General features: G+C 40.0%; 1 protein-coding gene across 1 annotated transcript; it reads left to right on the forward strand.

Annotated features, from left to right (window-relative positions):
- Nucleotides 1-18,010: 18,010 nt before the first annotated feature.
- On the forward strand, nt 18,011-53,324 carry prkd1 (protein kinase D1). Its single transcript, XM_069152830.1, has 21 exons — nt 18,011-18,821; nt 27,943-28,081; nt 33,866-33,997; nt 34,095-34,264; nt 34,393-34,416; nt 34,932-35,139; nt 35,445-35,522; nt 35,816-36,017; nt 36,121-36,244; nt 37,383-37,460; nt 38,366-38,533; nt 39,005-39,116; nt 40,417-40,469; nt 42,995-43,067; nt 43,674-43,780; nt 44,313-44,474; nt 44,958-45,056; nt 46,189-46,349; nt 47,355-47,461; nt 50,097-50,182; nt 50,859-53,324. Exons 1-21 carry the CDS (start codon nt 18,564-18,566, stop codon nt 51,090-51,092), a joined length of 2,775 nt encoding a protein of 924 aa, XP_069008931.1. The 5' UTR covers nt 18,011-18,563; the 3' UTR covers nt 51,093-53,324.
- The last annotated feature ends 18,765 nt before the right edge of the window (nt 53,325-72,089 follow it).

Raw genomic sequence — 72,089 nt, forward strand, 5'->3', positions numbered from 1 at the left:
CAGCACCAATTAACCAACAACCTGCAGACGTGAATGGAACAGAGCCGCCGCAATTAAACAAACACACACACACACACACACACACACACACACACAGTTTAAGTTGAGGTGCAAAAAGGATGCAGAGGGTTGTGTCTCTCGGATGGTCAGATGAGTTTCTGATTGCGATCAGACTCTTTCTGCGTGTTCGCTGATCAACCGCGAACAACAACAAAAAAGGATCAATTAAAGTCACATAATGTGTCTGAAACAAACAGCTGCAGGAGGAGGAAGTGTTGCCCTTTCAAAGTAAAAGACTCTGGAATACAATTTCTATATAACCCAGCACTCTATTCTTAATAACTTCTCAAAATAAATAATAATAAAGTTTTTCACAAAACACATTCAGGTATCAGAATATTTAGCTTTCTCAGATCAGTTTCTGCTGATATCACGCAGTTGGATATTTCTAATGATTTTATGTGTTAATTATCATTTTAACTTTTTTTGTTTACTGAAATAATTTTTTTTTAGGTTTTCTGTTACATAAGAACTCATTATAAAAATACACATTGCAGACAGACAGATGCATCCCATCTGTTTTATTTTATTGTATTTAATATGTTAGATTTCAGCTTGACAGTGCTTCTTTATCTCGTACATCTTTACTTGTACAAAACTGGCTCTTCATAAAGCTGTCTCTCTTGTGATTGTGCACATCTCCAAGGACGGTGGGCCCTGAGGACAAAGCAAGAGTGAAAGCATAAAGAAAAACGTGTCGGAGATAAAACTGTTCTCCCAACTCGTTGCCATTCTCAGGGTGTCAAACCTTGACTGTTTGTCAGAGCAGTTGGGCATCTCAGAGGTATACACATGGATTATATACATATATTATACATACGCCAGAACTAATTGGTTTATAAAAAGATCAAAGTTTGAGTTGAAATAAGTTACTTACAAAAGAAAAGTCACTTAAAATACATCCGTGTCGAGTTAAGTTTCAAGAGATTCTGATTTACTTTATCATTTATTTTATTTTCCAGTCGACTGTGAGGACGCAGAGCAAAGACTGATTATCTGTCCGTCTGCTTCAGTGACTCTCCGTTTGACCTGAGGAGGGGTGAAAGCTCTAATTATTACAGCTGCACTGTTACCGTGTGTGTGTGTGTGTGTGTGTGTGTGTGTGTGTGTGTGTGTGTGCGCGTGCAATTGTGTGAAACAATAAGGGCCTGTGGGAGAGATAACAGTTATTATAGCTCTCTATGGACATCCCCCCTACACACACACACACACACACACACACAGAGAGGGGTCAATTTACAGCTAGCAACTGTAGATTTGCTCGTGTCCCAGTGGGCTCTATTAATGTGTGTGTTGAACCGTGGACTGAAGACCTACACACACACACACACACACACACACACACACACACACATGCAGACACACACACACACATACACACACACACACACACACACACACACACACACACACTGCCGAGCAAAAAAACATGCGGAATCTTATGCAAACATACAGTAATGTGTGTGTACACACTATGACAAGCAACACGTGTGTGTGTGTGTGTGTGTGTGTGTGTGTGTGCGCGTGCGTGCGTGCGTGCGTGCGTGCGTGCAGGTGCAGAGGTGAGTAAACAATCATAAAACACTCGCACACAACCACACCACATAAAACACATGTAAACCAGTACAATGAAAAAAAAAAAGTCATAAACTGTAAATGGGGCTATTTTTCATTCACACATTGCCGCTCGGCATCATGGGATGTCGCTCAACCGCGTCGTTAACCTGCCTCATCGCTGTTTTGTTCAATCACTCGGATGTTGATTCCAGGAAAAAAGCAACGTCGGGTGGAGGTTTATTTTCAAAACAACATGACAAGTGGAGAAAATATGAGCAGCGTTTTCATTAAGGTTTTTTTTTTTTTTCTGCAGACGGAAAATGAGAAATTCTCTGATAAACAAATAAACAACAATGAGGTGAATGGGTTTTCAAATCCTGTATGCCTCATACATAAGTGCCTTAGTAGTGTTGAAAAAAATGACTTGTATATTTCAGGTTTGAAGGATTTAATTTTTCTTCTGGTTGAAAAATAATGGATTAGATTATGGCTTTTTTTTTAAATTATTTAATGGGCTGATAACTGAAAAGCAAAACATTTAGGCAGAGCAGATAACAGTGAGGTTCATAATATAGGTCAGTCATTCAAACATGCAGGCAGAACGGAAAACAAACAGCTGAAGCATAATGGTAAATATGAGGCGGTGATACATGGAGAGTGGTTAATTAGGAGGAATTTGTTTCTAGGTGTGCTGGCAGGTGAGGATTAGGTGATGTGGAAAGATGGGAACAGACTTAATACAACTGCTGGACACATGAAGTCGTCATTAATTTATTTAATTTCAGCTCGTGGGAACGCTTTCATTTGAATTGTATTTAGGGGCAAAGGTTTGGTTTCAGAAGCAGGGAGGGTGTAATAATATTGTTTTGGTCATTATATAAATCTATAAAATTAAATTAAATAGCTGCAATATAATGCCATAACTCTAACATTTGTGGATAAATGATGGTATGCCATTAAATAAAAAAATAAAATTAAAAAAAAAAGGTGTTTCTGAATGCTTGTAATTCCATCCTCCTTTTATCAATCAGCAGAATCTTAATTAATACAAAATATTGTGGAGAGTACGTCGTAGATAATGGACAGTTGCAACTTGTTCACAGCTTGCTAATGATCACCGTCTGAAAAACGCACGCGCACACGCACACACACACACACACACACACACAGAGCCAATTAAAGTTGTTTGTCACCGAGGGAAAATAATTAAAGATGTCTTGTTGCTGTTGTTGATGCAACTGTGTGATTACAGATACTTGTGTGTGTGTGTGTGTGTGTGTGTGTGTGTGTGTGTGTGTGTGTGCGTGTGCGCACATGCGCGCGCGCATCAACCGTTATAATATCATAACATAATGCTACATTTTCTTTGGCTGTCTTCATTAATATTTAGACTTGGAGAGAAAAAACAGCTGGACATTAAAAATTATAATTCTGATCAATTAAATCAATAAATGTATAATCCAAAGAAGTGAATTCACTCTTTGTTACACAGATTTGCAGATGGCAGAAACAGATATACAGAGATGTTCAGTTTTGCATGATCTTTGTGATGAACTTTTGTGTGAACGCTGGTTCAGAAAACATGTAATAGATGATGCAATTCAAGCATAAGAGACTTTTGAATATCAAATATTTGACTGATTTTTAATAAATTTGCAAAATTTTCCCAAAACATGTTTTTACTTTGTCTGTATATTACTTAATGTAGGTTAATGTTGAAGTTCATTGATTTAAAATTAAATGAACAACACAATAAAGTGAGCAAAAACTGAAGGGATACTTTCTCAATCTATAACAAGTCTGACAAACCTTCTTCTGTCTGCTGTCATGCAAACACACACACACTCACAAAGTCACATTCAACTAAATCCTCAAATCACGTGCTGGTGAATTGTTTTGATGAACTCTTGTTGCTTCCAGATTATAATTTTACGTCATGTTTTCCTCAAATGTTTGTCTGTAAACTAGCAGTGTGTGTGTGCATCTGTTTTACTCATGTTGTGGGCATATTAATCTGTTCACGCTGGCACATTGTGTGGATTTAACCAATGGTGGCAAAAATCTAGTCCCCATAATGTAAATCAGTGAATTTTATAGTGAGGTCTCGGTTTAAGGTTTGATAATTGATAACTGTGGTTAGAATACGTCTCCAAGAAATGAATGTAAGTCCATGTAAGGACCTCTGCAGGGATGTGTGTCTCCAGTGGGAGGTGTATTTTTTTTTTTTTTTTTTTTTTTTTTTTTTTTTTTTTTTTAAGTACAACACAATCACTGTAACATTCATAACAGGCTGATTAAAGCATCACCTCCACAACTTCTTGTATTGTCGTTGTGTGAAAATGTTAAATATTCATTGTGTACAAAAAAGAAGCATAATTTAACAGTGCTACAATCACAGCAGGAAATCTTATTGTGCAAAAAAACCTTGCAGTCTGTCTTTTGTTTTGCCGCGATATCACGTAAAGTTTAATTTTTATTTTGAATACAATCTTCATCTTCAATCCCGTCGCTTGTTGGAGCCCCGGGCTTTGTGTATTTATGAGATATGAAATGTGTATCGTTGTTTGTAAATTGATAAATGATTCACAGCAGGATGGATCACAGTCTGCAGCAGACGCAGCAGGATCCTCTGCAGATTTATGTTTGTGGAGTGATGTGTACATGAATCATACAGGATCTGCGCACTTTACACTTTTTTAGAAGCCTCTTGTCGGCACTCTGACAGCGGGATGCAGCGCTGTTGTGCTAATATTGATGAGTTTATGTTGAATATGTGAAGGTTTGTGCACTGATAGCGGGCTTTTCTCTTTATATTTGCAATGTTTTCTGAACGAGTGGGAAAATAGTAATTAAAGAAAAGTGCAAAAAGTGCAGAAATCTCCTCCTTCAGCCACAGCTGTGACTGCAGTTATGCCACTTTAACATTTACAGGAAAAAGGCCACATAAAGAACTTAATGGCAGAGGATATAATCTGCTAAAATGCATATATATTATTATAAATAATAACAATTTATTTGCATTGTTTAGTAATAATATTTCAAACAAGAGCTTTCAAAACATTCTCCATCCTAAACAACAAGTTTGTCGCCACCCTCTGATTTATTTGGGGAGCAAGAGATACACCCTTAAACATGCCGACTGAAAAATATGTAACTAACTTTATTTGAAATTGCTTTTAAGTGTCAAGTTACAAACCCAAAGTTTGTAAGTTAAGTTTCAAGGAAAGATCAGTGTCTGTGTTAGAATAAGTACTTTGTTCAAGTTAGTGGTCGTAGACTAGTATATAATCGTAATAATTAATCTATGTTAAAGTCAAATGTTTCGTTGACCCATCCATCAACCCCAACCTCCTCCTCCCAACACTAGAGGACAATGCCGCTAGAGATCGCTGAAGAATAAAACATGATAAGCCGCTTGCAGAAATTACCTTTCTGGTTGTTTTTTTTATTGGAGAACATCGCGTTGTAGTTGATTCTGACTCACTCTCTTAGCATCGTTTTCAGCCATGAAAGGCTGCTGTCTTTATAAAAAGAAAAAAGTCTGCTTTTCAGGAAACAGCAGAAAGACACCGTTAGACACCAGTTTATGAACATATTAGGCCAAAAAAACTGCTGAAATACCAGCTATTTCCCTCAGGAGCTGGTGGAGACCAAACACAGAGCTAAAAGAGAGTGAAAAATGGAGTTGGAATTCTCATGTGGACACAAACATGAGTCCAAATTTTCTAGATGTAGAAATAAGGAATTCTTTGCTAACAACTTTACAATATTAACTTAAAAGATGATGATATGTCAGTGTTTTTTTTCTGCTGACCACAAATGGCTAAAACAATCAGTAAATGCAGGTTTAAAGTAGGAAACGTTCAAATGCTGCTGGCTTGTTTTTAGTGTTCCCGATCTTGGACGGTAACTCGTTGAATATAATTTTGACATGAATGCCTTTTGAGTACGGTCATTGTAAATGTGAAAAAAAGGTTTTATGAAAAATGCAGAATAAAATGATTAGCTACAATGACTAAGTGCCATAATTACAGAGAATTAAAGAGTACGGATCAATTACACTTCAATTATTTCATTCTTCAGGAACGACTTAAACCGAGGTCGACATGTACAGATATAAAATCCGTTCCAAAGAAGCTGTTTTTAAAATGAAAGAATACGTTCTGTTGTTATGCCAGAAATTCCAAATCTGTACAGAAATCTTTTTCAATAATTTTACTCGCAAACGCGGGCAGTTGAGGACTGAAAGGCAGTGATTTGTGCACACTCGTCCTCACTTGTTATTTTAAAAGTATATTAATGAGTCTGTAACAAAAGGCCTCCTCAGGAGAAACACCATTTTTTTCTCATGGCATATGTTCCACCGCAACACTTTGGAATAAATTACCAAACAGTCTTTATTTAATCATCTCTGAGATTGTCGCCTCTTCGTGCTGTCGGTCACAGCACCGCATCCCCGTACCTGCGCTGTAAAAGGTGACGGGACGGGGATGGTTTAAGTTCCCCTGCTGACAATGAGATCCTCTGTCATAACGGTAACATCTGGAAAATGTTCTTTACTGTTTGAATGTTTCCTTGAAAAAAATTATAAATGAATTGTGGATCATGTACCCATTCCCAACCAGGTTTACCAAAACAATGATTTGTTTTATTTTCAGACCATTGGTTATTTTGACTGTTTGACTCCAGGATCTCATGATGGTGCCTTTTATACATAAATTATTTATCAATTAAAATAATTGTTTTGCTCCATTTCCATTCATTTATATATATTTTAAGTCTCTTTGGTGAGGCATTTGAGTATATTGTAAAATAACCAGTGTATTCTCTGTAGATCCACATTAGCTGAAAATTGTCTGTAAAATATGTTGAAAACAGCTCATCTATGCAATAAAAAATGTTTTATTAAATTTTGGACTAAAAATCAGGGGTGGCTTCAGAATTGTTTAATGGGGGAGTTCTTCTGGTCATTTTGCATCTCTTTGGGATTGTTTTTTGTCTCTTGAGCACTTTTTTACATTTAATTTAATTGACTGTAGGTTAAGTTTAATACACCATTTAAAGATAAACAGATTTATATGAAAAGTGCAGCCAATGACACATTTTGCATCATGAATTCATCAATTTTTCATTCATAGATAAATTGTTTAATCTATCAAATTCCAAAGAGCAGACAATTGGTGATTCCAGTTTTGCTGTGAATATGTCTTGTATTGTCTGACCAACAGTCCTAAACCCCCAAAACATTTCATTTCCAGTAAAAGCACAAGTGTACCTGCCCTATCATGATATTTCTCGCATTTAATTGTGACATCGGGTTGAGGACGCCTGCAGTCAAACTGCAAAATAATAGAGAAACAAAATGATGAACAGAGGCTTCTCGTGTTTCAGTCAACCAGCTGAAGTTAAAATCACTGGCAGGGCTTGTCACCTTTTGCAGTGTCACTTTCATCCTGTCGCTCATCAACATATGTCAAAGGAAATGAAACATGAAAGCTGACAGTTTCTGCACTGCAGCTCAACTGCAGGCATAGGCGCTCGTCAATATTTATATAAAACTCACCAGGGAAACAGCTAGCGAGGAAGAGTGGGTGTCATTGTCACCCTGATATTCACAATGATGAGTGTCTTTGTGTGTGCGTGTGTGTTTGCATGCCCCTGGGTTATGGTTGAAAATTGTGAAACTTCAGGACTTGCCTTTTGGAAAAACTAATGAAGCAGCTCACAACCGCGCAGCACTTTATTGATCATGGAAACGGCTCCTGAACGCGATTAATTATCCATTTTCGCTATTAAAATGACAAAGATTGAAATTCAAATTAAATTAACAGGTTATCATTTCCACATGTAGCCAAAGTAAAACATTGTGATATACATTATGTGCCTGGTTGGACTCAATTAGTTTGTTTAAAATGGTGCAAATTTTATGAAATATGTTAATTTGCAGAACGTGTTTTGACAGAACAGACAGTAAGTTAATCTTTTCAGACCCTTGCAAGAGCAGATTGTTGCAAACGAGGAGAGCACACTTAGAGAGATGTCCACTCGCTATGATGCAAATCTGCAACCGCAAACACTTCATATGTCTGGATAGATTTAGAATTGTGGCAAACTGTACTTGTTCCGGTTCTTCCGTATGAAATTACTGTCCTCAAGTGCTCCACACTGGCCATCAGGACATACCAGGACCAAAAAAAAATAAAAAAATCACATTAGCTTGCAGCTAACATTAGCACCTAGCCTGCTTTTTTTTTTAGTTGCCAACACAAGTCGGAAGACTGGCTACGATGCATGATGGTCTGCATAGATGGATGCAGCGTACACCTACTGGACACCACATTTTGGTGTAACTCGCAATTTTGTAGAGCAATTATATAGTGATTCAAATTTACCCTTAAGATTTCGAACTGCACTACTAAGTGGCTCATGCACTGTGTAGTGGACTGTAAAGTGAAAAAGTGTACAGTTCGAACACAACCTTGGTATACTTCATTTTCTGCCCTTGTGTGTTTCCTGCTTGTGTAATTGGCCACTACGCCCTAATAAGTTTCAGCTGTCGCTTGTTGTTCTCCTCCCCCTATTGTACTTAGTCCGTGTTTTCCCTCCTTCTGTTGTCATCTCCTCTTTTTAATTATCATGGTTTTGGCTTCTCTTTTCTTGGCCACGCCTGGTCATACATGCAATTTTGGATCCTTCCTTTGTGTTTTTGTTCACCTGTTTTGTATCTTGACCTGGTGAGTACAGCGTTGATATTTGATTGAGAGTGAGTAGAGAGATATCACGTGAGGCCTTTTAGAGAAGGGAAGTCTCGTGTCGAAGTCATTTTGTACTTCTTTGTGGTCATTTTGTGTCACTCGGTTGTCCTTTTATGTGTTTATACCGTACTTTTAAAAGTTGTTTTGCATCTCCTTGAGTTTCTTACTCTCTGTGCTTGTTCTGGCTTTTCATGGTCATTTTAAATCTTTTTTTTAAGAACTCCCAAGCCCTTCGTTAGTTTGACCCACAGGGATTCGATAGTTCTTCCATGTGTTCAATAGAAGAATTGGCACTACCAACTGCTCTGTCAACCAATGGATTAATAGTCACACAACATCAGTGAACAGAAACACAGTAATTCACATTTTTGCTTGTTGTTCTTCGAATATTTTGGTTAGATTTTGTGCTACATTTGGATGGTAACTGGTTGTCACAGGTTCAACATGTGCATTAATGTTAATAGTGTCTCATATTACACTGTCAAATATGTTCAGGTTGTTCAGGTGTCCGCATACTTTTGGGCAGCTTAGCTTAAAGTGGGCTTTGATCAGGTTGGAGGTTAAGGAAGAGATTTTCATTGTGTGTGTGTGTGTGTGTGTGTGTGTGTGAGTGAGTGAGTGAGAGGAGGCAGTTTCAGCAGTGAGCCGAGGGGGGCGCTGTCACATCACACAACCTGCAACTAAATAAGATGTGTGTGTGTGGCGCTGTCACATCACACAACCTGCAACTAAATAAGATGTTTATTAGGAGGCTTTCAGCTTCATTTACAGACAAACAGGTTTCAGACACACACACACACACACACACACACACTGGTAGCAGAGTCACACCAAACACATGCACGTACACATCAAACCTCACACACGAGCAAACCCAACAGCAGCAGTATGTTGGGTAAACAGCACTTTGTGTGCATCTGCATGTACACAAATCCACTGATACACTTACACACACACACACACACACACACACACACTGTAGAATCATGTTTCTGTGGATGAAATTGCCTCTTGACACATCTGCGCATAAATTCTAGTTTTATTGTTGCAGTTCTGTCCTGCTGTCTGTCAGCCATAAAAAAAACATTTGCCCCTGCTTCAAAGAAGAGATACACATTTTTAATAAGTTATGATATAGAGATGCTGACAAAACACTACACGTGTTTGAAACTGAGGTGAATCCAGAATCTGATTTTTAGCTACATTACCTTAACAATGAAAATATTATAAAGGAATACTTTTGGAAGACAGAACTTTGTATGTTTTTGAGTAGGAAAAACATTCAAATTAATTTTTGAACCAGAAAAGCAAAAGTAAAAGCAAAACAACTTCATGACCCCAGGCATGTCAATCAAACCAGACACGCCCCAAACATACCTCCCTTTGAGGCCTGAATATCTGATTAATAATGGAATTATTTTCAGATGGACAACACTGATCAGATGAATGTGAGTTTAAAGACATCATAATGACCTGTGGAAAACATTTACTCACTTTGTATGTCATGAGAGAAGTTGATGGTTTTTGAATGGAATTCAGTAGTTTGACAACCGCTTCAATAAGATCAGTGTGACCGACCCGCTGCAATTTACAGCTTTTGATTAGGTTTGATTGAAATGTACATTTTTGCTGAAGTTTTCAGCTTTCACTCTGACTGTTGATGGAGACGCAGAGACTTGATGTTTCCCAAGATTCTCCAAAGTGTGTGTCTGTGTGTCATCCATGGAGCTCAAAGTTGTTAATTTTGGCCTCGCAGTTGTGGAGCTGTGACTTGACTGAATGGATTTTTTTTTTTTTTCAGGGGTTAAAAATGACAAACGTGGGAGGTGGGAGCTCATATCAGCTGTCGCAAATGAACGGTAATTAAACAACTGCAACAGATGGAGACATCTTCTCTCCCTCAGTTTCTTCCGCTTGAACTTTCTTCTATCGACGTTTATTAGCTTCCATCGGCATGTAGCGTGTCGGGTACATGTTTAATCAACATGTTGGTACATTTTAGTATCTAATTCTACCGTTTAAAATTGAATTATTAAATGACTCAGCATCATGTCCAAAACAAAGTTTGCACAGAAAGACTTGTTGAGCTGTACGAGCAGTCGGGTAACTACAGGCAGCTCCTGATTGGACGGGAGAAGAAGAATCACATATATTGTCTGTCTCGGAGACAAGAAAAACAACAACACACACACACACACACACACGGCGTCTGAAGAATGTTTGTTTTCTGTGGTTTTTTTTTATGTTTTTGTGAAAGTGAGGTAAAATCTCCGCAAATGTGAAAAGTAATTAAGACAAAACTAACATGCGGGAGGCGTGACCTGTGACCCCGCAGAACGACACGTCTGCCGTTTCCTGCTGCGCTTCCCTGCCCCCCGCCCCTCCCTCCACACACACACACTCCCCCCCTCCCACCGCTGCCCTCTGACTACTGTTGTACCTCGCCGCTGCGCCGCCGTCGGCAAACTTCCCCTCAAAACATTTGCACAACAACATGCAAACAAACGCCACTAGGTTTGCTGGGAAGGAGACGGTGGCTTTTTTAGCACTTCGCCGCCTCTCGCGCACACCCCACAGTGACGGGAATAGCACCCATTGGAGGGAGGGGGGTGGGGGTGAGGGTGCAGAAATGTAACGACGGGTGGTGGGTGTCAAATCTGTCAAGAGTGGAGTGTGTTCGTACTGACAGCGAGTGCGTGCGCTCAGGAGTGTGAATGAACAGTGTGCGTTCGTTTTTTTTGCCACAATGGTGTGTGAATAACTGAGAGTAACCGAGTGGCGTGTGTGTGTGTGTGTGTGTGTGTGTGTGTGTGTGTGTTGCAGTTTTGAGGTGTTGCTGAAAGTCTGATCATCCTGAGCGTGCTCCCTGTAGCGAGGCAGACCACCATGTTGGAGGGGACAGAGGAGTCGCTGTGAGAAGTTTTTTTTTTTTTTTTTTTTTTTTTACAATTATATTTACAGATGATTTATTAGGTGTTAGCTTACCTGCATAGTTGACATGGTTTTGTTGGGTTATCACACATTTATTCATGTCATTAGTCTTAGGATTTTCTTTGCAAAAGGAGGCCTGAGGTGTCAGGAGAAAGAGAGGCCCAGCACTTGTGACTAAATTATTTGACAAAGGGTTTTGTTTTGGCTGCAGAGTTTTAACAAATTCAAATATTTTACCAACATTGTCCAGATCAAAAATGGAACTGGCACCGCTTGCTTTATAGCTCTTCACCCCCTCCGGAGCAGGCGATTCTCGTCACAGTGGGACAAGATAAATTCTGTCTTTCTGCTCCATTCTTGTCCAAACGCTGAACACAATAACAGATTAGAGTCGACCCAGTTCAGGTTCCTTCTCCGGAAAAACGCTCGCACTGTTGATCCCAACTGACTAAAACCCTCAAAGCATTTGAAAAATAACATTAAAAAAGTTAGTACTGGTTAAACCCAATATGTGTGGATAAATATGTCGATGATTAGGTCAGACAGAAACTATTGCTGGACTAAGATCCTGAATGCAGTTCGTAAAAATCCCCCCAAAAAGATCCAAATCTTTGTCAAAACATTAGTCAGTATATATGTTGCTTCTCGGAGGTGGTTGTTGGTGTTGTTTCCCATAGCGACAGGGATTTTTAATAATGGTAACACAGGTGGAGAATCTCAACTAAAATACCACAACTGAAGAATTTATACGTTTCGTTACTTCTCTGGTCATGAAAGAGTCCACGCTTCGCACTGATGTCTATATTCAAGTTTTATTGCTGAGGTAACATATCCGACGGGATCATAAAAGTCTGCTGTTTTACCCGTCGTCTCGCATTTTCTGGTGCCTTGTAGAAAACATCTGGGTCATATTGTCACGTGAATTAAAATGCAACTTTTTCAACTTCCTGAATATAACAAGGCAACATAACAATGAGTTTACTTCGCGAACCCAAAATGACACCAAGAAAAATTTACTTTAACCACGTCAAAGAGAAAAATAGTCGACAATACAAAATAATCGAGGAAACCCGAGTAGGTTAACAAGCACGATGTTGTCATAGCAACGTTTACATCCCGCTCTGAGCAGCGTCAGCTACACGTTTATTATGACAAAATTTCACACTAATGTCTATTAGAATGAAATTAAGTCATGCCATTTTAATAACAAAAAAGTCAAAGGTCAACTCCTCTATGACATCACTGAAGTTTAGTGCTGGAAATTGCCTGAAGCTGAGACAGAGGTCCTGTCTGTGTCCTGGTTTGTCCCAGTTTCTGATTCTGACCCAGTTTAAAGTGAATTTGATTGTTACGTCCCTACGGTCCAGTTCCTCTCAGTCGGTTTTCACACTGGTCATCAGCAGTTGGTTTCAGGTCCTGGTTCAGTTTCTGGATACCACAGATGAACCAATGAAGATCAAACAAAAGTGTTAAACACACATTACGAATATGGTATTATTGAAAAAGACTGTAAATCTAAGAGGGTGGAGTCACAAACCGATTGGCTGTCTTTCTCTGATTGGTTGAGTGACAGGACGCCTGATTGACTGATTGAGTTGGTAATTAGCTGTTTAGTAGGTGATAACTGGTACATATCTGGTTGTTTTGTATTTCCTCATGGCCATTTTGTGTCTCTGCATCTTTGTTGTAGCCATACGTCTCCTTAGAGTTGTTTGGCTTCTTGGTAGTCTCTTTTAAAACCTATACTGCGTGTATTTGTGGTAATTTTTTTTTTTTTTTTTTTTTTTTTTTTTTTTAAATCTTTGACTTACTTTTTGGTTGTATTTATCTTTTTGCAGTCATTTTGCATCAATTTTTGTTTTGTTATTTTGGTAAAGGCATTTTCAGTAGCGCAAACATGTCCACCCTCGTCGCAGCTGGACTTTTGTGTCCCCGCTGCGTCGTCCCTCTTCATGAAGGCCGCTTTCATCATCACTCGGTTGAGGCATCACTTTGACCAAACAAAGAGAATACATTAAGTTAAGAAAAAAAGTAGAGGAAAAGAATTGAACTGAAATGAAAGGATATCTATTTAAAATGTACTTGAGAAAGCAGATAGCAAATAGCAAATTTAGTAGGATATGAAGGTCATTTGAAGGAGATGGGGTTTGCTGATACATCCAGACTGATGTCATTCTGCTTTCACTGCGGTCCTGGATGTGTTATTTTCGTCACACATAGAGAAAAAGGTCAACGAAGGTAAGTGTTCAGGAAGAGCTGTCGGGCTCAGAGTGGGAGGATTTCCTGAAGGCAGACTGTTGAGCTTGCTGACTCACCTCATATCAAGAAATGACTCAGCTAAAGATATTCTCTTATTTGTCTTCACACATTTTACTCATTATGCTCTCACAGTTTTTACTTATATACTTTTACCTAAGTGGTTTGACAGACTTGTTTTCGTGCTTTTACTTTAAACCTATGTCGTGCAGAACTTTTAAATACAAATGAACATCCGTTACATCCAAACCAAACAATTTCACGCAATTAAGCAATATTACACGCAACCGCCTCTGTCCTGACCGCACCACTGAAGTGCTAATAATCATGTTAAAGCACACCCTCGAGTGTAATATTGCGATTATGCACCAAGTTGCCAACTAAATAAAATATGTAATCAAAGTGTATTCATATTGTGGGGCAATTCGCCCTCAAAATATACAACTTTTTGTTAGTGGGAGCTCCGTTTCCATGGCAACACATGGGGTATGACTAACAATTGGAAAACAATCAGTGGCCTGAGTAGAAGCGAAATTAATGTATGCAATATTTACTACTCCAGGAAGTAGTCCGACTTTGGCAACGACGTAGCAACAGAGACAAACTCTAGTCCGTTTTATTGCTTTCCAGAGATCGTTTCTCAAACTGAATAAATACGTCACATAGAAACAGTAAACAGCTTAGCTTGCTCAGTCTCGTAAGTAATAAATCCGCTGAAAAAAGATATCGACGGAGTGACAAAAAAGGACCAAAAGAGACCAGATTTCGCCAAATGGGTCACAATTAGTCGGCCTATAACAAGTAAAAACAACATTATATTGCATATTATATGCAATTACAATTATATATTCCCATTGAGAAGGCGGAGGGATATTTCTCGTGATGAGCAGGGTGTGATGCTTTATGGTGATTTGAGCACCTTCCAAATGTACAGTCGACCAATCAGATCGCTGGGTCCGAACTACTACCAGTTGCCACCAGATCAATCTCTCTGTATTTACGGAGTTTTTAAATCTACTGTCTGGTGAGACATTCCCTCTCTTGCCAGATGAATGCATACTAAGCGTGCTCAATGGGCATACTGCATACAGCACACGTGAAACTGATTTCCGCAGGTCAAAAGAAAATGTTTCAGATTGTTAAATTTATCACGTTTAATTCAGTTTTGTGTTATTTTGAACCCAAACAAATCCCTTAAGTTCTTGCTGAATTACTTACATACATACAAGTCATTTATCAGGAAAAGAAAACTTTGAGCCAAAGGTTCTGTGCCGTCCAACAAGGAATCTCTTCTTGTCCTGCTCGCAAATAAAGTTCCTCCATCGTGAAGTTTTATTGCCAAAGCATCAGCTGCTCTGACTCATCGCCATCGTCCTGTTTTAGCAAACAGCTCTATAAATAAGGACAACTACTACGCTGCACAGTTTCAAGCCCCGGCGGACCCGCAGGGAAGCTGAACTCTGTCAGCGAGTGAATCACTGCAGTTAAAGAGGAAAACAAAAGTCTGATTTTTTTTTGGGGGGGGGGAGATTTATAAGCACAACTGGCAGACGAAGCAGGAACATTATTCGATATCGCGCACGTTTATCGGCGTTTTGCAGCACTTGTGACGGGATAGTCAACGGACGTCACGTCCTCTCTCTCTCTCCCTCTGACTGAAAATTGAATCCCTTTCTCCAGGTTCTGCTCTGCTCCGATTGAATATTAAACTCGTGTCGGGAAAGCTCAGATCGCTGCGGACGTCACACGTCGTCAGCGTGCGTCTAAACCCCTCACATGGTCCACAGAGCAAAATTTGATCAAACCGAACATCACTCAGCCGTTTGTCTCAGGCAGGAGGCAGAAATATTTCCATGGTTACAACTCATCATAGTTGCTGCTCACTATGACGACTGTCAGCAAAACAAGAACACATTCATTTTATCCCTCCTGACTCCAGATATTCATTTTGGCGGCACGTCCCATGTTCATTTTTGATTCTACCTCCAGGCATGTTGTCGATTTTGGTATTTTGAAATCTGAAAGTTGGGAGTTTCCTTGACCTCCCACCACATGTCCTCAGACTTTCCTCCTGGTTTCTGTCATGTGACTCCCACTTGTCCCCATGTCTTGTCATCATTCTCGATCTGCATCTCGGTCAGGTCTGCAGTTCAGTCTCCTTTCCTGCCTTAGCGTCTCCTGAAGAATCAGAACATGTAATCTTGTTTCCATCTGACTGGCAAAAAAACAGTTTTTGACTTCCTCCGTTTTCAAAACAACAGCTGACTCTCACACTGAGTTGATAAAATGCGGATTAAATAAAGACAATTCTTTCCAAGTTCAGTGAAAGTCCATAGATAGAATCAGCTGTAATTATTACCGGGGAAGGTCACCCAGACATAAATCTTGTCTTTTGCATTAACTAATTTATTGAAAAGTTAATTATATGTATTTATATTTAGTTATTCTGACACTTAGTAACAGTTTTGTACACTTTGTCCAAACCTAAACCATCACGATCTGAACCTAAACCTGAACCTTAAACCTAGTCTCAACCCTCAAACAGCCATTTGAAGCTCTCCTTAAGCTAAGACCGTCCAAAACATCCTCACTATTTCCAAACATATCCTCCAACCCACGGTCAAATCTGAAATCCGTCCTCACGAAGATACTTGTAAAAACAAACACACACACACACACACACACACACACACCATATGCCACAATTCTGGCATCATCCTTGGTAATAAATGGAAGTAAATGGAGGAAAGGTTGAAGTGTGGGAGGGCTGCCTGAAGTGAGTCTTTGTGTGTACATATACAATATATATATTGTGTGTGTCTCCCAGCAACCGGCACCCTTCACTCCATGTCTGCGTCGAGCCGACAGCAGCGTTGCTCTACAGATGCAACAGGTGCACAATGAAACGTCCTGCAGCAACGTAGTGCTTGTTAGTGTTTTCTTAATAACCCAACATGAATAAGTCGTAACTTTAAAGTTTTTGTTTCCAGAGCACAGCAGATGACCATTTTCTGCATCAGAACTCACTTTATAGAAGTGGGTCAATTCTCTGGGACACAAGATGGTCGACATTTATACAACCACTAGAGGTTGCTTAACTTTAAAACGTAACATCAGTGGATATTTTTTCGCAGGACAGTATTGAATTTGCAGCACGTTTTCTAAATGCTGTGCGTGCGTTGTCGCAGTGATGAAGATCTTAATTTGTGTTATGACTGTTTGCAATGTTTTTTTTCTGAAGTTGTATATTGAGCACTGAATGTCTGTTTGATCCACCTTCTTTTTATCCATCCGTGTAGATTGGAGTCAGAGCTGCCATTGATGACGGGGAAGGAAGTGTTGGAAGGTAATCGCAACTTTTTTTCCCCTCACTTTTCCAATCAACTTTATTGCAAGCTCAAGTTAAATCCTGGACAGCCCCCCCCACCCCCTTCCCCTCCAAAAAAACAACAACAACAAAAAAAAAACACCTGCAGACACTAAGCATTTACATGACTAACCCCTTATTGGAAAACAACAAAAAAACCAACAGGGGATTAATTGATCAGCAGCAAAATGCCTGGACTAAACACTTACCTGATGGCCCAACACTTGCCTGAATTAAAGCACTTTCGATCAAATTGAAGGGAAAATAAACCAAAGTAGGAGACAAACTGGATACAAAATGCTCTTAACTGAAGCCAGAAGATGTTCAAATATGGTGTCAAAAACGCTCCAGTACTCTGATTGGTCGGTTGTCTCGGCAAATGGAGGGAATACCACCTGACCTGAAAGATGTATGTATTCAGCTAATTTTTTCTTTTTACTATTTCAATCTGTTTTTATGTTTTTGGGTGGATAATGAACCCTCTTTTACTGCATCCATCGAGATCATCGTCATTCAGCCGCCACTGATGTCAGGAAATAACATTTTAGGAGGTAATTTTGTTAAGGCTTCTCTGACTAATTTTAGACTATAGCCAACAAAACAAATTTACATTTTCTCCACCGTAATTGTATTTATTGTTGGGATACAAACAGATAATGATTACCAATCTACTCACACTTTTAAATCTGGTATTATTTATTATAAATATTGTTATAATAGAGGCAATGTTCTGAGTTTTAAAGTGGAGGGAATTTTCTCAAATGAACTGTACCATTTTAAATAAAACCCATAGAAAATAGGAAAGCTAATTAATAAAATGTTAAGACTTTTTTTAAAAGTGACTTCTGGTTGTCTGCAGGTTTTTTGGAAACTGTTTGGAGTATTTTTAAGTAGATTTTAAATTGTTATAAACCTAAATCTCTCACTTTCCCTTCAACGAAACCCTTAAAAATGACAATTTTACCCAAAGGACTCTTTTAATATCTTTTTTAAGAGTTTGTAGAGCTGCAATCCATTCCAAACATTCTTCAAACCGTCTTTAATCTAAAACCATCAGAATTTACATGTGAAAGTGAAACTCACGCTTTAAAAATAGGAATCAAGACGGCAAATGAAACCAACTGTGCCTCAGCTACTGAAGCCTGAATCTCTCCAACCGTCACTCATCCACCATCCATCAGTCCAGGAGGTTTCCCTCTCTCCTCCCCTCCTCCTCTTCCTCTCCAGCCACTGTTGACGTCCATGGCTCTGTCACCCGCATCACCGGTTTCCACGCTGCTCTCTGGTCCAGTCATGTAGTCATTATGGCTCTTCTAATTCCCACTGTGTTCACACCCTTCCTCTGGCTGTCTCCTTGCGGCTCCTCTGCGCGTTTTCACTTAGTTTTCTTGTAGTTAATCGGTCGTCGTTTCTGTCGGAAACTGTTTGTTTTTGCGCTTTTCTGACGCTTTGGGGAGTTCTGCGCGTCCGAGCATCCCGCAACGTCTCCACGGTTCAAAATCCCTTCTCTGGCTGCTCCACCTGGACCCCGTTGTTAATTTCTCCCATATTCCACCAACCGTGCGGTCATTTCTTTCCTCGTCGTGACTTCTAATTGTTTCTTGGCAGAGTTGGAAACCACGGGGGAAAAGGCTCATATGAGTGCGCCTCCGCTGATCCGTGCGCCCAGCCCGCTCCCGTTCTCTGGGGGGACAAACAACACCAACACCGGCACCGGGGGAGGAGGAGGAGGAGGAGGTGGTGATGGTGGTAGTGGTGGTGGTGGTGGTGGAGGTGGTAGTGTGATCTCCTTCCACATCCAGATCGGTCTGAGCCGGGAGCCGGTGCTGCTGGACGCCGCGGAGCTCAGCCTCAGTCAGGTCCGGGAGGTGGCGTGCTCCATCGTGGACCAGAAGGTAACCGAGAGTTTAAAACCGAGTCCTCGAACCCTCTGAGTTCTGGAAGAGTTGTCATAATGTGCAGAAAGCGAAAAAAGTGTGAAAAGTTACAGGTGTCAAATGAAGCTTTCACTGGCAGATTGGTGCATTGGTGCAAATTATGAAACCCACAGACATGTTCCCACGTCCTCTGAACCTGAACAAAGTACTTTGTTTTTTCTTTTTTTTTCTTGTCTTTTCTTTTTTTTCTTTGAGTTGTCTTTGTGCCTAAACCTTCAAAGTAGCTCTGGCACATCATAAAAGTGTTATTTCATTGGGGCAAACCACCCATAGGAACATGGTTGTTGCTGGACATAATGATAAAAGAGGTATTAGAAACACCTTTCAATATAATGTAGCATAGCACAACTCCAGCTATTGATTTACTAAAGCTTAAAACAGTAAGTACATATAAAAAGAAACACTATGAGCAGGTTATGAGGGAGCAAGACTGCCAAAATGAAAAATAAATGTGCCCTGAAAATAATATTGCTATTAATAAATTGATAAAATGTCAATGTCAATTTATTCATTTTTTATTTTATTTATATACTAGTTTCTCTTTAAATTTCCCCCAATTAATTTATTTATAAATTTTCCTTTTATATGTTTTAAACATCTTTTTCACTTTGTCATTCCCCGCATTGCTATTATAAAAGCATCCATTATTGCCACATTGAGTTCCCAATGATGTCAGTCGTTACCGTGCTTACCCTCAAATATATTTGTATTAATTATTATCGATGTTGAAAATTCATTTGTGATCTTAAAAATATAGTTTATATATACATATATTACTCAAAGTTCACTTAATAGCGATTAACTGCTTGTCACAGTCTTCATCAGCAAGTAGAGTTTGCCTAGTTGTCATGGAGATAGCTAAATTGTCATCACATGTCACGTATCACATGACCACATTCTCACCCCATGGTTATGATGCCCTCCCACATCAACGTAACCACCAAACCATGTGATGAAAACTGAGCGAACTTGTCTTTGATGATGAAGACTGGAGATGTGGTTTAAAGCTCTGGGGGGGAAAAAAAGCTGCAGTATAATTAGACCTGATGAAGCAGTTTATTGCATTAGGCCTGAAGCTGTGAAATCCCTGTCTGGTTTCTCTTTTTGTCCCGTGTCAGCATGATGATAGTTAGCACCACAGCTTTCTACCATTTGGACTTAAAGAATCTGTGTTTAAAGGAAATTGTTCGCAATGGCAGGATAGTCCCAGCTTTACAGCAAAGAGAGGCTTTTTCCATCATGACAGGACACGATGGGACGAGAGACGGCTGTGACATGGTGGGAGGGATATTCAATAATATGTATAGACAATCCACAGCGCCATAGGGAATTCCCGCCTATAGCAGGAGACCAGTCAATGTCACCACTTTAACCTCTGTGCCCTGCTGGACCATAATTTGACTCCACAGGCTGCTTAACAGAAGTTACATTGTCTTGCTTTAAGTAGCGTTAGCCTAAAGCTTCTAGAAGTCACTGTGTCACCTGACCTTTACTTTGACAAGTTTTACGAGTTGTGTCAATCTAAATTGCTTTGGGGTGCGATCACATGGCAGCCGTAGTAGATTTAATGCTTCGTAATATCATCTGCTCAGATATCCAGATCCTAGACTCTATATAAAAGTGGACGTAGCTTCCGGGTCTGAAAAATGAGACCGATGCAGAAGTGCCTTCAGCTGCAATACCACCGAGTGCCACTAAAGGTTGACTCCAAAAAGTTTCCGGCTCCCCAGACTCCCATTTAACTAGTCGCATAAAATTGAAAGTCAATAAATCTTTTCCACAAGTGTTTTTGGTTTTTGCGAGCTAAAATCAGTCCTTCTTCTTCTAAAAATAATCCAGCCTAAAAAATATGTGTTATTGGGAGGGAGGGTCTGTTTGATTGACAGGCATGTGGTGCAGTCAGGTTACAGCTTTCGGTTGGCGGGACGTAGTATCGTCGGGTTTCCAAATCAGATCAAGTCAGATCCACCGCTAGCTCTGCCCCCAGCTCGTCCAAATATGGTCACTTCCTGCTCCAAACCGCACCGAACTAGCAAGATGTTGCCAGCCAAAATCCGACCTCGAAGCCCCACAACGGATGTCACAAACCAACGGATGATGTCACTGTTGGTTGATCCAGATAATGTTCCTACCATTAGTTGCTGTTAGTAGGAGATTTGAAGGGCTAAGCTTTTACCGCAGAACAGCATGACGCATGAACACACAACATTCCTCCGATGGCATGCAGTGTGTTCAGCAGTATTTCTCTCTAAGTGCAAGGTGTACAGTGTGTGAGTCTGGAAAGCAACATTTATTCAGTCAGTGTAGTGACTCACTCGGGGGCTCGTTGGTTTCTCATCGGAAACATGATGGATTTCTGCCTTTGTTCGCTCGCTCTGCAGGGGTTTCTCTGTTTTCTGGCTTTTACTTTATGAGCTGAATTGAACTGCAAAACTGTTACCAAGCGCTCACAATTAAACTACACAGACACACACACAGACAGTGTCAGTGTCCTTATGAATGTGATAGATGTCCTCTTTCTCACTTAGACGAGCGCAGAAAGATCCCTGAGGAGTTTATGAATGTGAGCGTGTTTTGTTTCTCTCATTTACACAAATAACAACATTGTTGTTAAATGTTTTTTTTCTTTCTCTTTTGTCCCAAAACCAAATCGACCCAAAATCCAGTCCAAAAACCAAAATGTGAGACATCCAACAACTTCAACGTCAATATGGTCGGAATGCCTATTCATTGATTTATAAATATTTTTTTCTTTGAAATGGGGTGGAGATTGAGGCCTGACCAGGATGCTTTTAGAATGGGATTAGGACAGAAAGGGAATATCAGGAGTCAATCCCGACACGATGAGTGAGGGATGATGATTGGAACCTGATTTGGATTGGACTGGGATCGAGTTTTATTGGGATTGGATCTGGAGGGTATAAAAAGGGGGTTTGACATCAGGATGAGTTTTGGGTTGGTACAGGGTCGGGATGGGAACAAGAAAGGATCCCCTGAGATTATGGTGGGATTATGGCTGGGACTGTTGGTTTGGGATCAGGATTTCAACAGGATTGCGATGGGTTGGGGAAGGAAACAAGAGGGAACTAGGTTGAGACTAGGATCCAGTTTTATTTGGGACTGGGTCAGGAGGGAGTTTGAAGGGAACAAAGTCAGGTTTTCATGTAGATGGGATCAGGATTTGTAAAAGGATTTTGGATTTTAATCAGATTAGGAGGGTACTAGGATGAGATTTTGGTTCAACTTTATTGGAACAGTATCACAAAAGATTTGGGAGACAGGATTTAGATTCGAGATGCAATCAAAAAGAGATGAAGATTGGAACAGGATTACTAACCAAGTGATGAAAATCAACATATTTCTTTCTTATTTCCTTTGGTGCAGAGTGCAAACATTCTTATTTTATTCTTCTTTGTATATTTGGAAATAAGAATAATTCAATCAGGATTTGGAAAGAACATTTTAGATCCATGTAACTGTTTACATTCCCTCTTCCTGTGGTCCTGTGGTGGAGTCATCACCACAACATGAAACCAGCATTTTCTGATTTACTTGCTCTAGAAAACAAGTAAGACAATGGTGGAAAACACCTGTTTAGTGTGAATGCAAGCTAACAATAGAGATAAAACAGGCACATTTACTCACATGGACATTTCTCTCCTATGCGCACACATACAAACGGCCATGTTGTGTCCATTATATCTGTTCAAATTAGCTAATAATCCAATTTCTGGTGAGAATCACCCCATTTCACCACCGTGGCACTTTTACACCTGAATGTGACACTCACACATACCTGAAACCTGAGAACCAGGATGCTAACGGCTTGACACACACAAACATACACACACACTCAGGTTGTTGATCAAAGTGTTCATTAGTTTATGTGTATTCTATAGAGGAATATATAGTACAGCAGGTCACCTCGACACCTGTTCACGCACCAAACCTGTGTGACATCCCTCGCAACATGCAACACTTAACACCTCAAATGGCACCAAATGAACTGATTAACAAGAGGTGTGTGTGAGAGAGAGAGAGAGAGAAACATGGCTTTTTTTAATTTCTTGTTCGTTAATGTTTACAGAAACGTTACTTAACTGTTTCCCGGCAAAGATCAAAGTTGCCAAAGATGAAGCGTTTGGGTCCTTCAGCTGCGTGCTGATTGGTTGTTCTAGTTCGGTTCGCAGAGACTGAGAGATTGACGTCTGTGTTCAGGTGGGACAGAGGTGCAGCAGCTCTTTTTTTTGTATCATAGGCTCAGTTACTGTGATGGAACCTCACTTGTAATCCAGTATATATACAGTATATACAGTGTATATAACTGGGATGCCTTTACAAGGATCTCATTCTTCGAGAGTCGTTACCAAGAATTTTGTTCAGGAGATTCCATGCTTAAATTTAATTCAATTAAATTTTATTTATGTAGGGCCAAATCACAACACAGGTGATTTCATGGCACTGAACACATCTAAGTGCAATATAACTTCACAACATTATACACAGAAACCCAACAATTCAACAATTCAACAATTTCAATGTAAGCTAGTAGGGAAAAATGACCCTGTAAGGGAGAAAAAACCTCCAAAAGAGGGGGGAAAAAAAACTTTCTTTTAACAGAAAGAAACCTCTGACAGTAGCAGGCGCTATAATTTATATTTAAAGGCTATAATTTATAAAGAATATACACTTTGCAACAAAATCTTGTGGTGTTCTGTGTTTTTATCAGCTGTTCCAGCAGGAAGTGAAAGCTCCAAGCCTCTAATCCATTAAAATGTCTGTTTTTAGTGGTCTGACCTCCATGTGATTCAGTATCTTTAAAGACGGTGGAATCAGCCAACAAATGGTGAGCTGCGAAACCACGATGTCTCTTTTAACTTTACTGGCCCAAAATCCACTTTTAAACCTCTTCGACTTTTAATGTCAGGTGAATTTCTTCTGACTAAAATGCAAGAAATCATTAAGTTTGAATGTTTAAAGAAACAAACGGCAACTGAATCTCTAAACTGAACGTTATTCCACACAACACTTGGTCCAGACTGTGAAGGACGCTTAAAAACTAAGTTAACATTATTTTTATCCATAAAAGCCAGGAGCTTTTTTTTTACTGATTAACTTCCATGTCACTGTAAATGCACTTGGTCATCATAGATTCAATCGTCTTTGACCGATTTTGGTTTCGTGAGACACTCTGAGGTGAAACGCTCCTGAGCTGAGAAGCGTTGTTGTGTGACGTAACATGTGGTTAATGTAAATGCCCCCAGTTTCTTTACATGTGGTGAAATCATGACTGCGACAATGCTTTGGGTTTCACTGAGCATCGTTTTCTTACCACTTCACAGATAGACACACACACCCCCAACCCCCCCCCCTCCACACACACACACACACACCTCTGCCACTCTGTAACAGTAATAATGAAGCCGTGTGCGCTGCGTTTCTGTCGGTAGCTGTTTCTCCTTGTTGCCTGGCAACTGATGATGATTGCGGCTGTGAAGTGTCCTTCTGAGGGCCATTATGAGACACACACACTCTGAATGAAGCAGAAGATGAACAGGTGTGTGTGTGTGTGTGTGTGTGTTTTGTCCTTCTCATTGTCCTCTCTCTCACTCTCTCTTTCATCTCCTCACTTTTTTTTCATCCATTCATACCTCTTTATTCATCTTTTCTCGTCATCTCATTTTCCCTCCCTCCCTCTCTCTCTCTCGCTCTATCACCAAGCATCTCTTTTTTCCTTCCTATCCTGAACGGATAGTTCTGGTGGACCAATTCAGTTTCACATATTTTAAATTGCGCCCAGTCCAACGTAAAATCGAAGATATCTTTGGTCAAAGCTCAAACATTTTCAATACAAAGACAACAGATTAAGGAGCCATAAAGATGTTTAAAAGCTGTTTTTACTTGTTGTATATGTTGTCTGTACTTAAGTGTGTATACACACTATTGAGGACCAAAATCCCATAACCTGACCTCATTCCAGCCTCAAACCAAATCTTTAAAAAATAAACTTACTGTTAATGTTTTACATTATGGGGATTTGAGTTAAAGTCACCACAATGTGTGCACACGGTTAAGTCCCCATAACAAACACTATCACACGCCATTACAAATGACATCATGCTGCATGTCCTGTCGTCATGGTGACAGCCCCTCTCTCCTCCTCATTAGGTGTTGTTGGCGAAGACCAGCACATTGCTGCTGTTGTAACATTAAAACTCCAGTTTGGATTGATTTTTAATGTTTCAGCTGCAGTCAGAGGACTCTGTAAATAAAAATCCTGTTTTATACATTCACCTTCCAGCTACAGTAGATATTTTTTTGTCATAGCAGCAGCTTAGCCATCGTTTGATGTGCGCTCTCGGCTCATGGTTCACATTTATGGTGAAATTGCAGACGTGTACGAATACCAGTGGTTACAAAAAATGATGTAACTCTGAATTACCTACTGACGAGACGAGTAGTTCACGCCTGCTGTGTGCATTTGATTGCCCCTCGAATGTAAATCCCACTATGAAGTTGTCCAAATATGATAGCATTGGTGTCCATGGCCTCAGACATGTGGTTGGGAATGTGTCTGCCCTCATCCCTGAATGTGTCTTATGTAGCATGCATCATATTCTGATTGATTGGACGAGAGAATTATCCGAACACAGCAACACATTATCATGTTCAGATTTTTTAAAAACAGTCAGCTGACCCTCTGCTGTCCTATGATACTTGGACTCCAGTACCCACGATGCCTTGCAGGGGCATGACGGGGGTAGTGGGGTCAGGGAGCTGTTCTGCTGTGTGTTCGGCACAGAAAGTCCTCAACTGAGCTGAATTGAATAAACAGAGGTGGAGGAGACGGAGAGGAATCAGCCTTGAGTTCTTGTTGCCGTGACAACAAGAGCGGCACCGCTGCTATGGCAACACCACACACAGAGACACGCTCTTGATGTATCTGTGAAGTATATTGTGAAGGATCTGATCGAGAGACAGGTGAAGGCCTTGTGGATGAAGAGGCTCCTCTTCATTGCATAGTTCCCTCTTCTTCCTCATTTTTTTTGCTTTGTTTTCCTGCATGTGGGAAACACACATGCAGATACCTTCTCTGAATGTCACAAAGATGTGGCGGTTGTAATCAAACATCTCCGCTCTGATGTCCATCCCTTGTGTTTCTTCGTCAGAGAAGTTCTCCTCTATTTCCTCAGTCGCGGTTTCTTTGCAGCAGCTCCACCTTGAAGCATCGATGTGGACTCTAATCTGAGCTGCTGTTAATTGTAGATTTGCGAGTGACCTGTCAATCATGTTGCCTTCCAGAAACGTGGGAACCAGGAACGGCACGTGACGAATTGGAAGCCAGAAATAAAATAAAAAAACTGGTTTCTGTGTGTGTGTGTGTGTGTCTGTCTGTCTGTCTGTGGGTGAAATGTGTGTATTTCTGTGTACATTTGTGGTCGATAGCAGTCTCAGCGGTGCTCTGCGGTTGGTCGATGTGTTGCTCATTTCAGCGATGACTCATTGATCTTCAACATAACGGCGAACTGCACCTTTAACTTCCAGTGGTTTCACTTCACTTTGTGTGTGTGTGTGTGTGTGTGTGTGTGTGAGCTCTCGTACGTCTGTCTTTGTCGGATATTCAAGAGGGGACATGACGTGAATTTAATGAATTGCCAGATAATGATGAGACTCTCAGGCTGCCTTTGTTAATATTGGATTAATTTGACTGAACCGTTGCAGTGTGAAGTTGAAGCTAAATTTAAGAACAAAAGAACATCTTTCATTTTGTTCCCTCTGTAAATTTACTACAGAAGTATTTTTGTATGAATTTATTCTGTAAGATTTGTCTGTCCACAACCTCTTGATGAGAATCTGAATGATTTATTCATCTGCCGATGAAAATCAAAGCTCACATCGATCTCTGTATCACGACTCTTTCTTTTTGTTTTCTTGTCATCCTCTCACCCATTTAAATAGCTTTATTAGTACAGTTAATTGACTAGTTTTTATTAGTAGAAGTAAATGACATTGAGCCAGACAAAAAACAAAAGAAAAGAAAAAGCGGAAATTTGTAAAATCATTTGGCAAAAATAGTGGAAAGTGGCTTTGTGAGGTTTTCTATGTAGGCAAGTATGGGGACGCCTCTGACTACTGGAGGCCACTTGGCACAGCTCTTGTGATTGGCTGATTGACACCTGTTTACAGAGAAAACTTTGAAGAACTTAACCATAAAACTAAAGGTCTGCTGCACATACATTAGTCAGTTTAGACTCAATATAAGGAAATATCCACGGATGTGTGTGATAAAGTACAATACTCAAATACCACACTTCCTAAATGTTAATTAGCATGCAATGTCTGAGTAGAAAACACAAAGCCCACTGTTGTTCTAAAGGCATCTCTAGAATCCAAGACTCTTCTAACCATCTGGAGAAAAAAAAATTACTTCCAACACTGAATTATTTTGTTTTATAGTTGTTTTGTTTCCCAGATGATGTTCACAGTTTTAATGACTTTACGGTATGAAACCTGCAAGCAAAACAACCACAAGGAGGTTCAAAACAACCACATGGAGAAACAGAAAGACACAGAAGGACCACAAATACAACTTTTGGGGTGGAACCAGGAACCATTTCCACCAATTCATAGCAGAAATGTTGACAGAGATGCCTAATCGCCTCATAAAATGACCACAGAGATAAAAAAAAAAAAAAATTACTACAAAGAGCAAGTTAATGAATGCAAAGATGTAAAACAACCATAAAAGGTAACACAATCACTATAAATTGTCCACAAAATTTGCACCACTTTGTGACTTTGTCAAAATCTATGAACCTCAGAAGAAAAGCGTCATTTTTCAAAGGAGCCGGGTGCAGTTTTATTTCTGCTGGTTTTCTCTCAGGCTCTGATATATTTTGTTTCTCCCATGGCTGTTGGATTTTACCCCAGTTAAACACTTCATTTACTTTTGCTCTGAAAGTGCCAAATGTTTGGTTTACAAGTTAGATTTTGTTACAGATTTTGATTTATTGTCGTCCCTTGTTCTTTAAACAGACACAGACTTTGCTCAGATTGTCTGCATCTCTGTCTCTGCCAGTTACCCGAGTGCGGTTTCTATGGGATGTATGAGAAGATCTTGCTGTTCCGTCATGACCAGACGTCGGACAACATGCTGCAGCTGCTGCGCTCTGCTTCACAGATCCAGGAGGGAGACCTGGTGGAGGCCGTGCTGTCAGGTGAGAGGGGGGCCGATGACGTCAGAGCTGGGAGGAAATTCATTCATCCATTGCCATGTAGCTGTAGCATTCAGTTTACCAAAACCCGTCCCTGGCCTGATCAACTTGAGCAAACCTGAAGATTTACACACCTGCTGGTTTATTTGTTTAACAATGCTGAAGCAAAACTTCAAATTTACACTCTAAAACATTTTTTGGCGCACCCATTAAAGTGTCCACATGTGCATAATTCTGATCTCCGGTTGCAGTCGTCTCTTGCCAGACTGTTCTTCCTGGCTGTCGTCCAGCTTGGGACTCAGGTGTTCACGTGGCGCTATACGCTAACGGCCTGACAGCTGCTGCTCCCCAATTTCCTGTCTGTCTGTCACACACCCGGCACTGTGTGTGCGTTAGTGAACATTTGCATATTGTTTGTCTGCACTTGTGTGTTTGTTTTAATTAACGTGTTACCATTTTTCCCTCTGTGTGCACCTATCAGTTATATGTACCTATCTGTGATGTGTGTTCGGATCTTTGGCACTTAAAAAAGGTTTTTCGGGAGAGTATCGAGTGACGTTGTAGCTGCATTTAAAGCACAAAAAGATATAAAAGTGACAGTAGGAATTTTTAGCACTGGAGTTACGGATTCACACGAAGAACAGCAAAGAATGTAAACCTCTGTCAGGACTTGAAATGGCAAAGAAACATATTTTTGGGGGGGGATTTTTTTTTTATTTTTTATTTTTTTTAAATTAGTAATGAAATTTGAGCACCAAAAGAAGTTTACATGAAACAGGGAGGAGTGCAGTGAAGGAGAAGTTTGAAGTCCAGAGATAATTTTGAAGCAGCAGTAAAACAGAAGCTCAGAAACGGATCTAAGGCCCCGAAAGGACTTGAAGTGGCAGATGATACAAGAAATGCAAGTTTTATTGCCAAAAGATTGTGATAGTTGAAGTGGGCTGGATTAAAAAACAAAAAAACAAAACGTTGACGATTGAAATTCGCCCTCTGTCAGAAAAACAGTGGCCAATTAAATAGAAAAAACTGAAAGGAATTGAAGTAGCAGTTAAAAGGTGAGCAGTGGAAAATAAAACAAAATATCCAAAGCAAAATTATGTGGGATGAATTTTAAGCAGTTGAAAATATTGAACTGTCACTGTTATTTGTAACAATGATTGTGCTGAAAGGAGTTGAAGAGTCTTATTTTACAAATAATTTTTTGAAAAGAAGTTCTGTGTCAGGAGAATCTTTTTTTTTTTTTAACAAAAATGTCATAAAAACTGAAGAGTCTTCTTCTGTTGTTCTTTTCTAACCACGTTCCTAATTATAATTGCAATTCTTTCCTCCTCTACACCTCCCTCCTGGTTATTTTCCAACTTGTTTACATCCTCCACCACCTCTATCTTTGACGAATCCTTCCTCCCCTCTTCCTCCTCCCTTCCTCTACCTTTTCTCTTCCCTCCTCCTCCTTCATCAGGATGCTGACAGATAAAAAACACTTTAGTTTACGGCTCTCTGCCAGTCCCAGCGACAGCTCGAAGTGTGGAGGAAACAAACAGGAAATTAACTTTGTATGGTGTAACAACAAGCTCCAGCCAGGCAGGCTGATTGGTTATAAATGACCTGTAAAACAACCTGATAATTTCTGCAAGGCAGATTTTATTGGCTGTGATTGGAACCGGAGAGATAGTTAACAAAGTGTTTCCTCTCGTTGTTTTTAATCAGCGTACATGTTGATTGATGTTGTTTACAATAAACCCCTTTCAATGAGACATGCAATTCAGTTGTGAAGGCAAACACTAAAATTCAATTGTAAGCAGATCAAAACATAAATATACAGAGAGAAATTAAAATTGAATGGATGTGATGTCATACACTCACTGCATGATATTCTTACACCCCAACCACTGTTTCCATCATAACAACTAGTGGCACCTGATGACCGGTCATTTATGGTTACAGTCACTGAATTAAATTGGTCTTTATTTACCGAGCATTCATAGCAAGTTCTATAGATTCAATTAATTACTAACCAAGTGAGAGAGAACAACTCGGTATCAATGCAAAGCGTGACATAGACATGCTCGTCCACTACAGCAAAACAATAGCCACACTTGGCGCTGTCTAGGCGTGAAATTTACACGTTTTTCTGTAGTGGACAAAAATGAAACCTGCTGCATGCTTTGAGCTGTGATTTACAGAAAAATTAAACATTGTAAAAACACATGGTTGGAGTTAAGAAAAAAAATAAATAAATAAAAAACCCTCAAGAAAAGCATTGTCACCTCCTGGATTAAAAACCTCTTTGTCCCGCCTGTCAGTCTGCAAAAAATGTCCTTTGTTTGGTCTGAAAACCTCGGTTGCATGACCTTGGTCACATGATCTCGCGTCACCTGACATTTACGTGCATTTATGTTTCACGCTTACGAAACGTGTAACTTTCACACCTAGACAGCCGAATGCGTGGCTATCTTACATTTTGCTCCAGTGGATGGGCGTGTTTATTTCACGCTTTGCTGTGATACTGGGTTGGTGAGAAAGCAAGACAGATTGGTTCATGTTACACAAAAACTTTAACTTTGATTAGCCTATCGGCATCCTAATATTAGTGATTGGATTCTGCCAAAGAATAAGACAGAATCTGCTGTTGTCACTATTTTATTATAAAGAATTAATGCTAAAAAATTATACTAATCATTTAAAAAAAATTAAGTGCAAGTTTACAGCTTTAAAATATTATTGGTTTTGTGACCACAAGAGGAGTATAAAGGATCTTATCTAAGCTTATGTGTTAGTTGTGACAAAGATTTATGAAAACTCCGGAGCAGACTCCAACATCTGTGTTTGGTTTTTCATGTTTTAGTTTATTCGGTTCTCGCACGAGCGGTATTTATTGAGGTAAACAGTGCGTCTGCTCCACCACCGCTGGTTTACAGTTTCTTCACCCGCAGTGTTTGTTTTCTGTCTGTGGGTTCGCAAGTTAACAGCAAGCACTCCTAATTCCACCACACACGCATAAACACAGGCATTTATATTCATACAAGGACTACCTAGGAAGTCCTCACATACACACACACACACACTTACACACACGTCATTTTCTGAAGCATATAATAACAGTTTGGAAGCTTGTTCAGACTTCCAAACGTATGTTGGCCCTCCAAACAAAAGGCATAAACAATAATTTGAATAAATGGAGGTAATTTCCTGCTGCAGAATGTCTAATCAGAGCCGTATTCTACTGGAGGACCACAACACGGGGCGAGTGTGTGTGCGTCGAAGGAAACGAAACGACGAGAGCGATTAGGAATACATGCAAAAGAGAGAGGGACAGGCGGGGGGACACAGAGGAAGGGAGCGAATATCACGTCCCAAACTACCCATCATGCCTTGCCAAGCCTGCTGGCCAACTGAAAAAACACACAGTCCATCTGCGCCCGCTAAGAGCCTCTCGTACCTCCAAAACATTTACAAAATACCCACTAACAACCCATTCATTACTCTTTGTCTGTGTTGTCCTGTTTATCTCCATGCCCTCCTCTCTCTCCCGGTCCATCTCCGGCTGGTTGAAGGGAAACTCTTGTGATATTCTACATCTTTATTTTCATCAGCAAATCCCACACGAAGCTTCGAGCCAACACCGAAAGGATCTTCTAACAAGTACCATCAGAGCCTGATATATCTTCTTCCTCTGAGCTCTATTGTTGTCTAAAAATACATCGATGAGCCACACTGTTGCTCTGTCTGACCTCATTATCTCGACTCAGCTCTGTCCTGCTACCCAAAATGCTCACTGCAGCAACAAATGCAGATTAAACGCAGCGTTGAAATTAATCCCCAATAAATGCATTTCACAGTTTTCTTATTTAAAAAACAAATGCTGTCCCACTGGTCAGACGTATCACTGCGTTCACTCATTTTGATGTTTTAGTTGTATACTTCACTTTACCAAGTTCTCGTACGGTCGCTTGCGTTCGAAGGCCGTGCACACCCACGCAGGCGTTAATAAGAGATAATGGTGCAAGTTCTCCCGCCCTACCAGGTGTGAGGGGAAATGTTAATCAAGTACAGCTTTTAGACACCAACTCGGTCCTCAGAGGAGGGCAAGATCTGTCATCAACAAGCAACATTCAGCGTTTAGGAAATTAGTTTTTTCTTGTCAAATTTCTCAAATTTAATGGATGTTTTTATAGCAACATTTTTTTTTAAATGGTAATAGTAAAATTTTATCAGCACTAAAATCTGAAGCTGAAAACCATTCATTATCCCATTCAAAACAAAATCGATCTGACACATAATTCTGATAAACTCAGCTGTCAATTTACAACTCTTCATGGAGAAAAAAACCCGACTGATCCCAAACTGATCATTAAACCGGTGGCAGGAAGAGTTTTCTTAGCATAAGTCAGATCATTTTTCGTCCTCTATCTCTAAGAAAAAGTAGGTAAAATCCATGTTAATATGTTGAGCTAGTTAGTAACTAGTAACTATAGCTGGTAACTATAAATACTCCACTGTGGTAACCAGCTGTTCTCTGTGCCATTACTGTTTGTTGCAGGTACAGTATAGCTTTTTAGAGGTTTTGGACCGGGAACAGTAGCCTGCTTTGACTGATAACAACACTGTGAGAGTGAACCAAAAACAGAAACACCGTTCACAGCGCCATACTGTTTCTGTTTTATATTTCATACATTATTGTAAAAATAGCCAGTTGAATTCCTCCTTCGGCGTTATGAGTTTCTCGGCAGGAGTTATCGGCGCTGCCAGAGCACCCGACTGGGTTTTTGTGAAAACAGCTGGTAGATGTTTGGGCTCAGATGGCTCGCTGTAGCTGCCGGCCCAGTCACCCCTGATCAGCAGCTGCTCGCCTCTGAGCAGACTTAAAAGCACAGGAAAACATGGTGAGGAGTGACATGGAGAAGCGATGGTGCCACAAATCGCTCTGTTGGCGCTCCTTGAAAGTTTTTGATGCTGTATTGTTGTTTAGCTGGAATCAAATCATTATCTTTCACTTTTAATGAAGTGTTGAGGTGGAAAATTGCTTATTACATTTTATGGAACGTTTTAGCGACTGTTTGCACTTGAATCTCAAAGCATGAAAATGTAATGTTTTGGTTAAGCAACATGTATGAAAGCGGCCTCATCGCTTAACTCATTGACTGGTGGTTCATATTCCTTTCAGGACTGAAGTTAAAAATGATACTTCAACTGCTTTTAGCTTTTAGGTTACACTTATTGTACATAATGAATTTAATTAGGTAAGTGCCAATGACAGAGATTTAAAAGGGAGATCTGAGTACATAAATGCATCACTAAATATCGAAGAAAATATTTGCGAAACAGTCTACATTTTAATTTCTTGTGGCACCACTGACATTTCATCTCCTCTCAGATCATTTGCCGCCACTTGAAGTCCTTTCAGTTCCTCATAGGTGCAACTTTTGGGGGAGGCTGTGGCTCAGACGGTAGAGTGGGTTGCACACTAATCAGAAGGTTGGTGGCTCAATCCCCAGCTCCTCCTGTCCACATGCCGAAGTGTCCTTGAGCAAGACACTGAACCCTAAGTTGCTCCCGATGGTGTACCATCGGTGTGTGAATGTGCTCCTGATGGCAGCACCCTGCACGGTGATCTGTCTCATTAGTGTGTGAATGGGTGAATGGAAAAACCATGTTAAAACGCTTTGAGACCAAAAGGTGATAAAGCGCTGGACAAGTACAGACCATTTAACTTCGACTCCTTTTAAGTGCTTCAACAGAAAAAACTAAATGTTGAATTTATCTAATATATCTTGTGATTTTCTGCAGCTTCCGCCACAGTGGAGGACTTCCAGATCCGTCCGCACTGCCTGTTCGTCCACTCGTACCGAGCGCCAGCCTTCTGCGACCACTGCGGGGAGATGCTGTGGGGTCTTGTACGACAAGGACTCAAATGCGAAGGTAAAGTTGTTGTTTTTTTGGCCTTAAATGAGAACATTTTAGCAGTGATGGGAAGTGAAAGAGGATTTTCATTGAGATGCTGTCTTTTTTGCTCCAGGTTGTGGTCTAAACTATCACAAGCGCTGTGCCTTTAAGATCCCCAACAACTGCAGTGGCGTGAGGAGGCGTCGCCCGTCCAACGTGTCGCTGACCGGCGGGATCGTCAACCTGGGTCGCCCTCTCTCCGCCGAGCCGTCGCCCCCCCACTACACCGATGATGCTTTACTGGTCAGTGCACCAAACACACAGCCTGAACATGGGTCTGTGGTGTGTTCACTGTCTGTCATAACACCTGGACACTGGAGGTTTTTTTTTAGAGACTTAACTGTATCTTTTTTTTCTTTCTTATTGTCCAGTCTCCAGTCAGTCCTGGTATAGAGGTAAGTGCTTATCCTTAAAAATCCTTTAATACCTAAATGAGGTTAGGGTTTTTCCCCTGAATTACACTTGTGGTGCATTTATGCTTTTTAATTAATTAACCGGGTGTGATTTTAAATCTTGAATTGATTTCCGATTCTAATGTTGTATTTTTATTAATTAATCTTTCATCATTCTTAGCACAACAATGTGTTCATCTTTTCAAAGTTCTTATATTTATTTCACAGTAAAATCCAAAATTAAAGAGATAAGATTATAACAGAAATTTAAGCATTTTTATTTTGGACAAATTTTGGTTTGAAGGCTGATAATAATTTTATTGTTTTGTAATGTGTAAGATACGTTTTTCTTTCATACATCTCAGAAAAGATGTCTATATTCAAGTTTACCATTTTATCTGTAATTAATCGTGGAATATTACTAATAACTAACAGCCAGTTATCCCCAGTTAACAACCAACACTGAGCCTGTTTGAAATTTTTTGAAGATGCAATTTCTTGCTTGTTTCTCCTGGCAGAAGAACCAGTTGGATTACTTCCCCGGTAGAGAGCGTCGTTCCAGCTCCCAGTCGTACATCGGCCGTCCCATCGAGCTGGACAAGATCTTACTGTCGAAGGTCAAAGTTCCCCACACCTTCCTGATCCACTCGTACACCCGACCGACCGTCTGCCAGCACTGCAAAAAGCTGCTGAAAGGCCTCTTCAGACAGGGCCTGCAGTGCAAAGGTGAGCACCTTAAGTACTGTTTGAACATTTTCTTTCACCGCTATGAAATCAATTACATCATAAAATCAGGGTTTTTTTGGAAAGCTAAAGGGAGCTGGAGTTTTTTCGAGATTTATGTCCCATGCAGTCGTTCGTAGTCTTTATTGGACTTGGGCCAGTTGAAGTGCAGTTGATAGGCCTTTCAGGAAGACTCTTGCGTATCACTAGTTGTACACGTACCACGGTTTTGGACTCACTGCTCTAAATTGTCAAAACTTTTAAGATTTTCCTCTGTCTAACTTTCTCCTGTCATGTTTCTTTCTCAGATTGTAAATTTAATTGTCATAAACGATGTGCCACAAAAGTGCCAAACAACTGCCTGGGAGAAGTTTCCAAAAATGGAGGCAAGTGTCGACACGCAAACACACTACTACTACTACTACTACTACATGCATAAAACCAATCCTAACCTAAACTTTAACCTTTGAACCAGAACGACACATTTAGTGGTTGGAAACAGATGATCAATCATAGGAATTATTAAAGGAACAGTCTGGAGGTGGCGGGGCTTATGATTTATACTGCAACCAGCCACCAGGGGGTGATGCAGATATTTTGGATCTATCGGCCATCACTATATACAGTCTACATAAACACAACACAACACAACACAAACTCTTTTCTTGTGTTCATGTAGAGCTCCTTAGCCCGGGGGCGGAGTCAGACATCGTCATGGTAGAGGGTTGCCTTGACGACCATGACATGGACAGAGGCGGCGGCCTGCTGGACGACATGGACGAGGCGCTGACATCAGAGGGCGGTCTGCTGCTGGACGCAGGACCGAGCGACCTCTGTGACCTGCACGACCCCGACCTGGACGAGTCTAACCGCGCCATCAGGTACACACACACACACACACACACACACACACACACACACACACACACACACACACACACACAGGCCTGAGACTGTGCTTTGTCCCGCCCCGCCTCCCCACAGCCCGTCCACCAGCAACAACATCCCTCTGATGCGAGTCGTTCAGTCCGTCAAACACACGAAGAGGAAGACCAGCAACGTGATGAAGGAGGGCTGGATGGTACACTACACCAGCAAGGACACTCTGGTACATCTTTATTCACACGGTTACATGTCTGTTTACCTCACTTCGATTGTGAAGGTTGAGCAAAACCAAACTGTGATCTGACAGCTTGTTGAATCACAATGTGCCGTTTTTCTAATTCTCCTCAGACACGGTTAAATAGTTAAATACAGAATTTGTAAAATGTAGAGGGTTTGGAAATAGTTAACCCTTTACCAGGACCTACCTCTGACAAGAATGATGGGTAACAGCAGCTCTCTGACCCCATTAAACAATCCCTCCATTGGTTTATTGTTTACCTTTTTTTACTTAGGATGTGTTCTTAAGTTTTTGATCCGTTTCATTCCCTCAAAATTCAGCTGATAGGACAGACCCTGCAGCAGTCGGGGAGACATCGGTGACGTCGGTCCACTGAGTCCGTTTGGGGAGGCCCCAAAACTGCTCATCCATCCGTTACGGATGACCTGGGTCAGAAACGGGACAGAATGTCCCGAACCCAGTTCAACTGCTTTCACTGACATTCACCGCAGATATTTCTCAACTAGAACTGAACTGCAGCTGCTCAGTTTGTTTGACACATCTTTAATAACTTAATATACACTTACTGCCAAAAAAAAAAATTTCACGTGAGTTTTTAGTTTAGTTTGAGTTGCTTAAACCATTTTTAAAAAACAATGTTTTGGCCTGTTTACAGTTTAAATATGTGGAATAAAAACAGCTAAAAGAAAGACAAGAATTACATAACAGAAAATGAGAGAGAAAGAAATGTGCTCATGACTAGATTTGGATTTGGCATGAAAATTCCCTATTCTGGTAATATAAACAAGATTAAAACCCTAAAATGATTCCAGAAAATACTTTTTGACAACTTTTTGTGGTATTTGTTTTAGAAAAAGTGCAATAAAACAATGTTTGTCACTTCCTTAAGTGTGACGAGGTGTTGCTGCTCTGCATCGTTCAGCTCTGTGTTGAAGGTTGAAACAAATTGACAGTGATTTGCAGGTTGTCAGTGACTCTGTGCTTCATGCTGACTCGTCCTCTCCTCCGTCCGTCCTCCTTTTTCCATTTCTGGACACTTTTCTGACTTTTTTCTCGTACCTGTCTTTCCGTCCGTCTCATCAACTGTCTCTTTTCCTTCTTCCTTTCCGTCTCTATGTTTCAGAGGAAGAGACATTACTGGCGGCTGGACAGTAAATGCATCACGCTGTTTCAGAATGACTCAGGAAGTAAATACTACAAGGTAAGACCACCTCCTTCTGCGGGGATTCTTTGCTGCTGCTTAAACCGTGGCAAAGCAAATACATTAATTTTCGGACAGCAGGAGAAACTCTGTCTTTTTATTCATTCATCAATTGTCTGCCTATCATTTGGAATTGGGAAGCGGCAGCAACATTTTCCCGGCTCCTCCTGGAGAATCAGGAGACCAGATGAAATATATAATCTTTTCAACGTGTTCTGGGTTGGATAACCTGCAGTGGAAGGAGGATCCTGATCAGATGCACCTCAACTGTCTCCTTTTGAAACTCCCTTTGGGTTTAGTTCAAGAAAAACAATGAAATTGCGGTGCTGTTGCCACCATCTGTTGTCGATATGACAACATTTCTACAGAGCTTGGTTCTCCTCAAATGTGCTTCAACACCAAAGCCAGTCTTTTTTCAAATTTACACACTCGAGCCCATTTTGAAAAAACAAAAAAAACGCATTTTCAGGATGATAAATGTTGTTTTTGTCTTAATGGGGAGCCAAAATGGGGTTCATGAATTTAGTGAGCTTAGTGTGGACTTACAGACAGTTGATACATTTGGATTCAAAAAGCTGCTATTTACCGTGAATTAAACCTCACTTTGAGAAATGAAAATATCCTGCACACCCCGATGCATTGCAAGTGTCAAGAGCAAATAGTGATCATCAGCTGAGAGTTTTTTACTGCTTCAAAACATAAAACAACTTTAAACAATATGGGGTGAAAAGTTCATTGTTGCCGTCTCTGATCTCTCAATTCTCTACGACATGTCTTAAACATGTTGACAAGAAGAGAGATGCTTGGAAACAAATAGCCATTGTGACTGGTGTGTAGCAGGTGTCAGAAAACATCTGTCCAGTTGTGTCTGCACTCATTCTGCACTTCCCTCTTCTGTCTTGCAGGAGATCCCTCTGTCAGAGATTTTGTCACTGGAGCCGGCTCAGACCTTCTCTCTGCTTCCCGATGGAGCCAATCCTCACTGCTTTGAGATCGCCACGGCGTCGCTGGTTTATTACATCGGAGAGAATCTGCAGAGGGCCGATTCGACTTTGACAGGCAGCAGTATTCTGGTGAGACGCAGCTTTTTTTGGTGTGACGCGACACGAGAAAGCTTGTCTACCCCGTTTTATCTGGTTGCGTCGTCATCCCTCTGATCGATTATATGAGTGGAGCTGCTCTCACTTGATCTTTCCTGATGTATGACCATGACTTATACGTAAAGCGTATATGTGTATTTCGTGGTATCAACCCTAGTTGCATAATGTTGCTTTAATACTTAAAAAAAAAAAATTTTAAAAAAAATCAAGAGTAATGCTCCAGTAACTTAAACTGGTCCAGATACTACAATAAAAATAAAAATAAAAAAAATAAAAATTTAAAATTAAAAAACGTGCACGTCAATGTTTCAAGAAAAAAAGTCTTCTTTTACTCAAATGAAATCCCTGGCATCATCCCACTTGAAAAAAATACAGTTTAACATGACCTCCATGTCTCTTCAGGTCAACTGTGCTGTACTCACTGTTTTTGCGGACCGGTTTCAGGTCAGCGGTGTGGGGCAGGATGTAGCTCGGATGTGGGAGATGGCCATCCAGCATGCTCTGATGCCGGCTGTCTCTACAGGAATTTGTCACAGCTCCCACCGCAGTGGGCACAGTAAGACACCGAACCACATTACAGCTGGAAACAGCACATATGTTAATATCATCGGCAATATTTGCCTTTTAATATGGTTCTTCATCTATAAATTAAATTAAGTTTCATTAAGATCTTATCATGGCAGGTCATTTCTCAGTAAAGAAAACAGAATTATGAATATTTGTTTCCCTTCCTGCCAATAGATGCCTTGAAATCCTACACACTGAACTTTTAAATGCAACTTTTCTTGTTTTGAAAGATTGTAACATTTTTTACATTTCTTGGATGTCTTAAATTGTTTTAAAATCTGAAAAAAAAAACGTCTTAATAAAACGTTTTAATCAAAGTCGCAGTTAGAAAAAAATATTCATTATGGAGTCCAACAAAGCTCAATTCGGGATCCACTACTTTTCAGTGTTTTTATGATAGTGTGATGGGTCATCGTTGGTGAAAGCAACATGTAACTACTATGCTGACGACACCCAGTTTTATATGCGTAGCTGTATTGAAAATGTTCTATGGTTGTTTATTTTTATAAATTTTTCACTTTTGAACAGGATCAAATTCGGACCATGAGTTGGCTTTGTGACCTACAAGTTAGATATATGAATCTTTGGAAGATTATCACTGAACTCAGTCTTTAAAAACTCATATTTGGCAGCTAACCATTGTTCAAACCCACAAAACTTCATTTTAAATTCAAGTTAGAATCCCAACTTTAATATGAAGCCTTTAATATGAAGTTTTCACTTTCCCTCCAGCCATCAGTGTGGCAGTGACTCTATTGGGATTGAAAGTACAGAAATGTAAATGTCTGTTTCCTTTGTGAAAGGACTCCTCACACATTTCCAGCTGAGGAATCACTGTTCATGTTGAATTCTCCTGTAGACTCTCAGAGCCCCTCAGGGCCGATAGCGCCCACACAAAACCTACCAGAGATATTTCAGGCCCTCTCTGACGTCAAACCGATCATGACTAATGCTTGGCTGCGGCCGTATTGCCTTTTCTGAATAGAATAATGTCTCTCAGCTCACAGAGGGCTGCAGGCTTTGAATTTATAACAAATCCATCAGTAGACACACAAAATGTTGCTTAAAGTGAAGACACAAGTTAATTCTTCCATTAATTTGCACTATTTCCTTGATTTTTGATCCACTGAGAGATTTTTCTCTAATCCGACGCTGATGAAAGATACTTTTTTATTATCAATGACATTAATTGGCCCAGCTGTGGACTGTATCTTTTCTTTAATCATGCTTCACTGTGGCATTTTTTTCCTCCAGTTTTTAGTCATATCATGTTTGTGTCTCATCAACAGAGGAAATTTCTATCAGTATTTCTGTCTCCAACTGCCAAATCCAGGAGAATGTGGTGAGAAAATGCAAACACACACTCTCTCTCTCTCTCACACACACACACACACACACACACACACACGTTATCATTGTCTTGGAGAAAATATGCAGTGTGGCATTATTTTGTTTAATTAATGTAGTTTTTAACTGAGTTCTGTTATGAGGACACAGTGACATCTCAACCCAACAAAGCAGAAACACAAGTGGTCAACTAACCCATCAAACGTCCTTAAATGTTGGTCTTTCCACTACTTTTGTCCAACTATTTTCGTCCAACTATTGGCTGTATAAATTGTACACATTTTGAAAGTGGGCTTTTTACAATTTATACAGTAAATTTCTTAAAATGGATTGATTTGCATGCCCTTTTCGGTTTTCATCCCGCCTCATCACAGGAGTTGGATCAATCAACATGATCAAGTTCGCTCCATGAGTTGGCTTTGCAACCTGCATGTTAGATGTATGCATATTTGGAAGATTATGACTTCAACTTCGGCCTTTACAAACTAATTTTTGGCAGCTAAATTTTGTTCAAACCCCCAAAACTTAATTTTAAATTTCAGTGAAAATCACAACTTTAATATCAAGTCTTCACTTTCCCTCCAGCCATCAGCTTGACAGTGACTATTGGGATAGAAAGTAGGAAAATGTAAATCATGCAAATGTTTTGATTTCAAAGTGCACGGAAAAGGAAACCTTCAGCTCATGTCGGGAGGCTAACATTTTTCTTGAATTCCTGACATTTCTAATCAACAAATCAGAAAGCACAAAGTATTACAGTAAATCAATGAAGAACAGTTAACAAAATGAACAAATCAGGCCAAATACAGCAAATACACTTTAAGTAAAATAAATTAAACCCATTACGCGTCTTTTACCTTATTTAGAAGCTGTTTTCTGATGACTAATAATAGTGCATTTCACTCTTAACACGAAGGCTAAATTAACTTTATTCATAGCTCCTTAATTGAGACTCTCTCTCTCTGCTGCCACTGTTTGTGTTTCTGCTGCGTCACTCGGGCCGTAGAGTCACCTGTGCAGGTAGTCGGCTGCATTTAGAATCCTGAATCAGATGTTTTCATGCTTTCATTCACAGCGTTTCAGCTGATCCAGGTCTCTGAAATCAGGAAGTGATGTTTGCATGCGCACACTTTAAAAAAAAAACAGGACACTTAAAAAAACCAACAACTCATCTTTGACTTGTACCAGACAACAACATCCTGTTTCCACTCCCATCCTCTCCATCCAGCTCTCGGTGAATTTGCATTTGAAGACCTCGGGGTCGTGTCAGAGTTGCCACCCCTCCTTCCCCCCAACATGTTTGAAACGCTCTGTGCATTTACATCATAAAGATTTGCGTGATCCTCGAATGTCTGCAAACTCTATTCATGCATGCAAATCCCAAACGCGGAGAACATCGAGTCCTATTTCCATGCAGACGCACACCTCGCCGTCTCCAAGGTGAGCACGTCTTCGAGCACCTCAAAATGGAGATTACTGTGATTACTCACTCAGCCGAGCGGTTGCCACGGCGACGATGGTAATTAGGCAGCGAGCTCCGGGGGGTGGGAGGAGGAGGTTTATAATATTGTATTTCTTGTCCTCTTTGCTCGAGGTGTGATATTAGGCTGTCAGCTAACAGGGGAGAAGAGGGGAGACGTGATCGCAGACAAACGAGGGAGAAAATATTTTGCGGTTTTGGTGTCAAAGCTGTGGCAGTTCGCTGACGCCGTGCGGTTAAAGTGACGGACGGCGCGCGGTCGGGGAAAAAAAATTAAAAATCCTGAAAGCTCTTCCGCCAGGTGATGAATCAATGCAATACACGTTTTCTTTTTTTTGTTGAAGCTACTTTCTGTCAACCTGCCTTGCCTTCCTCCGCTGCACTTCTCCACCAGAGAGACTTGTGACCTGAAACTTTCACCACCGAAACTTTAAGTGCATTTCCAGTCTTTTCTCAAAACTGAGATTTGCAAATATGATGAGTTCGGTGTCTCAAAAAAGCGCTGAGCGTATGAAATTATGTCACAGGTTTGCAAATTGTTTCCAGACCACACTTCCTTACCGGAATCTCATATTGTTTCATTTTTTTTAATTTACCGCCTCTTTTTCGACATGTTCATACACCAGTTCTTAAAAGTGCGGCCGTTCTTTCATGTATGCACTTTTCTCACTTCTTTGTTAAAGAAATAGTTCAATAAAAGACATCTGTTGTTTTTTTTTTCCTGAGCGTGACATGAGATTGATATCAATCTCATTTCAAGTATTTCTCTTCATTTTTTTTGTATTTTTGTGTCGTTTATTCGTCACGCCCCTCCATATGTTAAGTTCTCTATCGTCTCGAGACTATCGCTTCACTCAGAGAATCAAGGTGTAACCAAACGATCCTCACACTTCATCCACCGGCCTCTGAAAGGCTTTCATGCCCTTCTTAACTGATTTTTGTCATTTCTTTCTTTTTTTTTTTTTCATTTCACCCTTCACTTGAACCGCATCCAATGATTGTTGAACTTCTACCTCAGACTGTCCTGTCGTGTTTTCCAGGACATCAACTCGGTGTATCAGATCTTCCCCGACGAGGTTCTCGGATCAGGACAGTTTGGCATCGTGTATGGAGGTAAAACACTCCTGCAGTCAGACACAAATCCTCATTATGCACCGTGTAAAGCCTTTTCTATGTCCAACACAAAATGTTTCTGGAGTTTCTAAGACATGACAAAGTATCTTTAGACTTCTATCATTCTATTCTGCTGTGCAACATGATCGCCTTAAAGGAGACACATCCACTAACTTAAGCTAGCAGCTTGAGTGAAATTGCCAAAATGTGTTTTGTTTTAATTTCTAGAAGCAAGAAATGTCTGAAACTTTTAACTCGGGAAGAACTTTATCCGTCTAGTTTTTAATAGCCTCAAAGACGATCGTAAAATGTATCTTCACGTGTTCCAGGTTTGACACCCGACAATATTCTATGATTAATGGATGACACAAGGGACAAGGGCTATTTATGCCATTTTTAAACAGTGTCTATAAACGATCACTGATGTTTACATTTAAAAATCAGTCTTAATCTTTCATATGAAATAATAAACGTGTCTGATCTACATGGCTGAGATTTTATTGTTAAAATCGGGAAGCTAAGCTCTAATCAAGTGCAGTTAACATTTTAGCAGCTGAGTGTGTTTATGATGCACATTTGTGTGTGTTTGTGTGTCACTGCATGCAGGTAAACACAGGAAGTCCGGCCGAGACGTCGCCATCAAGATCATCGATAAACTCCGCTTTCCCACCAAACAGGAGAGTCAGCTGCGCAACGAGGTGGCGATCCTGCAGGTAAACTTACACACGCACACACTGCTCGGGAGCCTTTTGGCAGGAATTGGAACTTCCTGTTGTGCACGACTCCATTACGGTGGCAACACTGTAGGGGTGCGACACCCGAACACACACCTGCACGTAAAACAGATTTCGTCACCTCTGATTTTTTTAATTTTATTTTAATGTCTGTAAGATGCAAACCTTTTTAAGTGAGGAGGTTTTTAAAGATAATAGTTGATAATAGTTTTCATTTAGCATTTCAACATCATAAAAAAGTGCACATTCTTTAATTTTAGTTCATTTCTTCAATGTGTTCATTGCACTTTTAAGCCAGTACTCTTTGTAACGTCATTTCTACAAGTTTGATAAATACAGGCCCTGGTTTTAAATTAAAGATGTTTTTTTTTTCTTTTTGTGAATTATATACCAGATATATCACCCGAAAATAATCCAAATGAAATTATCTAAGAAACTAAAGGCACTGCTCGTATCTACAATAAAACAAGTTTTTCCTCTGACTGTTTTTACCCCCCTCTTGTCCTTCCAGAGCCTGCACCACCCGGGCGTGGTGAACCTGGACTGCATGTTTGAGACACCTGAGCGAGTGTTTGTGGTGATGGAGAAGCTCCACGGAGACATGCTGGAGATGATCCTGTCCAGTGAGAAAGGCCGACTGCCTGAGAGGGTCACCAAGTTCCTCGTCACACAGGTGACACTTCGCCTGCATTGATTTGCCTTCCACACAACACAAACATAACTAATAATCAAGGGCCTTGTGCATTCACATTTTTTGAGGGGACACGGTCTCATGATCTTATGGACAAAAACAAGAACTTAGCTGCTAATAACAGCAAAAGACGATTAGATCCTGATGATAATACCCTATCAGGGTTAAAGTCACTTTAAATCTGAATTAATTAATTCTGAAGCTTAATTTTCTGGTGTATGAAAGTCATATTGTTTGGATGGCATAAACTAAGAATGGTCCAAAACTTAAGCATCCAAGAAACATAGATATTGAACAGATTTCCATGAACCCCATATTGTAGTCTTTTGGTGGCATCCTCAGTACATCATAGATTTGTCTTTGTGATTCATGTAATCAGCATTGATGCTTAGATGAGAGCGCTCTCGTTTAGGTCCAATAGTGGATTATTTGCTCTGTATTTGTCTTTTTCCACTTCACCATCAGATCCTCGTGGCTCTGCGCCATCTGCACTTCAAGAACATCGTCCACTGTGATCTGAAACCTGAAAATGTCCTGCTGGCTTCTGCAGATTCTTTTCCACAGGTACAGTGTGTATATTTCTGCATATATGCGTGTGCTGTATATATATATATATATATATTGGTTGTATTCGGTATATGACAGCATTAAAAGTCATTTTCACACATGTATGAGACAGTTGAAGTCTGTAGCACTTTTTTTTTTATTTTTTTTTTTTTTATCAACAATGACTTAAACGCTTCTAACCAGTAACACATTGCAGCTTATGAAGGTAATGCAGGAATATTTTCTAACTCCAAATATTGTTTTTTTTGACTAAGTTCTCTGTTTTGATGAACAAATAGCCAGTTTCTCTTTGCCATTTATTAGGGCTGCATTTATTGTTGGATGTAATGGGTGCATTTCCATCCCCTTGCTTTTTTATGCATATTTAAAATCCAACATAAAATGTAAATCCTGAGCATGTAAAAAACAAACTTTAAACATTATGCTCATGGGTCTGGATCTCCAAAATACAGCAGGAGTGATGCTGGGCAGTGATGCAAACAGGAAGACCACGCACACGGTTATAAAAACATATATTTGTCGAGGGGTGAAGAGGTGAAACAAGAAAATACAGACGAGCAAACAAAGATTGACACAGTCCATTAACTGTCAGCGTAACTATTAGCAGCTTCCTGCAGTTTTCAGCTTCCACAAATAGCTGTTAGTGTCAGACAGACTAACTGTTAACTAATGATGCAGCAGGCCGGCTGTTTGGGCTCCGGATTCCTCACACACTTCACTTACTGCGTGTCTTCTGCACAGCCTGCCACTCTGACATATCAGGAAACAAACAAAATGCAAATGTCGTCAAGAGGCAGTTCAGAATTGATGCATCCATATTAGCGAGTCACACAGAAATGAAATGTCAGCTCATAAAACCATTTTAAGGAGCAATGACATTTTTGTTTCGTTTTATTTTTTTGTAAAATCTTCTTGGTGTGTTTTTTCCTCCATAGTCAGATGAGATAATGAATATCGGTGTCATCTCTGCGTGTCCTGCACAGTGACACGTACAGGATAGGTTTGGCTTAGCTTAGCTTAGCGTAGGGTGAAAACTGGGGACAAAAATAAAGCAAGGAAAAAAAGTCAAATTTAAATGCTGGGATAAAAAGTGATCGAAAAAAAACCCGATATCGCCTTTCTTCTGCAGGTGAAGCTGTGTGACTTCGGATTCGCTCGAATCATCGGCGAGAAGTCGTTCAGGCGGTCAGTGGTGGGCACGCCGGCGTATCTCGCTCCCGAGGTCCTGAGGAACAAAGGCTACAACCGCTCTCTGGACATGTGGTCGGTTGGAGTCATCATTTACGTCAGGTAGGAGCAGACGGGATGGATACATTTTGTCCAAATACATTTGTTTTCAACCTTTTTTGGGTTGGAGGCTTTTTTCATTTTTGTTTTGCCTTCTCTCCTTCCTTTCTTTTTTAAATTTCCTTGTGAACAATAGAAAATCCATCATAACAACAAACCCCTGTGTAAAACACTGTAAAATGTAAATAAATAAAAACAGTATTTTAATGATTTGCAAATCACATAAACCCATATTTAATTGAAAATAGACCAAAGACAACATATCAAACGTTGAAACTGAGAAATGTTATTGTTTTTTTGGAAATATATATGCTCATTTCGAATTTGATGTCAGTAACACGTCTCTGGGAAACATTTGGGAACTGAAGAGACTAGTTGCTAGAGTTTTGAAAGTGAAATGTTGTCCCTAGATGGTCCCTCTCCGCTTTAGCCTGAAGGCTGCAGCGTCCGTGGTTTCCAAAAAGAATTTCAAATTTTGATTCATCAGACCCCAGGTCAGTTTTCCACTTCGCCTCAGTCTATCTTAAATGAGCTCGGGCCCCAGGAAGAAGCCGACGCTTCTTGATCATGTTTATATATGGTTTCTTCTTTGCGTATTAGAGCTTTAACCAGCATTTGTGGATGCAGCGACGAACTGTGTTCAGACAATGGTTTTTGAAAGTGTTTCAGAGCCCATACAGTGATTTCCACGACAGAATCGTCTGTTTTTAAAGCAGTGCTGCCCAAAGGCCCGAAGAGCACAACCATTCAATATTGTTTTTCTTACTTATTTGACATTTTGTCTTTGGTCTATTTTCAATTAAATATGGGTTTATATGATTTGTAAATCATCACATTGTTTTTATTTACATTTTACACAGCCTCCAAACGTTTTTTGAAACAGGATTGTGTAGTATGCATTTGAACTGATGAAATATATATTATTCCATGTTTAACCAATTATACCAAATTATAGGTTACAAGTACAGTGAATATTTCAACAAGTAATAGACTTGTCTGTCTTTGTAGTCTTAGTGGGACGTTTCCTTTCAATGAAGACGAAGATATCAACGATCAGATCCAGAATGCTGCCTTCATGTACCCTCCTCACCCGTGGAAGAAAGTCTCCCAGGAAGGTATGCATCACTGCTGAATCTCTCAAAACAGAGACCCACAGTACACCTGAAAATCTACCTCAAAATGTTCTGTTCTGTTGTTAAAATAAGTGGCTTAGTCATTCAGGAAATCAAGACTCATGAATACAGCAATACACATCCTCAATTTGACTCTAACTGGGCACATATTAATGCACTCATAGAGTTTGCTGATGATTCAGCCAGGAGAGTTTCACGTCTGAAGGACCCTGTCTGCAGCGATTGTATAATCAAAGAGGAATGGCAAGTTTCACCTTTTTCCGTCTGGCTGGGCGGTTCTTTTTGGTCCTTCAACATACTTTTGATTATTTTTTCCTGTTGCGGTATAATAACTCTCGAAGTCAATTTGAGACGTTCTCCGCTGCCGCATGACTCATATTGTTGCCGTCATTGTCTCTAAATGCGTCCGCCGTGTGTGTTGGCTGGAATTGTCCCTGTTGACTACGAGACGAGATCAGCCTGACTCACTCGTTCCTTGGCCGGATCTCGGAGCGCTCTCGGCCCCTCCCTCCACCTCCTCATCCCACCGGAGCGACTTTAGCTGCACTTCTGAAGTGAATTCAAGTCATTTTCTTTCAGTCACAGGAGGATTAAATGTCAGGCAATGAAACTCTGAGTGCGTCAACAAGTCTGCGTTTTTCCAAAGATCAGTTTAAAAGGAGACTCTCCTGCCCACAAAGCAAACACGATTCAAGTTTTTAAATCATAATAAAAAAGATAATGAAGCAATAATAATAAATTCAGAAATTTAGCAAATCCACCTTTTTATAATCATACAGACAGAATCGTATGCAGCTTCCATCACTATTACAACAGTTTGAGTAAATACAGTCAACCTTTGTTTGTATTCATGTGCACTTCAGATTTTATCAAAGGAAAACCTGATTAAATGAGTAATTAACATGAGCCATTAACATTCAATCAGGCTGCTTAAGGCTTCTTCTACTCTCAACTAAAACTGGAAAGACGATATAGGACCAAATGATTCTGTATGATTTGGCAGATTGCACTTGAAACCAGTATAGGTGGAGGAAGTTGGGAGTTTTTGTGGTTTGTGTTTTTGAGCTGAAGTCACAATATCACATCCAGGCTAGCCTCTGTTCCACTGTCAGCCTCTCTATTTTTTCTCCCAACTAAATGAGCTTATAGTTCACTGTTTCTCCATCCCTCCAAAAGTGAGATGCTTTCATTGCATCCACTGTTTGTGGTTCTGCTGCATCACTTGGCTGCACCTGTGCAGGTAGCAGACAGCATTCAGAAACCTGGGTAAGCTGAATGCAGCAGCATCCCGATTTCTTTCACAGCACTCTACTTAGCATATTCAGATTTTTCAAAACGAGGATAAGGTGTTTTCCCGGTTTCTAAAATTGACTCCGCAAACAGGAAAACCCGATCGTAACCGTGCCCAAGTAAATTTGGTTGGATCCAGTAGCTAGCTTAGCATTGGCCTCAGTGATTGCACACAGCTTTCCAGAGTTACTGATCTTAGCCGCAGGTTCACATACAACTTCAGCACTTAATGAAACCATGTTATTCCTGAATGTCAACATACCAGTAGCTAATGAAAGCAAACTAGCTAAGACCCTTACGTGATTGGTACGTCTGTCAACTGAACTCGGAGTTGGGCCGGTAAGACGGCAAACAAAATGTGAAAGTCATGCAGCATTGCTGTGATGCAGTTACACAATATCAAATCATCACTGAAGAAATTAATCACATTACTGTAACGCTGCCCAGCATTGCAGAGTACTGGTTGGTTTCTGGGTACGTAATGAAAGAATGAAACTGTCAGGTATAGTTGGGGTCAACAGAGTCCAGCAGCCAAAGTTTGCCCCCCCCCCCCCCCCCACCCTCCAACATGGCTAATTTGGCCATGCAACAAAAAAATTACCAAATAATCACAAAAAAAACTAAAATGATAAGAAAACACCATTTACAATTATTTTCCTTGACAGGAAATCAGGAAAAATACCAGTCCACGACAAGACCTGCCCTTTGAAAAATGTTTGTCGACACTGGAAAACTTTGTTGTTGTAGATATCGTGCTCTGAGCTCCGGGATTGTGCAGACTGACATCGCCATCCTTTGGCCCCCTCAGCTAAAAAAAAAAAAAAAAAAAAAAAAAAGGAGGGTTGGATTTTTGCAGATTAAAGGGTCATGTGACGTGCCCTGTGAAAAGTGGCATGAGCGGTTTCTGGGAGAAGTGAGGGAGGTGGAGGAGGAGGAGGAAAATATGTGTGAGAGAGCGAGAGAGAAGCGGTGCGATCCCAGGCAGTTCTTGGAAAGAGGGTTGGACTTTCGGAGAGGGGGGTTGGGGGGGGTCTATCTATTCATGTGGTCGACCATTCATGTGCATAATACCAAGTGATGGAGGCCCTGGTAGACCTGAGGGGGGCCGGGGGTCCCAGAGCTGTTCAGACCGCTGACCCCTGAAGAAATGTTAACATCATGTTAGCTTTGCTCATTAGCCCTGACCGGCCCTTCACAACAGGGGTGGGCCGACCCTATATCCTCCTCCTCCTCCTCTTCCTCTTCATCGGTCCCTCCGACGGGCTCTCCACCCCTCACTTTACCTCGGTTCTTCTCTTCTTCCCTCTTTTCCTTTCCTTCCTTGTAGCAATCGACCTGATTAACAACTTGCTGCAGGTGAAGATGAGGAAGAGGTTCAGTGTGGACAAGACCCTCAGTCACCTCTGGTTACAGGTGAGACATCAGGAAGTGTAAAAAACAACAACAACATTGTTTGTGACGGGAGATCTTTCTCTTTCAACCACATGAAGTGTAAAGTTAAAGACTCATTGGCGGTGCATCGGTTCACAACATTCCAGTTCAACTGAGTTACAGGAGCCGGTCCTGGATATTTTGCAACGAATAATGGTGCAAGATTAATGAATATAAAGCAGTTCTGACTAACTTGGTGCTTTAATGTGTGTATTTCTTGTGGAAACACTCAGGAAGTTTCTACCAAACTGATTCTAATGTGGTTCTACGAGGGGTGTAAACGCCTTTGAAACACATTTTGTTTTTGATGAGAGTATTTAAAATTTAAGATTAAGAAGTCAAATTTAAAGCTAAATGAGTGATAGCAACATTTCTTAAACGGGAAAGTTGTTATTTGAACCAGGATAAACCACTTTTCTTCCTCAGTGCTCGAGTGTCATCATTATTAGGATTATGGAAATGAAATCACACTAAAACATAGTGATTTATGGGGAAAGATAGCGAGTTGTGTCCCACATTCATACCAGAAGGGAAACTGCAGTCAAACTGAGTCAGCCAGGAGGAACAATTTTTCTGTTTTTTCTGTTTTTTTGCCACGAGTGTCATCAAATTCAGATTCATTCATCAGGTGAAAAATGTATTTTCTTTTCTCCACCAGGATTACCAGATGTGGCTGGACCTGAGGAACCTGGAGTCCCGGATGAACGAGCGCTACATCACCCACGAGAGCGACGACCTGCGCTGGCATCACCACGCCCAGCTCAGCGGCCTCGACTACCCGACGCACCTCGGCAACGGCCCCCGCGGCGACGGCGTCGGGCAGGGGATGGAGCGTTACCCGGAGCGCGAGGAGGAGCTGGAGACCCTCAGTGAGAGGGTCAGTGAACTCTGAGGACGGGGGCCACGGGAGCAGTTTAGCTACGACGGCCGGAACTAAATTATAGAAAGCACAAAATGACAACAAACCAGGAGCCATTTCAAAGATCAGTTAAGTTCAAACTCTTTCTAAGGGAACATCAACACACATTTTAAAGACGGAGGATAATTTCAATTTGCTTCTGCCGAAATCCACCTTGTTTCTATGAAAAAAATACAAATTTAGGGCTCAACATCACGTAGTTACTTTATCTCTGCAAGTCGCCTGTGCCAGGCGCCGAACAAGATCTGCGACTCGTTATGACATCCTTATTTTGTCTTATTGACATTGAAATTTCTGTGATTTCAAGGCAAGGATGTCATAATTAGTTTCGTTATCACAAAATAAGAGATGTCATAATTATAAAGTACTCGTATAATCACAAAGTAAGAAGCACCTCTTGTATATATTTTATCTTTTAATTCTGAGATAATTTGGACGCTGTATAGATTTCAGAAAACCCAAAATGAATTAAGATTTGTGCACTAAATTCTTCTTTTAATATTACGTATAAATAACATAATAATTGTTACATCCCTACTTTTTAATAGTGAAACCAGGATGTAATTTGTAAATACATAGCTTTCAATTATACGATACAGATTATCCGTCATGATTTAAAAAAAAATTGTAGTGATTGCAATGCACTTCTATTCTGTTTCACCTTGATCCATAGTTATTTATAGGAAAGGCCAAAAGCGGCACATCAGAAAACTCAAGTGGCAATGACAAAATAAGATTTCATTCACATTTTGAAAACATGAAACTTTCCAGTTCGTGCCTCTCATGTAATCTTTACTTCCCTTTTAGTGAGACTTCGCACAGATCACTGTAAATCTGTGGAAATATGCCAGTTTTTTTTTTCTGAAGATGAAACCGAAGCACTTTACAAAACAAGATGGAAGATTATTATCAAAATTTATAGTCTGTGAAGAAATGTCCACGGTTATCAGATTAGTAAAGTCGGATTTTAGCCATTTCTGTGGTGTCCAAAGGGGCTTAAATTTATGTTAATTTCACTGCAACTTTATTCTAGCGTTTATCTTACGCAGACTAAATGTTTACAGTGAATACATAATTAATTAATTAATTAATTAATGCAATTGCTCTAAATCACAGTGCCAATAAAATACCAAAAACTAAAAGAGATAGATATTTTTCGTCACTATTTTTCTGCTACAATCTTTCCTAACGTCCACAGCTTTCCAGCATGAACAGAAACGTTGTTTCTGGCGTTTTAAGTTTTCGACAGGCGGTTCACCTGAATGGAGTTTGAACATTAGTTTCTCAGCAAAAACATAAAGCCCATTTACACGTCGTTTGTGTGGTGGACACCCTTTAAGGCCAGAATGTGTTGCATGTTCATCTTAAATTTGAGCATATGCTAGCAGCTAGCTCATGCTAGCTGGATAGCATTTTTTTTTTTTTTTTTTATTAAAGCCTCATATCATGATCAAGGTCTAATACCCTGACAGTCCACTGTTGCCTCACTTACGACTAAGCGCACGGCACAAACCTAATATCTGAAAACTTGTTTTGTTTGCCTTCGAATGTACCTCTGGATAACACTTGGTTTGAATGTAACCTGAAAGACCGAGAATCTTTTTGCAAACACTTTGTACACACCAACTTGCAAGTTTAGCTCTAATGGGGGGCTTGACCCTGCGGACATTTTGTTGCATCATTGTGAAAGACAATCAATGCAACGTCTGGGAGGCTGTTAAGATTTCAGCAGATTCTCGGACGACGTGTGGTAAATTCAGAAACTGTCTCGTCATCAGATTTTTATACGCTATTTTTCGAGATTTTATACAGCTAGGAGACGAGTTTATGAAACAACGGCATTAAACATATTGTACATTAGCAAGTTTGGCTGTGCTAGCATTTTTGCGCCAGTATGTTACCGGCCTGCTAGTGTGTTAGCTTGCTAGCGACATCACGAAGCTGTTTTTGAAGGATCTACAAATACATTTTTGCTTGAGATAGTTCAGTCACTTATTGCGTGGTCGGACATTGTGCAGCCAAACCTTGTTCAGACCAAAGTTTTGAATTCAAGTGCAGATCCCAAACTTTTCAAAGATACCAAATATGCCAGGCCTGATGTTTGCAGACTTTTCTATAAATAGATGCACAGGACTGGAAAGTTTTTTTGTTTGTTTGGATGCACACCCATGAAAAATGTACAGACACATCACACACCAGTAATCGGGAGGGGGGGGGGGGGGGGAGATTGGCTGTGGCAACCTTCGAACTATAGAAAAGATAACTGGTTTATTTCAGCCTGGCTAATTTCCCCATAATGAGGCTATTGATTTTTGAAAAATGTGATTCCTACATAAATCATTTTAAACGTTTGTTTTTGAGTCTGACTGAAGGTAATTGCAGTAATTTGCCACCCGGAAAGACCATTTTGATAATTGCATAAAGGATCTCTATCTAGAGGATACCTAACATCAGGGAAAAGCTCCAGGGAGTACGAGACTTTTGCTCCTTGTTTTTTTTTTTCCGAATCTGTACAACGCAAGCAGAGAGTGCAACGTTAGAATGACACAAGGAGACACAATAGACATATTAATAGAACAAATATGCCCGGTTGAAATAAACTGCTGCCGAGCGGACAGCAGTGGTTTCGGGTTACCGATAAGCACGGCAAAGTCGACCTGCCATATTTTGAATTCAAAGACAAGCAGCATGTGTATTGGTTATTATACTGTATATTTATCATGATACTGCCATACATCTAAAAAAAAAAAAAACAAGGGCTGTTTCTTTCAAGCCTTCATGGCCTCGTCTTCTTTGTGCCTCCCTCTCGCTTCTGTCTTCTCCGAAACGGACATTTCAGCTTCAACTGGAATTAAAATGTCGTCCGTCTCTGATGTCTCTCTGTAAAGGGTTGACTGCTCAAAGCGTTCCTGAACTTCTCGTTTCATAATTGTGTGTACAAATGGTGCAAATGTGTTTTATGTACTGTAAAGAATCTGTAGTTGAGCCGAAGTACGAGTAGCGAGAGCTCCGGGTTATTGACTCCGGGCAGCTACAGACAGTGTACACAAGAAGTAAGGACTATTAAAGAGAAAGACGACCAGGTAACAGTATTAATATTCCCTCAGATATTCAACCTCTCAACACTAAGCACATGCGTTGGAACTTGTGTCCCTGGGAGTTTTGAATTTTGGGAGCTGAACTCAGGAAACCAAAGCCAGATTTACAGATGGACCTGTTATTTTACGTTTCACAAAATCGAATGTCATTATTTACGCGGCCAATGTTTGATTTAATTTTTTATGAAGTGTGGTGAGATCCTTAAACACGCAGACACAGCTACCGAAGGCAGTGCTGCCGTATAACGCGACTGTACCGTAGGACACATCAGTTTGGCGGCAACGAACATGAGATTTTGTCACATTGCATTTGCAAGACATTTTAGGTTATAAAAAAAAAAAAAGAAAAAAAGATTGCACCTTTTGATTTAAATGCTGTGGCGGTATCGGAACAACAAGGGCTTCTATAAAACTCACCAGGCTACCTTCTTATCTGACATTTGAGAGAGATTTGAGGGTTCCTGCTGAAAAATCGTGGTCAAGGCCAACAGAAAGTCCATCACGTAATCCCTGAAAAACAACAATTTAAACGTAGCTACAATCGCTGAACGAGTTTATTTCTCTTTTTAATTATTGCACAAAGCGCGCTGCACTGGCTGTTCGCGCCTGCTACGTGCTAAGCTAACCTTAACGACTCCTGGCTCCAGATGCGACAGCCGTACCCATCCTCATCTAGCTCGGTAAGAAAGGACACGAAGCGTCTGCTTTTACACACTTTGCCCGATTTTAACGTATATTTGTCTTCAAAAATGTCTGCTTCTACTTTACCAGATTATTTTCACGTCACAGACAATCCTCAAGGAGTCGGCTCTTCACCAGCAGTGGATATTAGTGGAGACGTAGTGATTTATTTTTTTTTAAATGAAATTTACGACTACTGAAAAGTTACAGGTTTGACGGCGTGATCCGTCTTAACCCGAAACGTTGCTCGGGTGCGCTTGCGCGTTTCAGCTCGGCAGCAGAAAAAGGAACGGGGTGGGAAAATGTTTTTCTCTTGAATGTGTTTTTGGCTTCGGGCTCAGAGCTGTTGACGTGTGTGTGTGTGTGTCCGTGTGCCGAGCAGCTGTCCGTTTATTAATGTGGCTTCACTCCTCTGGCGTCTGCACTCCGAACAACCTGCCTGAAGTGCTCACAGAGTGTTTGCTATATCTGCAGAAACTTTGAAAAGATGTATTTTTTTTTCTTTCTTTTCTTCTTCCGGACACGGTTAATTAAAGATATTTTAAAATCAACTCAGAGATGTGTTGAGTGGAATTTTTTTTATCACGGACACGTCAAAAGCTTTTAAACTTTTGACGAACGTCCAGTAACGCTTTTATGTATGATGTGGCTAATTTCTTGGAAACAGATTTGCCATCATGGGGGGAATCGCAGCGGACAGAAAATACATGTAAGCAGTCTGTGAAATTTGAAAGTGTGTAGCGACAGATTTGTGATTGGAAAAAAACAACAACAAAAAAACATGTTTTTAACAGCTAACCATAGCTGCCATAGGCTTATTTCTGCAGACTCCAGATGTTACAGGTTGTCATCCATCTTAACATCTCTTCTTTTGCATTTCAGAAAATGTTGAACTACGCCTCAAATGACATGTTTTCACACAATGTTTACAGCATTTCCACTAAGTTTATGTGCAGTTTTAACCGTCGTTTCGCAGACGGCAGCCTGCCTTCGTACCGCAGACTATCGCCACGGCTCGTCCAACGCTGACACTATGTCGGATGAAAGTTTACCATCCTGCCGGAGCAGAGCTCCCTGTCGAGCGGCGGTTTCGCAGTCTTTCCCCCGAATTCCCCCCGTGTTTCGGGTTTTGACGGTAATGGTCGGTGGCAGGGGGAAGGCCTCGGTGGTGAGGGAGGGGGGGGCGGGTAAGGAGCGGAAGCGGCTCTTTAGAGAGACAAGTTGAGAGGGTCAACAACACTGACACCGAGTAATCCCTCCAATCTCACACAGAGAGGAGAGAGCGGGAGTCACGAGTCCCGACGTCGGCCGCTGCGTGAAAACGGCGTCCTTTAAATGACACGTCTTTAACTTGCGACGTACGTTTTCGAACAGAAATTTAGATCCGGTGAGTTTCCTTCCTCTTTCCCGAGGCAGAAACGCGCTGAAACGGTAGCGCAGAACAGCAGAGAGGCTATTACTACTCTTGCTGGTGCTGCTGGTGTTAAGTACTTCCTCTATTGAAGGTGCCACACCGGCAGAGGGCTGCTATTACTGCTACTATTACAAGGCCTCGTATAGCATCGCTACTCTCACCCATAATAAGACTGCTGCTGCTGTGCTGTAAATACAACAAGACAACCGCCACCGCTGTCGTATTACTGCGACTGTGACTACCGCTTCTATCTTATGGTACCGCTGCTGCAGCTCCTATAGCTGCTGCACTAAAAAGGAAAGACGACAGTATTTGATTACTTGGTGTTTGTACTAGAACGATGCTGCTACAGCTTTAAATGCGACTGTCACTGCTGCTGTTCCAGGAATAGTAAAAGCAGTAAATACGACATGAAAAACTCCTTCTAGCTCTACATGTCGTACCACAGGAGCTGCCACTTTTTTTGTCCGCGTAAGACAATTAAGTTTCCTGAACTCAAAACATCGTTTTGACTTTGTAGTTTGTATTTTTGGCATCTCACTTCAGAAGTAGTAGTACCACTATACCAGTTAAGTATAAGCAGCTAAGCTGAATGTTTTTTGTATTTCCAATTTTTTTTTTTTTTTTTTTTTTTTGCATGTAGGAGGAAGCCGTGATATTTAATCATTCTTTATGTCAGTCTATGCTTTTAAAACTAGTTTTTTTTTAATATTACAGATTAAACTTTACCGTCCCTCAAATGACATTTTTCTTGCACACCATGAATATAAAACTCCTACGCAAAACACACTAAAATCACATATAATCTAGATATGCACTTCTAATTCATTTATCCTTTCTTTTATTTTAACTTTAATTTTATTTTTTTTAAACACCAACATTTCCCGGTTCCAGCTTCTCAAATATTAAGATTGGATGCTTTTCTTTTCTCATGTATGATTGTAAAATAAATATATTTAGGTTTTGGACGAGGCAAGACATTTTTAAATGTGAATAATTTTTTGGGACATTTTATAGGCGAAATAATAATAAAAATGATCCTTAAACATATGAATGTAAAAGATAGCAGGCTGTTTGGTGCTGTGACATGTTTGCCTGCAAGAAATTGTACTTTTTATTGATATAATTCTTCACAGTCCTTCCATTTCAGTAGTCATAAAATAGAGATTGTGATTCTTTCTTTGCAAACAGACCAAAAATCCCATGATTACAGCTTGAAGTTCCTTTTTTTCGCTTTTGTATTTTTGAGTTTTGCACAGTTACTGGCACAGAAATAACAAAACAAGAAAATAGGATCTTTAGTATTTCTGCAGGTGTCTGTTGGCTTTATTGTCACCACTAGATGGCGCCCCATGAGAGGCAACAGGAGAGTGTGTGTTTCCCTCTCTCCTCTTACTGATCTGCGTGCACGTGCTGTGTCATTTATTCTATGAGGATGTGCATATCCTTGTGTTGTTTTTATGTTTTTGTGTGTTTTAGCAGGTTCTCTGTCTGAGTGGTGTGTGTCTGTCTGTGTGTGTCTGTGTGCGCATGTATGTATTTCTGTCCTTTTCATGCATTTTGTCTCTTGTACTCCTGTGTGTGTGTGTGTGTGTGTGTGTGTGTGTGTGTGTCTGTCTTCTGTGTTTTGTTGTTGTGTGTTTGTTGCCGCCGAAAGCGCCTCCCAACACCTACCGCGGTGCTTGTTGGGACACCGGGGGCCACATGAACACGAACACACACATTTAAGAAACAGCAGACAACAAAAACAAACAAGCCTCCCTATATGCCAATTAAAAAAACACAGAGACTGAGGGAGAGAGGGAGGCGGGTTTGAGACAAAAACTGAATTATTTTAGAGACTGAGCGAGTGATTAAATAAAAACAACGATTAGCAGGCAGAAATCCTCCAACTCTGAGATCTGAAGCACAAAAATGACAAACAAACTGAGGAACTGGAAGATTTTAACCGAAGTGCAAAATCCGAAGAGCAGTTGTTTTATTTTGTGCAGCAAAACACACATCGATGCCCATGTTTTCACACACACACACACACTATGAAAACCTGTCACGTGTGTAAATGAGTCAAAGCAGCTGTAGGAAAACTGAACTGAATCCGCTTTGTCTTCAGATACAGTGTGTGTGTGTGTGGGGGGGGGGGGGCAGTTAGTACTAAAACACAATACAGCACCATCTTACACACATTTAGTGTAGTGTGTATATACACTGTATGTAGTAACACAAGTTCAGACGTATAAACTGCTGAGTTTTGACAGTTATTAAATTACTTTGCATGTTTCAATCTATAGATTGATCATAATTTATTTAAATTATTCTCCGATTAATAATAATTCATATGCAGACAATGTGTAGGTTTAAATGATGCAATATATGGAATATTAGATTATAGAGATATTTTGTTAATATTATAGATACATTATACTTTACATGAAGACACACTTTTGATGAATTAATTGTTTATACATAACCATTATTCATTATTATTATTTGTCATTCTATAAAGATGTTAAAGCACTATATTTAAAAGCATATATAAGCATTATTATTCGGTTATTTTTCATTATATGTAGCTATCAAAACGTTATACAAAACTAATTCATTATATAAAGGGGTATTTAAACATTATCAAGAAATGTTGCTATATTTGAAATTAATTTTCAAATATGTAAATAATAATAATAATAATTCCAAAAAATATATATGATTATAAATAATCATCATTTAATTGTTGCATATATTAAGACAGAAACTTGTGCTTAGTATTTTTGAGTGATAATCTGTTATTTGTTCAATTATTGTGACGATTAGTAATGTCAATGTGAAATTTATACATATTTCATAATGAAACAAAAATGTTAAAATACACATTGGCTGCAGTTACGACTTAAAAATAAAACACTACAAATAGCAGAGATTATAAGCTTATTGAAATAATGCTTCACTCTTATTTATATTTCGCCCTATTTTTTGTAAATTTGAAGGCTTTATCCTCCTGTTATACATGGTGGATGTTTTATGAGCTAATCGGAGTATTTTTAGTTTGTATGTGTTTAAATGTGACGACATCTGGGCCACTGAAATAATGAAAATAAATCAAGGTATCTGAATTTACCCCCCCACATCTATTCATATGTTTTTTATTGGGTCATGTTGTAAAATAAAACAAACAGAAACAAATCAAAATATATAAAATAGGAAAAGTCCAGAGAATTAAATCAATAAGAGTTTATTAAGATCATGAGGAGAATTATTATAATTATCATGAAAGCATGGTTTATTTGGAAATTAGATGTTCTTTAACACCTGATAAACTATACGTTTTGTTTTTTTTGGTTTTCAATCCGACAGTATTATTGTTTTCTGAATTTGTGTCATTCTTTCGACTTTTGTTTCTACATTTTCACCCCGTCCTCCTCCTCCTCCTTCAATTCTCCTGCATCTCTTTTATGTCTGAGATTTGTTCTGTCGAGCCGTTTGTTTCATCGGTTTCTTGCTGCAGAAAGAAGCTTCAGTCCATTTTTGGCTGAAGGAAAAAAGAAAAAAAAAAACACACATTCTTTGTGTTGAGACTCGTTAAGCGTCCGCCTGCTGAGGCAGCAAGCAAGCCATAAAGAAACCTACATATAACACCTCATCAATTATTCTATAGCATGGACCATGAATGCACTACAGGGAATTAAAGCTGCAGGCATGAGAAGCTGCAGCTTGGACGAGAGGCATCTCTGCAGTTTTAATATGATAAAAATAAAATAGTTTAAACTGAACACAAAAAGAAAAATATATTCATTATATGCATTGTTTGAATTTTATAGTTGTAGAATCATTTGTAATTCCTCAAAAAAAAGATCAAATTCAAAAAGAACTGCACAGTTTCAAAGGTTTCAATTAAATACATGAATAAACACTAACAAAATAATATATATGGTTCAGGTTTATTCATCCTGGTTATTCTTTGTGTCGTTTTGTTTTTTAGCTTTTAATTTAAATGTTCTTCTTTTTTGTTTTTATTGTCACGTATGTCAGTATGGATAAATGCAACACCACATGTTTTTGTATTTAAACATTTTATAATAACTTAACATGCACATAGAAATGTACTTATATGTAAATTGATATATTATATATATATAAATGTTGAAAATATTGTTTTCAATAATTATTCATATTTTATTTTATTTTTAGTTCAGTTTTTTTGTCTGGCGACACCTTTAGAGCACTCATAAGCTTCAATCTTAACAAATTATTGAGATGAATAAATATTAATAATAATTTTAATATATAATTTCAAATCAGTTTCTTTTTATATATTGACATAGCCTATCAATAATTGTTTTATTGGACTATAGGATACATTTGTATGTGTAAAATAATAACTCATACGTAAATGAAGGATTTTATTAGACATTATAAATTTATACGGAGTAAACTGAAGTCTGTGCTTTTTTTTTTATTTTTTTTTATTTCCTGTTACAGTTTGAGCTCCTCATTCTCTTTATTTGAATCCTTTTTTCCCCCTCTTATAAAATTCTATTAAACTTGTTTTATCTGCAGTTTTTTCAGGTTACAGTTCAGAGTATATTTATAAGCGAAAATATAATTAAAAGAAAAAAATTAATATCCTAATTTCATTCCTGTGTTTTCTTGTGTTTCAGTTTGTGGCTCATTAAATTCCTCCCTTTGGTCACATTATTTTCTGCACACACACACACACACACACACACACACACACACACACACACACACACACACCCACCCCTGTATGCACGTTCACTCTCAGGTCTGTAGTCATCTCCATTTGCTGCTGCTGCTGCTGCTTTTACTTTGTCGCTCCTGCCTGATTCCATTGTCTCTACCTTTTCTTTTCTATTTTTACATGTTTGTGTTCGGAGCGGTGAGGCAACTTGTCAGCTCGACGCCGCCAGGCAGAAAAGTCTGCAAACCACCAGCCGCCATATGTCTCTGGCTCACTCTCTGTCGTTTTTTTTTTTTGCTTCATTACTCTCTCTTTCCTTTCCGTTCTCTCTTTCATGATCCCTCTTACGGTCTTCCCTCTTTTTTCTTTTTTAAAAAAAAAGTATTTGTTGTGTAACTGTCAAATTTTAAAACACAACAGGATTTTCTTGTACATTTAGGTGAATAATAACCAAAATAAACCAACGAAAATTAAAAATATAGGTGAAATTTGATCATTTTCTTCATGTCAAAAAATCTCATGAGCGTACCCAATCAATGTTTGTTGTTGTTTTGTTTTTTTTTACCATTTTCATGACTAGGTCTCACCTACAGCTCACTAAAACAACAAAAAAAGATGAATCTGCTTCTGGAAATACTCCCTAACAAACTACTGAAGTGAATACATAATAATTTGGTTTACAATGCAGAATATGAACTTAAAATAATAAAGCTCTTAATTCTGACACGAGGCCACCAGATTAACCAATAATGCATGACCCCACTGTGTTAATATAGTGCTTAAGAGGTGTAAATTCCCTAACAAGTTTGCAATTAATCAAATTACCAAAACTGATTGACAGGCGGTGAACCCAGGGCTTTTAGGACCCCTCGGGGTCTGAGGCAGTTGCCCACTTTGTTTGTCATCATGGCTGTGGTACACACAGCAGACACTATTTTTAATTAAAGCAACTCTGCTATGAAGGAAACGTCTTTAACGCTGAACGCAGGTCATAAACACTTCGATCTAATGAGGTGAACCGCACACACGAGAAAAAAAAATGGAGTCAGAATGTCAATATTAGAAAGTTCTGTAAAAGTTTTTTAATCACCGAATGTCACCATTTTTAAAACGACTTTCGATTGGCATCTGTGTTTATTCATATGGTTAAAAAAGGCACACAAAAAAATGCAACTGTACACAGGAGGTGTAGACAGCTGCAGCTGACCAGAGGTCGCGGAGGAACTGATGTGCAAACCTACTAAAACTTAATACATTTAGCAAACCTGCAGATGAACAGATCTAACATCCTGTCGGGATGTGAAACATGTTTAAAAAGTAAAAGAACACGGAAGAGCTAGAGGAGCGGCTACGCTAACGTCACCTGAACACGTTTGTGTAGCTTCTTTTCTACACACTAACTGCAGTAGTTGTGCATTTGTCTGTGAGCGTCGCCAAAATCTAGCTTAATTTAAATTTAATACGGTGTTGAGCGGTTCATGAACCTAAATTTGAACTTCTTCACGTGTTTCCGGAAAAAAAACTGTCAAAATTGGGAACCATAAAACGGTATGTGTCTATTTAAAAGGGATAAACAATTAAATAATGCTAATAAATATATTTACATAGAATTCTTTTAACGTGTCCTTTTTTTTGTCTGCGTAAAGTGCGTGAGTAAATATTTGCTACAAAAAAAGCTAAAAGCTGCCGGTAAGCAATACAACCCGCCATTTTGCTTGGTTTTCCTTGACCTGTTTGTTTATGGTTGCTAGGGTGACGCAAACGCTCCGCTACAAAACTGGTGAGGATGTGGGCACTTCAGCTCCTTGTAACGGCTCAAGAACCAGAAACAGAACCAGACTGAAGCTGCTGCTGCTGCTGCTGCTCCTGCGACCTGCTCCGCAGCATGTAACACTCTCTCACTACCTCGCTCTTATTTTTCCGCTCTTTCCCAAAATTTTTCCTTCATCAGTGTTGAACTTAAAATCCTGAGGCGAATCGTGGATTCCCATGAATGCTAAACTAAAGAAAAATCTTTCCTGAAATCTGTACAAATACAAAAGTAACAGTAATTCAATTGTTCTGCCGCCTTTCATGCTTCTATATAACAAACTAAACGTGCATGCATGGTATGTGATACCTTACAATTCAGGACTGAAAGCACTTTGTAGAAAGTGTCTGTAACAGCACTTTTATTGTTTTCTCGTGTTTTTTTCTGAGAGAAACAAACATTTGCAGTACAAAGGGAGAAGGGAAGAAAAAAAAAACAGCACAGAACTGTTTTCTCTCTGGCTCTTTATCTCAGTTTTCAGCACCTTTCAGCCTCTTCATTTCGCTGTTTTTTATTCCTTGTTGCTGTCTCACACAATTTCTCTCTTCCACTGTCTCTTTGTCTTCATCTTTTATTCTCTCCCTCCTCTTCATCCTCTCGCCGTCTTTCACTTCTCTCTCTCTCTCTCTCTCTCTCTGAATCTCCAGTTCCTTGTCACTGTCTATTCTCTCTCTCTCTCTCTCTCTCTCTCTCTCTCTCTCTCTCTCTCTCTCTGGCAGACAGGGGTATGATGGGTTTGTTGCCGTAGTAACTCCTCCATTCAGCCTCTATCTGTTGGCACCAGCCACATCACCCAATGACGACATACAAATACAACAGTTTTCCCACGTCGAAGTGATTTAGTTGTGTCTGTTAGGAAACAAAATGAGACAAGACAACATGAACACCCCCCACTCCCTCTCCTCCCTCCATCCATCTCTCCGTCCTTCCCTCATCCATCCGTCTGTCCGCCATGCTCGCTCGCATGTTGATTACACACAGCGCCAGCAAAGACAACAGACAAGTAAAAACAAATGAACCGAGCCTCACAATTATCGCCCCGCTGCCGTCTCGTCTTTCTCATCCGCGGCGGCTTTCTCCCGTCAGATGTTTGTTGTTTCACCGAGATGAAATGAAACGTTATCGATCGCCGCAGGTAGACAAAGAAAATGATGGAGAACAAGACAAGACAGGGCACGCCGAAAGGCAACAATCTGCCCCCTAAACAACTGAAAATGAAGACGATGCTGTGTTTCCGTCTCAGCCTCGTGTGTGCTTGTATTTCGCGTCGATAAGTGCCTTAATGTTTCCAGACTGTCCGCACCGCAATGTCTTAGCCAACACATGATGTTGAGATCAGGGCTCTGTGGGGGCCAGTGAGTCAAAACACGACCACCTGCCTGATTTGCTGTGCTGCCAAAACAGCTCCGACCCACTGAGGCCTGGACTCTACAAGACCTCTGGAGGTGTCATGTGATATTTGGCATCCGTCCTGTAAGTTGGTCCGATTTGTTGCTCACACCCTGTGTGAAGTTCCTGGAAGGTCCCTCCTCTGAAAACTGTCGATGGGTACTCGTCACCGCTACCAACAACCCTCTTATTTTCAGAGATGCTCCAACTAAGTTTTCTGGACTCATTTGGCAACTTTTTACTCTGACAAGAGTCGTCTGTTTGCTTACCGTCCTAAACCTTGACATGTACTGCCGTTACATCATAATACAAGCGTAGGACCAATCAGATGTACTTTCTTACTTTCGAATATACTGTAAAGACGGAAGTGCTAAGCACTGATGTCACCCACAGGTTTGCAGTGGAGCTGATTACCTGTCTTGTGTTAATTGTATTTTTCTCACTTTGCGTAGTTGCTCGTTTTTGGTAAGTACCAGCACAAACCAGTATCACGGCAAAGCGTGAAATAGACACGCATGTCCACTTCCACAAAACGTGACATAGTCACGCTGGGGGTTGTCTAGGTGTGAAAGTTACACATTTTGTAAGTGTTAAACTACTTACATACGCGTAAATGTCATGTGACGAGGGATAATGTGAGTCTAGCAAGAGTTTTTGAGACCAACTACAAAGGACATTAGTCACAGGTTGCCATGCAGGACAATAAAGTTCGAATCTGGGAGGTGACAAAGTTTTTCTTTACTTGTTTTTTTTGTTTCCTAACCCCAACCGTGTTTTTTTTTTTTTTTTGCAAAAAGTCACATAGCTCAAAGAATGCAGTAGGTTTCATTCTCGACCACGACAGGAAAACGTGTAACTTCCACGCATAGACAGGCCAAAGCGTGGCTACTTCACCCTTTGCCGTGATACCGGGTTGACCAGCACACCGAGACAAATTACTTGGCAATAAATCTGATTCTGATTTATGGTCGACACAATCTTTTCCGGTTGGAGCCAGGACCTTCCAAATATGGGCAGCAGTGACTTCAAAAGCGATCATAGCTAACGGCATCAACCGTACGTTTGCTAACAGGCCACTTCTTATTGATCACCCAAATGTTTTTTTTATGAATTTGTTAATCATTTGCACTGATGATTGAACCAGGAGAGTTTCACTTTGATCCAAGCCGCAGGGGAGCTCCAACTATGACTCACTACTTTTTTTTTTAACGGGAAAAATAAACGGTACTTTTTACAGCAGGAACCGGGGGCGCCAAACCATCTGCTCCTACATCTTCATGGAGTAGGCAATCACAGGCCAGTTTTTTTTAAGTATAGTTCACTGGAACGTTTTCCAAGCGTAGTGGCAACGCAGACATGTCTGTTTGTTTAATTTTGTCCTCACTTTCACTCCTTTTAATGCATTGAACAATAATATTGATTCATAACAGGTGGTTCTAAGATTGTATTTGAGGGCAGATGCCATTTTTACCGTGGGCTGGCAGAGATATAGCAGCACATGTTAATATTTCTTTGGCAAAAAACAAGATTACTTACTTGAAGGTAGGCAGTATTAGATGGTAAAATATCTTATTTATTGAGATTTTTGTGAGCCTTGTATTTACGTTTCTATTTACAGATTTATTAAAGAGGCATGTGGAAGTTTTTAGCAAAACAACAACGTAAAAATGTATCTTATACTTGGCTCTCTAACAGCTTTGGAGGGGTCAAACGTTTTTTTTTCTGGAGGCCCACGGTCCATAATTTGCCTCTGAATACAACTGTTTGCAAATGGAGGCCAAAAATGTGGCTAAACTTGGCTTTAAGTTCCCCTCCAAAACAAACACAAGTTCTCTTTTCCCCCAGCAGCCAAATTGACCTCTCTGAGCAGATTATTCCTGTTTGTCTGCCGAAAATTCTTGAGTCCGACTGACATGTGGCCTCTCTCTGTCCCGGTCCGACTCTTTCATGTTGTCAGCCACATCGATTTTGTGTCACCGCTGCTGTTTTTTTGCTCCCGAGGGAGGATTTGAAAGGAGTTCGCTGTTTTTTTGAATACACATCGACCAACCGTTTACGCTGTTTACTCGCCACAACAACTCCACTGCAGACCTGTAGGTGTGTGTGTGTGTGCGTGTGTGTGTGTGCGTGTGCGTGTGTGTGTGTGTGTGAGACAGAGACAGAGACACAGAGAGTGGATGGTGAAACAGGTGAAAACTACTTCCTGATTTGTATATTTACTAATAGATTAATAGACGGTAAAAGACTTTGCAACAATAATGAATCTGAAGACTAGTTTGCCATTCAAATGAGGCAGCGGAGGCCCTGGAGATGAGTGGAGTAACGCCAGCTGTACAACGGCGTCAGGATGCTCACTGCTTGAAACACTCATGCTCAGGACTCCTGCCAGCAGCTCAAAAATGGCCATCATGGGTAAGATAGGACGTATGATATAGCAAGATTTTAAAGACAATGCGTGATGAGACTCAAGAAAATATACAGTCAAGACCAGAGTTGCATGCCGGTTTGAAATTTATTCTAATTTGATATCGTTTTTAAATCTGTCAGTGACAGCTCCAAAACATACAACACACTATTTTATTAAAATAGAGGAAACTATAAATAGACTGCTCCTGTAGCATGTGAATGCAGCGCAGCACGCTGATGTACACAGAGCTGGGGTAAGCAATGACCTTTGTGAGTACGTATTTCAAGTTACATCACTTAAACAACATCAGAACTTGTGTTGTTGTCACATTTGTTTGTGATGTTTTGTGACTTGAGCAGAAACAACACATCATTTTTGGGGATTTTCTTGCAGGTGTAAATTTAAAAAAAGAAATAACCAATGGCTTACGAGGTTAATGCTTTTTTTTTTTAACTGCAAAAGACTAAGAGCTTGGAAGCATATTGTTTGTTGGACCCTTGCGATGATTCAACAAGTATGTGCCCCTATAGATCAGAAAAAGATCAGAAACTGACATTTTGCCGTGGAGGCACTTTTACTACAAAGTAAACAAATTGTTTTCGGTGGCTTAAAATGATTTACATTATTTTGAATTGTTAAGCTTTGTGCTTTCCACCAATGTAGCTATAATTTCTCAAAATGGTTTCGGTATTGGTTGATGTCATTCAAAACAGAGCTTCTTTGTCTGGGAGTTAAGGGGTTACCTTTACATACTTGTATCATGTTTACATTGCATTAAATTAAAAAACAAATTTTGGACAACGACCAGTAGTTATGGTTAGTGAGCTAACGCATAAAGAAAACGGTGATTAATCTAAAGGAACTGTCTGCAAGGAGGAGAAATCAAACAGGAAAACTCTCTCTTGGAGTGACGGTGATGTTTCTCCTCTTGGCCTTTTCTCTCCTCTCTCGCTCTTTTTAAAACAAAGCGTTGGCTGCTGTCAATCACGCGGGTAATAGCCGGTGAGGAGAGGCGGCGAAGGTCGTTATGACTTCATGAAGTGTCTGCTCGCGAGCTCATTGGATGAATTAGTGACCGTAATCGTTAGCGGCCGTGCTTCAGACAGACTCTTAATGTCTCCATATTAGCACTAATGGAATGCAATTTCAGCTCTCCCTCTGCTCTCCATCACCCCGCCCGGCCGTGATCCTGGGAGCACCGCCGGACCGTCGTCTAGGTAACTGTAATCACTGTGTCGACGCCCGGTCCCCCTCCTCCTCTTCCTCTTCCTCCTCCTCCTCCTCGTCCTCATCCTCCTTCTCCTTCTCCTTCTCCTCATCCCATGAACCCCTCAGTGAGACAGAGAGAAAATTAGAGATGGCTCTTAATAAGAATCCTGGTGCTAAAAGAAAATGACCAATACTCTTCGTCAGGCAGGGAAATGATTTGAGCCGCAGCCAGTTTTGTGAAGGAGCAGCAGGGGAGATTAGCTCGATTAAGGCCAAATCAGACCTGCTTCCAATTTGATGAGAGAAGGGAAGATAATAGCTCTCGGATTGGTTCCTCATGCAGCTCCGGCCTTCTCTGAGGGAATTAAACCACTCATTGTCTCTCTGTCTCTCCGGGTGACTCCGCTCCCCCGACAAATCAGAGGTGCCGGTTGCTAAATTAGAAATCTAATGTAACCTTTTCTCCTGAGAATTATCTTCGTGTGCTACTAGTGTTCATTAGTTAAACTATTTTTGTGGATTATGTTTACGGTTCAATTTGTACCCACGTCTGTGGAAAATAGTCGTTCCTGACCCTCGCTGGCAGGTTGCTCTTTATATTCGGACAACTAAAGTACACTTCTGTTAGTTAGTTTCTCCATCAATCTAAAGCTGAAGGCATATACAGTGTTGACCTGCATGTAAAAACAGCAACAGTGCTGATACTCAAGGTTCTGTTACAGGAATGTTGCTTTTAAAGAATGTTCAATTTTAGACTTTGATTAAAATTGAAAAAAAAAAGCTTATTTTCTTGCTACCAGACCCAACTACCTGAAAACGACAGCAAAGCGTGAAATAGACATGCCCATCCACATCAGCAAAACGTGAGATAGCCACGCTTTTGGGCTGTCTAGCTGTGAAAGTTACACGTTTTGTATGTGTGGAACTCAGTGTTGTTTGTCACTAACCCCAACCACATTTCATTTTCATCCACTACAGGAAAATGCGTAACTGTCACACCAAGACAGCCCAAAGCATGGCTATCTCACGTTTCGCTGTAATGGACGGGCGTGTCTATTTCACGCTTTGCCATGATAAACGGCATGGTGGTGGAAGTGGGTTTTTTTCGGCAATAATTTCTGCATTTTGTCAAAGAGTGCTTGTATTTAATGTAAAGCCGTCTGTCTGAAAGTTTAAATTGAAACAACCAACAGGATAATGATCTCAAAAAGAAGAAATGGAGGGTTATGAAGTGACCTGGTCAAAGCCTAGAAGCGACAATACTAGCTTCGATGCTATGGATGTAATAACTTTTTCCACAGAAAAATATTACATTTATTTATCTATTTTATTGAATAAATGTTTGAAATAGGACCAAATGTTTACACGTCCAAATATGTAAAAAGAAAGAAAAGACCACAATTTCTGTGCGACGTTCCAATTTCTTCACATGACTGTCAGCAAATCACAGTTTCAAATTAGCCGCATGCGGCACGAAGGTAGTTCACAGCAGATGGGGATGATTAAAGTTCTCTGTCGCTCCCCGTGTTTCTGAGACTGCTGGGGTGAAAAATAATTCAAAAGACTGTAGCGACTGGATGTGACCTTTACGGAGACCACGAGAACACGCAGACAAGGAGCTGATCTGTGGAGGGAAATTAACGGGACCGACTTCTCCGATCAGTGGCCGTCCGTGGCCTCGCCTCGCTCGACTGCGCTTTGACATTTTGAATGATGTTGGGTGTCTGCGTGTTGCTGTGTGTGTGTGCTTTAAAAGATGACTGTTACACACCGTTTGATCTCAGTTGCATAAAAAGTAATGACTTTTCTTTTTGTCGGTAAGGTCGGACAGTGCTCGGATCCTTCGAGGGTCATTTAGATCTGCCGGCGTTTGATCCGAAAACTTAGTTTTATCCGTGGAAGCAAAAAGAAGCTGAACAGATAAGAATCTTATAAACCTGCTTCACACTTAATGCTGACATTTAAATACCAATATGTTTCTGGCATTGAAATATTCGTTAAATTCATACAAATTTTTTTTTTTTGGCAAGAATGCACTTAAGATCTAAACTAGGATTCTATCATGAGGAAGAACTGAAATTTCTGCTGTCATTTCTGGGATCAGTTAGTCAGAGCAGATGATTCTGTGTCTTTGTAGTTATTTTACATTATTTTGTTTCTGCTTCTTTGTTGCTTTACACCTCTTTGCAGCCATTTTGTGTCTTGTTGTGAATGTGTTTCACTACTTTGAGGTCATTTTACATGTCTGTTTTAACTTTGCACCTCTTTCTGGTTGTTTTATATCCATCTTTGGGGGGATGTTGTACCTATTTGCAGTCGTCTGGTGCCTCTTTGTTGTCATGTTGTGTCTCTTGGTGCACATGTAAAAAGAGAAAGTTTGAACAAAGTAGTTTGATGCAGACCAAAAAAGTTCTGATGGCATAATGTGTCAGTACTCCTGCTTTTCTCAAATGTATCCGTTTTCTTTATTTCGCTTCTCACACATATATTTTAGGAAAACAGTGTTGTTCTGCTGCAACAGAAAAACAAACACGTAGGTTTTGAGTGCCAAATCTCCTCTCTCTGAGAAAAGTTTGAATGCACTTTGTTGAATATTTCAGTGTTTCTCCGCTTTAACTGAAAATAATGTTGAAAAGTAATTTCAGAGACAAATTTAGGCTTTAAAAAGCATCTGAAGGAAAAACAACACAATCATTAAAACTCCAGCAGCCTCCTATTCTCACTCAATTAGAATGTGCTTGGTGGAAATTAGACTCTAATTACACCAGACTGCAGACTGCTGCTTTGAGTATCTTAAAATCCCACTGACAATATTATACATGTTTTTATTAAGTTTTGCTTTCAAATGAGAAATAGTGAACATGTAATTCTGCAGAAAATTAAACTTTCTGGCGATAAGTAAATGTGAAGTCATGAATATGTTTTCTTTCAATTTGCTGTATTTGAACATATGAATTACCGGGGAGCAAAGTGATACAAGAAAATAAATGCAAATGAGTCAATAAAGCTTTAAATCACAACCTATTTTGTCACTAGCTCCAGTAAAGATCAGACATCAATAAAGAACAAAATATTACATTTATTTGTTTAATTTGGGGTTGATTTGTTTTGTGCCAGAAGCAAACAGAACAAATCATGTTTGGCCCCGTTTGGCCCCAAAGAACCTGCAGATATAAAACATATGACAACAAACCTCCAGTCAATATGTGATATTTATTCCATTTGAGATGTCTGCGTAATATTAAGCAAATATTCACAGTACACATAAACAAAATCTTTAGAGTTGGGTGATCCCATGACCTATTCTCTCGTGCAGTTTGAAAATTAAATGTAAACTTTTGTAGTTTTTCAACAAATTATTAAAACATTTGACTTCTATTCTATGCATGTTTTATCATTTAAAACTTAAAAAAAATAAAAATACTGTCAGATTGCTGTTTGTGTCAAGAACACACGGACGGACACCCGTCCATTTACCTGCTGAAATGACACAGCAAAAGACACTCCTTCCGCAGAACGTCTGTTTTCTTCAGTATCAAAGTAATCCAGTGATCGATGTCTGTACATATAATGGCAAATTGCAAACAAGAACTTTTGTTTCTCACTGTTTTCGGAGCTTCTCTGAGAACTTACTGCAGTTCTTGCATGGACTCAGTCTGTTTCAGTGTCTTCTGTCTCTTCATGAAATCCAGACCGACTTATGATGTTTTGAGTCTTGGTGTTGGACTCATTTGGACTCAGTTCAGGTCCTGATTTGGTTTCAGACCTGCTCCGGACTTGCTTTTAAAATCTTGGTTTTGTGTGACTGCAGATCTTTATGACTCTATAGGTGGATGTTTGAACTTGTTGTCCTGCAGTGGAATGAATTTTGTGACAGTCAGATGGCCCCGAGGTTAATAAACTTGCCCTTTTTTTTTATGTCTAAAAAAATTAAAACATCTAAACTGCCTAAAACTTCTGTGCAAACTTGAAGAATTCACCTTGAAGTTAAAGAGTGTTGAACGTGTTGACTGAAGGAGCTGATTGAACAATAGGAAATGAAACCCCAGCGCTACAGACGCTGGACCTGACCTCTTCCACTTCTTCTCCTCACTGTTTACATGAAACACTCCTTTTCCTACCTCAGCTCCTCCATCTTGTTTTCATGCTGTCTGTCTTCCTATTTACAGTCTCTCTCGCTCTCTTTTTCTTTGGGTCAGATTAAACAGTCTCGTGACACTTGGACAGGCCTCTGCTTTTGGCGGGCGGGGCCATAAGCGCTGTCACATG

Source organism: Embiotoca jacksoni, unplaced genomic scaffold, assembly GCF_022577435.1.
Source record: "Embiotoca jacksoni isolate LCO1_2020_lvr unplaced genomic scaffold, fEmbJac1.0.p SCAF_18, whole genome shotgun sequence".
In the NCBI taxonomy this organism is placed as follows: Eukaryota; Metazoa; Chordata; class Actinopteri; family Embiotocidae; genus Embiotoca; species Embiotoca jacksoni.

Excerpts from the sequence above, each read along its gene's own strand:
- prkd1 (XM_069152830.1), top strand. The coding sequence starts at position 18,564 with ATGAGTGCGCCTCCGCTGATCCGTGCGCCCAGCCCGCTCCCGTTCTCT. Across the intron at positions 39,117-40,416 it reads CTCCCACCGCAGTGGGCACA|AGGAAATTTCTATCAGTATT; the intron begins GTAAGACACCGA and ends TCTCATCAACAG. Across the intron at positions 50,183-50,858 it reads TCAGTCACCTCTGGTTACAG|GATTACCAGATGTGGCTGGA; the intron begins GTGAGACATCAG and ends TTTCTCCACCAG.